The sequence below is a fragment of the Staurois parvus genome, unplaced genomic scaffold, assembly GCF_062004578.1.
Source record: "Staurois parvus isolate SC_StPar_1 unplaced genomic scaffold, SC_StPar_1.0 ptg000471l, whole genome shotgun sequence".
Classification (NCBI taxonomy): domain Eukaryota; kingdom Metazoa; phylum Chordata; class Amphibia; order Anura; family Ranidae; genus Staurois; species Staurois parvus.
In genome coordinates this window covers 667,230-739,318 of record NW_028318267.1, presented here as the reverse complement: position 1 = coordinate 739,318, position 72,089 = coordinate 667,230, and the positions used below count along the sequence as shown (strand labels likewise).

The window sequence follows — 72,089 nt, the reverse complement described above, 5'->3', positions numbered from 1 at the left end:
AACGAAATTGCACAATCCCAATGCATACATTCCTGCATCAAGACTGTATGTGTAAGTGGGTGCTGTGAACATCAGCTGGAACCGAGAAGAATCAAAGGAGAAGAATGTCACCAGCACACCGAGGATCTCCAGTATGGGTCCAAAGCTGTAATAAGCAATCACATACAGTTGCAAGAAAAAGTATGTGAACCCCTTGGTTATTGGTTGATTATGTGGAGTTTTGCATGAATTGGGCATAAAATGTGCTCTGAACGTCATCTAAGTCACAACAATAGAAGAACACAGTCTGCTGAACATAATACTACACAAACATTAGATGTTGTCATGGTTTAATTGCACATAACATGTAAACATTCACAGTGCAGGGAGGAAAAAGTTCGTGAACCTTTGGACTTAATAACTGGTTGACCCTCCTTTGGCAGCAATAACCTCAACCAAACGTTTCCTGTAGTTGCAGATCAGACCTGCACAATGATTTGGAGTAATTTTGGACCACTCCTCTTCACAAAACTGTTTCAGTGTAGCAGTATTCTTGGGATGTCTGGTGTGAATCGCTCTCTTAAGGTCATGCCACAGCATTTCAATCGGGTTGAGGTCAGGACTCTGACTGGGCCACTCCAGAAGGCGTATTCTGTGCTGTTGCAGCCATTGTTTAGTTGAATTACTTGTATGCTTTGGGTCATTGTCCTGTTGCATCACCCATCCTCTGCGGAGCTTCAGTTGGTGGACAGATGGTCGTACGTTTTCCTGCAAAATGTCTTGATAAACTCTGGAATTCATTTTCCCATCAATGACAAAGCAGCCCCAAACCATGATGCTCCCTCCGCCATGTTTTACAGTGGGGATGAGGTTTTGATGTTGGTGTGCTGTGCCTTTTTTTCTCCACGCATAGTGTTGTGTATTCTTCCCAAACATCTCAATCTTGGTTTCATCTGTCCACAGTATATTTTGCCAGTAGTGCTGTGGAACATCCAGGTGCTCTTTTGCAAACTTCAAACGTGCTGCAATATTCTTTTTGGACAGCAATGGCTTCCTCCGTGGTGTCCTCCCATGTACACCATTCTTGTTTAATGTTTTCCTTATTGTAGATGTGTCAACAAAAATGTTAGCATGTGCCAGAGATTTCTGTAGGTCTTTAGCTGACACTCTGGGATTCTTCTTTACCTCATGCAGCATTCTCCGCTGTGCTCTTGCAGTCATTTTTACAGGACGACCAAGCCTAGGGAGAGTAGCAACAGTGCTAAACTTTCTCCATTTGTAGACAGTCTGTCTTACCGTGGACACATGAACATCAAGGCTTTTGGAGATACTTTTGTAACCCTTTCCAGCTTCATGCAAGTCAACAATTCTTGATCGTAGGTCTTCTGAGAGCTCTTTTCTGCGAGGCATGGTTCACATCAGACAGTGCTTCTTGAAACCAGTAAACCCAAAACAGGTGTGTGTTTTTTAAGGGCAGGACAGCTGTCAGCAACACATCCAATATCATGACACTGATTGGAGTCAAGGTTGGCTCACTCCTGGCTCCAATTAGCTCTGGGAGAAGTCATTAAGCTAGGGCCTCACATACTTTTTCCTCCCTGCACTGTGAATGTTTACATGTTATGTGCAATTAAACCATGGCAACATCTAATGTTTGTGTAGTATTATGTTCAGCAGACTGTGTTCTTCTATTGTTGTGACTTAGATGACGTTCAGAGCACATTTTATGCCCAATTCATACAAAACTCCACGTAATCCCAAGGGGTTCATATACTTTTTCTTGCAACTGTAGTTACAGCAAAAGCAACGTTTCTCACAGGACCCCCTCATCAGGTATGTCTGATGAAGGGGTCCTGCGAGACTCAGAAAACGTTGCTTTTGCTGTAACTATGTGATTGCTTATTAAAGCTTTGGACCCATACTGGAGATCCTCGGTGTGCTGGTGACATTCTTCTCCTTTGCTTTTAGCCATAGTGACAAGAAAATTTGAAGGAGCAGGACAGAAAAAATTTCTTATCAAATTAAATTGTAAATGTGAATGTGGTTTTCATTCGGGAATAAATTGTACTTATTGTTCTAAGCACAAAAGAAACCTATTGAAAGCTGGCCATAGATAGAGCGATTTTCTTTCCTGCAACCACAGGTAGCTGGAAAGAAAATAGCTCACTTTCCCCATCAACATAGTCAGTGTTGATGGGGGAATCCCTCCCGCTGAGCCATTGTGTTCTGCTCATAGGTGTGGGTTGGGTAGAACCGTCCCTGCTGGGAGAACAATGTAATTACTGCTAGTGGCTATAATAGCTGCTAGCAATAATTGTATGTAAAATCCTAGAGGCTGGTTCTACCCAAGTTGATCGATTGATCGCCTTGGGTACAATCAGCTTGCCCATAGATGGTTCGAATCTTGGTTGGTGCTTGCTGAACTGGCAGAAATTTGACCATCTATAGCAAGCTTAATAGTCTAGGATTCCATTCCATTAGTAGGCTTGGATGAAATTTTAGGGGCTAAAAAAAGTTAGTAGACTAAATGGTGGCAACATTGAATGCTCAGATAAACGATTTTGTAGAAGTTAAATGTGAATGTTAAAACCAAACTCTGGCCAGCTTAAGACGTGAGGCTATCCCTTGAATTGCTGGCCCCTTTCCAGCCACATTTGAGGAAACCCATATAAGGAGTGCAAGCTTCCTATAAGGGACTGGGTTTTCCTGCACGGACTTCTCTATTCTAGCACATTTCATAGAATCGTGATATTTATAGCCAGCTTAGCACATCTTGCTGTGACTCATAAGCACTGAATACACATTGAGATCTAAGCTTTAGTAAACAATAGCTTGGGGGATGTTAGAGATAAGATATATTTATATAAGGGGGCTGGGGATAATTTACTGGGTTTTAAGAAATAATCAAATATAGACACAGAACAATTCACAACTTCTTAAAGTGACCATGTACTTTGACCACATTGGCAATGTAACAGATTTAATCCATCATACCGGGTATGAGGAACGTGTACTTATCTTCTGCTACCCTTTCCCTCACTTTTCTTTCTGTTTTTCAGCTCCATGGAACAGTGCGCACACTCAAAACTAAACACTAGGTGCAATAAAAAAGTAAGCACACAAAAGTGAACCACAAAAAAGTGCACAGGGTTTACACATGGTCCTCCTCTGAAGAGAAAGGACCTGACCCTGATCCCCCAGGGTGCAAGACTTCTGACTCCTCAGGTACTTGTGGCTCATCCAGACAAAACCAGACAGAACCTATTCTTTAGAGAGCAAGGTCCACCCAAGTACTAGTTGAGGCTCCCCCAAAGGGAGGCTCAAGGGCACCAGACTTTCAGGGCAAGTCCGAGGACCTCCTTACTAATCAGGATTGAGTAGCATGCGCAGTGCTGTGTAAAAAGTGCAACAATAAATAATAAGTTCTATGGGTGCCAAAGTGTTAGACCAGGGTTTCTCAACTAGGGTTCCTCCAGAGGTTGTTAGGGGTTCATCAAGCAATGAGCAATTTCCCTCTTTCAGATAAGTTCCCATTGACACCACTAATCTTTTTAGCTATCTGTAAGGGGGTAGATCTTTCCAAAGTCCACAAGTGTAAGGAAGATTCATCCAACTGACCATTGCATTAAAGTACACTATATTGCCAAAAGTATTGGGACGCCTGCCTTTACACACACATATGAACTTTAATGGCATCCCAGTCTTAGTCTATAGGGTTCAATATTGAATTGGCCCATCCTTTGAAGGTGTAACAGCTTCAAATCTTCTGGGAAGGATGTCCACGAGGTTTAGGAGTGTGTCTATGGGAATGCTTGACCATTCTTCCAAAAGTGCATTTGTGAGGTCAGGCACTGATGTCAGACAAGAAGGCCTGGCTCAGTCTCCACTCTAATTCATACCAAAGGTGTTCTATGGTGTTGAGGTCAGGACTCTGTGCAGGCCAGTCAAGTTCCTCCACCCCAAACTCACTCATCCTTGTCTTTATGGACCTTGCTTTGTGCACTGGTGCGCAGTCATGTTGGAACAGGAAGGGGCCATACCCAAACTGTTCCTGCAAAGCATGAAATTGTCCAAAATGTCTTGGTATGCTGATGCCTTAAGGGTTCCCTTCACTAGAACTAAGGGGCTAAGCCCAACCCCTGAAAAACAACCCCACACCATAATCCCCCCTCCACCAAACTCTACACTTGGCACAATGCAGTCAGGCAAGTACCGTTCTCCTGGGAACCACCAAACCCAGACACATCCATCAGATTGCCAGATTCATCACTCCAAAGAACACGTCTCCACTGATCTAGAGTCCACTGGTGGCGTGCTTTACACCACTGCATCTGACGCTTTGCATTGCACTGGGTGGTTTAAGGCTTGGATCAGGTGCGGACTGACAACTCATGGGGCCCCCGGGCAATAGGGGATCATGGGGCCCCCTGTGTCCTTGCCCAAACTCAAAAAAGCCTATGAAAAAGGTACCAGGGGCATCTCATGGGGCCCCCTACTGACCCCGGTCCTCGGGCAGTGCCCGAGTTTCCAAATGGTCAGTCCGCCCCTGGCTTGGATGCAGCTGCTCGGCCATGGAAACACAGTCCATGAAGCTGTCTATGCACTTTTGTTTTGCTAATCTGAAGGCTACACAAAGTTTGGAGGTCTTTAGCTATTGCCTCTGCAGACAGTTGGCGCTTCTGTGCACTGTGTGCTTCAGCATGTGCTGACCCCGCTCTGTCGTTTTACGTGGCCTATCACTTCGTGGCTGAGTTGCTGTTGTTCCCAGTTGCTTGCACTTTGTTATAATACCACTAACAGTTGACCGTGGAGTATTTAGTAGCCAAGAAATTTCATGGATGGACTTTTTTTACAGGTGGAAACCTATCACGGTACCACGCTTGAATTCACTGAGCTCCTGAGAGCGACCCATTCTTTCACAAATGTTTATAGAAGCAGTCTGCATGCCTAGGTGCTTGATTTTATACACCTGTTGCCATGGAGGTGATTGGAACACCTGAATCCAATGATTTGGAGGGGGGTCAATACGTTTGGCAATATAGTGTATCATGAGTTGTAGACATAGTAATTTTTATCAGGGATTCCCTGAGATCGGAAAGTTATTATAAGGGTTCATCTGTGTTTAAAAGGTTGACAAAGGCTGTACTAGACTATTACGGGACTTTCGGGCCAGCAATAAACGTCCTCCGGTTTAGCCAAAAGGCCCAACCCAGGAGGCAAGTGTGAAAAAAAACATGCAGAGGTGCTGTAGACTTGGTATCATACTAAAAACACAGGGAGTTACCCCAAAGTGAATTATTCAGGCACCTCTGGACTACCACTACAGAGGCACAAGCACCGCTGGCTTTTTTTTTTGTCAATGTTGCTGACCCACCTGAGGTATAGGGGAAGTCATAACGTCTCTTGATTTCCTTCAATTTGGCATTTACAACACCCACAAGCTGTCTTGGAGAGACAGCTTAAGCATGTATTGCAATATGTGTGAACCAAATATCCCTATTTATTGCATAGTTTGCTTGAAAGGGTATATACCAGTGTGCAGAGGGTCCTTCAGAATTTCTAGAGTTAATGTGGTTACACCCCTTTAGCACCTGATGGATAAATGCATGCACTAGCTGTATGGATTTGAGCACAGGGATCTCTTGTTTGTTGGAGAGAAAGTGTACACAGACCCTGGCTAAGCTTTGACTTTATTCAATACTGGGATCTTGGATGGGCCAGCAGAGATAGTCAAAGGTTAGTATATGTACCCTGTGCTCTATACAGTAAAGTGAACCTGTTACTTTGCACAGTATAGGCAAGTATAATTCAGTTTGTTGCAGGCTGGCTGGTAAGTGCGCTGGGAATTTTTGTTTGTTGTTTTTTAACATGCATCACCCTTCCATGCGGCCTTTGCTGCAAAGGCCAATTATAGGTTGGAGTGCGTCCAAATACCTTTACGGAGGGGTGGGCTACCTCTATTCTGACTTGCCCTCCATCTATCCATTAATATACATGTGCTCCAACTTTGGAGACTCTCAAAACTGATAGAGTTAGGACTGCAGTACACTAGGGTGCCGTGACGTGGCCTCTGCAGCTTATGCATATATTTGCAAATGTGTACAAACTGAACTCTCTATTTGAACATGAACGGTTAGACAGGGTTAATTTGGTTTGTTGCAGGCTGTCTGGTAAGCAAGCTGGGAATTTTTGTTTGTTATTTTTTGACATGTCACCCTTCCATGTGTTCCTTGCAGCACAGATCAGTTATAGGCTTTTGCCATTTGTTTGTACTGTTGGTGAATTGGCGCAGGGATCTATTGGATCCCTGCGCTGCCATTGTACTATTGCTTGGTGTCCAGTGCGCCCCTATACTTTTAAAGAGGAGTGGGCTCCCTCAAGGCATACCTGCCCTCAATCTAATATTATATATCTGCTCCAACTTTGGAGACTCCCAAAATTTATGCTTGCCATTTGTTTGTCACTTTAAAATACACCTGTCACTATGGAAATATACAGGCTGCTATTTCTGGATTCCTGAAAATGCTAGTTGCCTGGCTGTCATGCTGGTGCTCTTACTTCAAAACCCTTTGAGCTTCTGTTGACTAGGAACAAGAATATAGGTCAGGAGTTTGGACTTCACCCTGGCTTCTCTTGCTGCATACTTGCTCCAGGCCAGTGACTCAGCCAGGTATACCTTCATGTTTCTTCCTAACAGACTTCCTTTTAAAAAATCTCACGTTTATTAAACTTTGTAGGAAGAGTCATTATTTTGGCCCTTTATTATTGCGTTCAAAAGGTCAACTTCAGCAGGCCAACAAAATTCTGACATCTTTCTCATGATTGCAAGTAAACCTAATTCTCCCTGTGAGACATTATTGGAAAATTGGATATGGGTGCCTTTCCTCTGTAGATTCATGATTTAAAGCATATCTTAGCCCATAAAACAAAAATTGAATATTTTGCAACCTATGAGACCTTAGTAGTGGCTGTATTATTTTTCCATGTTTTCACTTTAGTTTCACCTGGTGATTCTGCTAATAATACACCTTCTGTCCTGGGGTGACAACACTCACTAATTGCACTATATCTAGTGTTGTCACTCTAGGCTGCTCTTCTGATTTGGTCTACAAACATCTTCGCCATTCTTTATTTCCATTACACAGAGGAACATTGTTTTTCTCTTCCTATAGGATAGCAGAGAAAGCCAGTTTTAAAGCTTAGTTCAGGCTACAGGAAATTACAAAGACGTGAATTCTAGCGAGATCCAGATCTGTACTTGCAGACAATGTACAATGCCTTGAAAAAGTATTCATACCCCTTGAAATTTTCCACATTTTGTCATGTTTAACCAAAACGTAAATGTATTTTATTGGTATTTTATGTGATAGACCAACACAAAATGGCACATAATTGTGAAGCGGAAGGAAAATGATAAATGGTTTTCAACATTTTTTACAAATAAATATCTGTGCGCATTTGTATTCAGCCCTGTGGAGTCAATACTTTGTAGGATCTCCTTTCGCTGCAATTACAGCTGCAAGTCTTTTTGGGAATGTCTACCAGCTTTGCACATCTAGAGAGGGACATTTCTGTCCATTCTCTTTGCAAAATAGCTCAAGCTCTAGATTGGATGGAGAGCGTCTGAGAACAGCAATTTTCAAGTCTTGCCACAGATTCTCAATTGGATTTAGGTCTGGACTTTGACTGGGCCATTCTAATACATGAATATGCTTTGATCTAAACCATTCCATTGTAGCTCTGGCTGTATGTTTAGGGTCCTTGTCCTGCTGGTGTGTTCCTTGGCCTTCACAATGCTGTTTGTTCACTAACATTCTCTAACAAACCTCTGAGGGCTTCACAGAACAGCTGTATTGATACTGAGATTAACTTACACACAGGTGGACTCTATTTACTAATTGGGTGACTTCTGAAGGCAATTGACTCCACTAGATTTTAGTTAGGGGTATCAGACTAAGCCCTGGTTCACACTGGATGCAGCTTGGCGTGCGTTTTGCATGCCCTGCAACTTGCAAATTTCATGCCAAGTCGCACCCTATTGTCCGCAATTGGAGCAGTCATATTGGTGCGGTTCCGACTTGGTCGGAGCTGCACCGATTTCAAAAGTAGTACTTTTGGTTCGATTTGCATAGACATCTGTATCAGATGTCTTGCAAATCGCACCTGAAATCTGCAGGTCCCCCGACTTGTAAGTCGCACGATTTCAAAGTCAGGCTTGATGTGAATGGAGGGTCAAGGGGGCACAATACAAATGCATGCCACACTTTTCAGATTTTTTTGTAAAAAATTTTAAAAACCATTTATCATTTTCCTTCCACTTCACAATTATGTGCCACTTAGTGTTGGTCTATCACATAAAATCCCAATAAAATACATTTACGTTTTTGGTTATAATATGACAAAATTTGGACAATTTCAAGGGGTATGAATACTTTTTCAAGACACTGTAAATAGCCTTAAACCCCCCCCCCCCCCAAAAAAAAATGAATGCAGCCATAACCAAGGCTGTGCTATGGGTTGATTTTGCACAAGACAGCCGTCTTTATCGAAGTGGACAATCCAGCCTCAGTCCTGCCGCTACTGTACTGCAATGAGTGCCACCATGAGGGTGTACCTGTCAATCATGTACAGTGCAGCTCACAGCAGTCTAATGAAAGAGCCAGTACAGGTGGAGAAATCTCTAAGAGCTCATTTACATTTATGCAGTTTGTTAATGCACTTATGTTAATGCTCGTTGTGTCATGCATTAACATGCTTTAACCTCTTCAATACCGGGCCCTTTCACCCCCTTCCTGCCCAGGCCATTTTTCAGCTTGCAGTGCTGTCGCACTTTAAATGACTATTGTGCAGTCATGCAACACTGTATCCAAATTACATTTCTATAATTTATTCTGAGACGCATAGAGCTTTCTTTTGGTGGTATTTAATCCCCGTTGGGTTTTTTTATTTTTTGCAAAACAAATTAAAAAAAGCTGAAACTTAACCCCCCTTTTTCTTAGTTTTTGTTATAAGTCTTTCATCTTCACTGATGGGCATTGATTAGGCTGCACTGATGAGTCCACAATAACTGGCACTGATAAGCTGCACTGATGGGTCATGTATTTTTTAATATTTTTGAACAAAAGGGAGGAGTTCCCCTTTAAAGTTGTCTGTGAATAGAAATATCTTGTTGGATTCAGCCATCCTCCAAGGAGTTTTGTTGACCCCTCATTGGCATTTTCCTTCATAATTATGTAATGTGATTCATAATTGAAGTGACGGTATTGGTGCCAGTTGTATAAAACCATTTTAGCCTTTTATCCCATGGATCCTGGAGGAGATCCAGAGGTCTGTCCTTGTGGAGGCCGCAGCACCACCCTCCATCGCTCAAATCTTTATGTATTAGTCTGGTTGGGAACCGTGAAAATAGGTCATGGAATACCAAGGTGATCTCCATCATCCTTCCTGTATTATAGTCATTGTAATGTATGGCTTACAGCTATAACAAAGGGTGACTTCACATCCTGATCTCCTTTATCTTCACTTGTGAATTTCATCTGAGAACACTTTGATAATGGGGGTCATTTACTAAGCAGAAGAATACTACACACGAAATGCTGACATCTGCTGTATGAACCCATATGCGTATTAAAGGATCTCCAAAACTTACAAATGAATACCCCGTGATGTTGTGTAATTTTTCAAAGTCACAATCCAGAGTCATCATCTACTCCATGGACTGAGATGCCGGCTCAGAGATGACACAGTCATGTAAATCCAAGTGCCTAGCTGTGTTACAAATGTCTGACACAGATCAGTCCCTGCAGCAGCCTCTCACTTTGTGACTTGCTGCATAGTTACAATGTATAGTCAGATCACTGCAGCAGACATATCTTTTCAGCCTAGACAAAGTCACCAATTGGAGCCGAGGAATGGGTTTGTAATAATATTTTATTTTGCATAAAACTGTATCGTATAAGGAATTTATTAGCGAAGACTTTATCATAGGAAACAAAAGGCTGCATTTGGGCTGCCGCAAATTCATTGCTTTGTATTTTGTATGTTGCCTGACCCATAAAGTGGTCTTCTAACCCACATATTAAAACCCTAAGATTCCTTTTTCACATTTATTTGTTTTTGATGCGTTGTGGGGGAAAAAAAGAGAACGAAAAATGCATGAAAAATGTATCCCTTTATGCTATATTTTTGGTGTGTTTAAAAACTGCACCAAGAATGCACTTCCCCATTGAAATAAATAGAAGTTGCATCACAAACATACTCACGGTGTGTTTTGGTGCATTTTCTTGAGTCACATTTCCAACTTTCACAGGTGTATGATTGGAGTCCAGAAAATGTGGCAAAAATGCTTCAAAGACGTATATGCGTTTACCACATTATTTCAATGGAGCAGCATGAAAGCACGCTAATTCACTTGAAGTGATTACCTGAAGTGCAGGGCTCAGGTGATATTTACAGAATTCCAGGCTATAACGATCTTATCATAAATCTGCTCCCACCCCACTTACTGTATAACTCCTATTCCAACTACCCTGTAGAAGGAAGATACTTACCTATTCTCAGGGTGCTCTGGTTCAATCACTAGATCGGCTCCTGATGCCAGCTCCAGAGGTAGGACAGCCGACAACAGATGCCCTATACATCAGTGGTTCATATAGTGAACTTGGTGTAGAATTATTCACCCTGAGGTCATCACAGATAACAAGGGGGCACTATTTACGTCTGGAGGAAAAGAAATTTAATCTCCAAATACAGAAAGGTTTCTTCACAGTAAGAGCTGTGAAAATGTGGAATAGACTCCCTCAAAAGTTGGTTCTGGCCAGCTCAGTGGATTGCTTTGAAAAAGTCCTGGATTCTTTCTTGGATACACAGAATATAACTGGATACTAACATTTATAGGTAAGGTTGATCCAGGGAATATCCGATTGCCTTTCAGGGGATCAGGAAGGATTTTTTTCCTTGCAGGAGCAAATTGGATCATGCTTTGCTGGGTTTTTTTGCCTTCCTCTGAATCAACTGAGGGTATAGGATTATAACTTTTTTTTTAATGGTGGAACTGGATGGACTTTTTTCAGCCAGACTAACTATGTAAGCTTATGGGTGACATCACTGCACAGGCATTCCAACCATTGTCCGTGATCTCACCTCTCCCCTGAAGGGGAGATCATGGGACCGGACCAGTGCGCCCTGAGAATAGGTAAGTATAAGCATCTTCCTTTCACAGGGTACTTAGTATAGAAGTTAGAAGGGGGGCAGAAGCAGTACAAAGTTTTACCCTAGAATTCCAGTTTAATGCAATGCTTTTATTTTCATTTTGGATAGCTTACTCCTGTCAGGTTTTTTTTTGAGCCATAGCTACAACAGGAAGTGAGAGAAAATCCCTCCAAAGTGAGGGAATCCCTGCCCTTAATCTATCCACCGCTATATATACTCCAGCTTGGGAGACTCTGAAATTTATAGAGTTAGGACCGCAGTACACAGAGGAGCCTTGATGTGGACATACAGGCACATTGATATATTTGGAAATGTGTGCAAACAAAACCTTCTGTTTTTATCATAGATTGTTAGACAGGGTCAATTTGGTTATTTTGCAGGCTGGCTGGTAAGTGTGCTGGGAAATGTTTTGTCTGTGATGTACATATCCCTTCCATGTGCACCTTACTGCAAAGGCTAGTTTTGGTTGGGGTGGTTGCCCTTTTTTGTACATTGGTTGAATTTGGTGAGGGGGGTGTACTGCCACTGTGCTCTTGCTGGGCCTCCCGTGCATCCCTCTGCCTTTAACCACTTGCCTACCGGACACTTATACCCACTTCTTATCTAGGCCAATTTTCAGCTTTCCGCACTCACGCACTTTGAATGACAATTGCGTGGTTATGCAGCATTGTACCCATATTTATTTATTTCAGGTACTTATATAGTGCCGTCAATTTACGCAGCGCATTACATATCTATTGTACATTCACATCAGTCCCCAACCCTCAAGGGGCGTACAATCTAAGGTCCCTAACTTACATTCATACATACACATATTAGGGCCAATTTAGACAGGATCCAATTAAGCTACCAGCATGTCTACCCATATGAAATTTTTATAATTTGTTTTCACACACATTAAGCTTTCTTTTGATGGTATTTTATCGCCACTGGGTGTTTTATTTTTTCACTATAAACAAAAAAGATTAAAAATTTTGAAAAAAAAGTTTTTCTTTGTTTCTATTATAAAATTTTGCAAACAGGTAATTCTTCTCCTTCACTGATGTGTGTTGATGAGGCTGCACTGATAGGCAGCACTAAGGGGCACTGATGAGGTGGCACGGATAGGCAGCAATGACAGGCTGCACTGATGAGTTGGCACTGATATGCAGCAATGATGGTCACTGATAGGCGGCACTGACTGACGGTGCTGACTGGCAGCACTGACTGGCAAAACTGCTGAGCCGCACTGCAGGGCACTGATCATCAGGGCACTGATGATCAGTGCCCTGATGATCAGTGCCAATTTCTCTGACAGCTGCTGGTTATCGGCAGTACTTTCCTCACGCTGTGACAACCTGAGGAAAGTGCTGCCAGTGACTGGCAACTGTATTTACTCCGTGATCTGCTGTGTCATTGGACACAGCTGATCACGTGGTAAAAGGCCGCTGTGATTGGCCTTTCACCTCATCACGTGATCATCTGTGTCCGTAGGACACAGCGATCATTGAGATCGCCAGGTGCACGTCCCTGGGGGCACGTGGGAGGGCGTGTTCTGGGAGGACGTCATATGACGTCCTCCCAGAACTGGATAATCGCACTGTAGCTGTCATTCAGCTATAGTGAGGTTACCAAGTGGTTATGGAGGTTTGGGCTTTCTTCAGGCAAACCTGCCCTTAAAGTGTTACTAAACCCACAACAGTACAATCATTCTGTATATGCAGTAAAGCATGCTTGTTATACTCACTGTGGAACCTAAGGGGTTAATCCTCTGCATTGGGTAAAAAGGCCATTTGATCCTGACTTCCCTGCTCCTCCTCTTGTTCAAATGCCCATGTCTTATCTCCTGACTGAACCGTAGCCATTCTGCACATGCTCAGTTTAGTGTGTATTGCTAGAGAGGTTTTTTTTTCTTGGAGAGTGCATGTGATCAGCACAGGGCCAATCAGCACTGTCCAGAAAGAGGTCAGAGGTTTTGCATCCTGCTAGAGCAGAAAGAAAGCTCCTACTACAAGCTTTAACATGTGCTCTGCTGAACATTGATAGAAGTCACAAGACTGCTCTACCAGCTGATGAGAAAAGGTATTTAGCAGTTTATATTTACTAAAATAATTGCACGTTCATGTTCGGTGTACTGTGGGAGACCAGATATAGTGAATGCAGGGTCTGGGGTTTAGTAACACTTTAAAGCAGAACTCTGGTGAAAACTTTTCTGATGCAGTGGGTCTGTGCCTGCACTGCATGGGTTAAGTGCTCATTTAGTCCAGGGGTTTAGGGAAAAGCTGTACTTACCTATTAGCCATAAACCATGCTTCCCCACATCCAGCAGTTTACCGTTTCTGCCGTCCTTGCGTCCGCTGCTGGTCTATGAGCGTGATGACGTCACAGGGGGTGCAGGAGCAGAGGGGATCAGTCTTGCGCTCGGAGAATCAGAAGATTAGGTAAGTATATCTTTGCTTTCTGAGCCACTAGACAAAAACAAGCATTTAACCCATGCAGCGTGAGTACAGCCCCATCGCATGGGAAAATAATAATTTTGCCTGGAACCCTTCTTTAGAGTAGAACTATGGGAAAAACTTTTTTCATTTTGGATAGATTAGGGAGGGTTATAACCCCTGTCAATTTTTTTTTGCCACCTGAATTGCAGATACTTCCCTTCACTTCCTGTCTTATAGCCTAACAGGAAATGATAGGAAATTCCTGCTAATTATGGGAATTCCTTGGGGACCCCCAGATCACCATAACTAGTTGTCCCCATTGGAAGATTTCCCAATTACATTTCTGGGGACAACCCAAAATTTGGGGTTTTCTTTTACTTTCAGTGATAATAGTAAACAGGACAGGGACAGTGAATCGCCTAAACGGGGGCAGAGGCAGCAGTAAAAACTGACAAACATTCTAATCCCTCTCCACTCTATCCAAAACTAAATAAAAATTAAAAAGAAACAAAACTGCAAGCAATTATTTATTGTAGCAACATACATGGGAATTTAGTTTTACATAGAAATTATATTTATCTAATCAGAGAACTGCTGAATACTCTTTCAATTTTTCTTGGCACTGACCGTATCTGGGAGAGCAGTGGACAAATCCATGTAGGATTCAGGAGCCAGCTAGTCTAGTTTAAAAGCCAGAAGACGCAACCCAGAAGGCATATAGTACTGAACTCCTAACACATGTAAAAGACATGTGACTGCAGCTCTGTATTCAATTTAAATTAATGAGTATCTGAATTTGATCTAATATCAACTCTTTGTTGTCCCTGTACAGCAGAGATCAGACTGGGAGAGGGAGAAACAGCACAAGGCACCAATCAGGTGTGCCAACAAGGAATGTGCTGATAGGAGGAGACAGTAGAATAACAGAGATGAGCTCATCAGTCTTCTGCTTCTCCTATCACTGTCCAGCCGCAAACTGGGGAAGGACAAGACTTGTAAGTGCACAGTATCTCACAGAAGTGAGTACACCCCTCACATTTTTGTAAATATTTTATTATACCTTTTTATGTGACAACACTGAAGAAATGACACTTTGCTACAAAGTAAAGTAGTGAGTGTACAGCTTGTATAACAGTGTAAATTTGCTGTCCCCTCAATAAAACTCAACACACTAATTAATTAATTTCTAAACCGCTGGCAACAAAAGTGAGTACATCCCTAAGTGAAAATGTCCAAATTGGGCCCAAAGTGTCAATATTTTGTGTGGCCACCATTATTTTCCAGCACTGCCTTAACCCTCTTGGGCATGGAGTTCACCAGAGCTTCACAGGTTGCCACTGGAGTCCTCTTCCACTCCTCCATGATGACATCACGGAGCTGGTGGATGTTAGAGACCTTGTGCTCCTCCACCTTCCATTTGAGGATGCCCCACAGATGCTCAATATGGTTTAGGTCTGGAGACATGCTTGGCCAGTCCATCACATTTACCCTCAGCTTCTTTAGCAAGGCAGTGGTCATCTTGGAGGTGTGTTTGGGGTCGTTATCATGTTGGAATACTGCCTTGCGGATAAGTCTCCGAAGGGAGGGGATCATGCTCTGCTTCAGTAAGTCACAGTACATGTTGGCATTCATGGTTCACTCAATGAATTGTAGCTCCCTAGTGTCGGCAGCACTCATGCAGCCCCAGACCATGACACTCCCACCACCAAGCTCGACTGTAGGCAAGACACACTTGTCTTTGTACTTCTCACCTGGTTGCCTCCACACACGCTTGACAAATCTGAACCAAATAAGTTTATCTTGGTCTCATCAGACCACAGGACATGGTTCAAGCAATCCATGTCCTTAGTCTGCTTGTCTTCAGAAAACTGTTTGCAGGCTTTCTTGTGCATCATTTTAGAAGAGGCTTCCTTCTGGGACAACTGCCATGCAGACCAATTTGATGCAGTGTGCGGAGTATGGTCTGAGCACTGACAGGCTGAACCCCCCCCCTTCAACCTCTGCAGCAATGCTGGCAACACTCATACGTCTATTTCCCCAAAGACAACCTCTGGATAGGACGCTGAGCATGTGCACTCAACTTCTTTGGTTGGCCATGGCGAGGTCTGTTCTGAGTGGAACCTGTCCTGTTAAACTGCTGTATGGTCTTGGCCACGGTGCTGCAGTTCAGTTTCAGGGTCTTGGCAATCTTCTTATAGCCTAGGCCATCTATATGTAGAGCAACCACTGACCATTTGGAAATTCGGGCACTGCTCGAGGTCAGTAGGGGGCCCCATGAGATGCCCCTGGTACCTTTCATAGGCTTTTTTGGGTGTGGTTTGAGTGTGGGCAAGGATACAGGGGCCCCATGATCCCCTACTGAGTTGTCATTCCGCCCCTGAGAGCAACAATTCTTTTTTTCAGATCCTCAGAGTTTTTTGCCATGAGGTGCCATGTTGAACTTCCAGTGACCTGTATGAGAGAGTGAGAGCGATAACACCAAATTTAACACACCTGCACCCCATTTGCACCTGAGACCTTGTAACACTAATGAGTCACATGACACCGGGGAGGGAAAATGGCAAATTGGGCTCACTTTTGTTGTCAGCGGTTTAGACATTAATGGCTGTGTGTTGAGTTATTTTGAGGGGACAGCAAATTTACACTGTTATACAAGCTGTACACTCACTACTTTACATTGTAGCAAAGTGTCATTTCTTCAGTGTTGTCACATGAAAAGATGGAATAAAATATTTACAAAAATGTGAGGGTGGACTCACTTCTGTGAGATACAGTATATTTACATTCCTTTTATGTATTATCCTTATGCATATGGATGTATGGATCCTGGGTAGCGGCGGTTGCCTATTGATCAATCACATATTCTCTTGACACAAAAAACCCCCATTAATATATAGTATAAATACACAATTTTGCAATTTTCACATGTGTTAGTAAAACTGTATATATCATCACAACTACTTTGTGCATCCAGGTGATTTTAAACCTAGTTTTTTTCCACAACAATTTGGGTTTTCACTTGGTGGTAAATGGTAATGGATATCTCCTGATTTTTTTTATTATCAAAGGAAAACTGGGCCAAAATAGTAAGAAAAAATTCATTTTTTTTAACTTTAGCTGTATATTTCTTGCTACTACCATAACCTACCAGCAAAGAACAACTCTAAATAAATTCACCTGCTCCAGACAATTACAGTGATACCACATGAGTTTGTTAGATGTTTGTACCCGTAGTACAGCCCAGAAACAATCTCGTATATTTTTCTTATTTGTTTTTTTTTAGCCTACCTAAAACACACTAAAACTGATTAAAAAAAAATGTAAAAAAAAAAATCCTGCCCAAAAAAAATACTGACCCAGACACTAACCCTGACACTGACCTAGATCAAACCTTGATCAAGGTATTTTTTGTATTTTTTAAAATGTTATTTTTTTTTTACATGGTTTTTCTTTTTTTTCTCCGCAAGGAGAAAGAGAGATACAATGTATCTCTCTCCTACATTTACAGAGGGAGAAAACACAGGGGCAAGCTTCACAGTTACTGTTCACTGTGATAGCCAATCAGAGGCTATCACAGTGATCAGGTGACCCGGAATCGTGAGTTCTGGGTCCCAATCATTAGTACGGGACGTGGGGCTCTCAGTGCGACTCCGGTCTCTGTGCTGGGAGTGCACCATGAGGCTTGCTCCCAGCACAAAGACAGATACACAAATATGCGGCTCCACAGAAAAAAGCCCAGTTCAGTAGAACAGCATATTTGTGTATGCTTGGCACCAAGGGGTTAATTTTAGTTCAAACCAACATGTTATACCCAGAATTTTGGTATAATATAAAAGATGGGGTTGCATAGAGTAAATAGATACCAAACGTGTCAAGCCTTAAATGTGCATGTACCCGTGAAATTGCAAAAAAATCTATGTTACCCAAAATTTTTCATGTGCGACACTTTAAAAACCTTTATGGGTTATCATTGTGGAGTTAATGGTGAATTATTAACCATAGAATCATTGCTTGTACCAGCAACTAAGGCGGTCTATAGATTACACAATTTTATTTTCTACATTGGTTGAAGGAAAGAAAATCGCAGTTTTCCCATCAACACAGTCAGTATTGATGATCCGCTATTGTATTCTGACAGCAGAAGGTTTCCCTGCCACCAGAATACAATGATCACTGCCGGTAGCTATAGTCGCCGGCAGTGATCATATGCAAACAAATTGCTAGTTGTACTGAAGTCGATCTAAAGATTGGCTTCAGTACAACCAGCCTGCCCATAGACGGATTGAAATTTGGTCAGTTCCTGCTGAACTGGCTGCAATTTGATCTGTCTATGGCCAGCTTAAGATAGAGCCCACTTCATCGTGTGGCTGGAGGACACCCAGCATCATCCATCTAGCGCTTTCCTCCCAAGCCTGAGTGTCCCTGGCCTGTCCCATTCATTGAATTTCAGTTCTTTCTATCATGGAGGATCAGTATAACATCCTCCTAGATTGTAAGCTCTAACGAGCAGGGCCCTCTGTTTCCTCTTGTACCAAATTGTATTGTAACTGGAATGTCTACCTTCATTTTGTAAAGTGCTGCACAAACTGTTGGTGCTATATAAATCCTGTATAATAATAACAACATGAGGGCTTTACCTATGCAATACAGTTTGTCTAGGAACTTCCACTTGTCCAGGCTACCTCCAACTATCAGGTCATTTTGATATTTGCTTAACTCCTCCCAAGAGCCAACCTACTGCTTGCACCAGGGCTGAGGGCTCTTGAGAGGAGCACTGAGGCAGGGTGCTGTGATGTTTTCAATAAGCTATGTGCAGCACCCTCCTGGCCCCTCCCACTAGCTGCAAAGAGCCTGCATTGCATAGAGGAGAACAGAGACCCAATGATGACATCACTGGGTCTAAAATAAGGTACATAATGAAAAGAGAAATATTTTATTTATAAATGACATTGGCATACTGATCGGGGTGAAGGGAGGAACCAGGGAAGGTAAAATATAAGCAGATTAAAACTTCGACTTTAAGCCCCCCTCCCCTACACTACCGAAAATGGACAATACATTTTGGCTTTAGATATACTTTATGGAGCTAGAGGACACACTTCTATCAACACCGGGCTCCAGAACACATTTGCTGCCAACATTTTTAGGCACATTAGCTACCTGAATCTTGGAACCTGTCCATTTATGTTTTACTGTCTACACTATTAAAACTTTTTTTTTCTTTTGCATCGTAACTCTGATGACTGGAACATATCCCACTTTTCCTGCCAATATTTCACATCAGAGTTCTCTGCTTTTCTTTTCTTCATAAACAAGGTTTCTCATCCCTGTAAAAAACGCTGTAGATGGCTCCGAATATAGTCAGAGTTACATCACACTTCCTTCACGTGCCAGCGATGACTGGATAGAGCATTACATCACCCGGCATGATGACTGTGACAAGCGGATTTGTTCAGTGAAGGGCATGCAGCATGAATATTCAATCTGATTCCTCCATGATGACCCTGGCCTTTGTGAGATCAGCATTATGTGCTGTCTTCTCCACAGAAAACACTTTTTTATTCAATATTCATAACCATATAAGCATTTCCTTACATTTCCCTAAATTCATTAAAGTGTAAGTTCACCTTTTCAGAAGAAATGAAAAGATGAACCCCCTACACTGCCCTGGTCCTCAGTGTATTTACCTCTGGTGATCCTGAGGTGTCAGTGCCCATGCAGCGGACCTGGGATTAGAAATCCAGTTCTTTGGCCGCTTCTCTTTTTTCTAGGATGGATCAAAGCATTTCTGATTGGTCAGCCTCGGCATAGACCATCCCTCCTAGAAGTGCTGCAGAGAGAAGGGGAAGAACAGTGGGGATTTCAAATCCCCTGTCCGCTGCACTGTCTGTGTGGGCACTGACAGCTCTGCATACTAAAGCCAACATTTTTCTGTGTGTTGTCCACCCTTTATCTTTTTTTCTCTTTTTCTGACCTTTTATAATGAATCTTTCTAAGGCCCCTTTCACATGGGGCGGACCCATCATCTGTCGGATTCCCACAGAGCAAGCTTAGGCAGAGCAGACACGGAAACAGACAGTAAGTTTCCATCAGACGGATGAAAGGAGATTGGATGTCGATGGGTGTAAACAGACACATGTCCATTTACACCTGCCACTCCACAGGGAAGAACAGATATTCCAAACAGATCCACCAGTAAGGGGGACTGAGTTGGAACGTCTATGTGAAAGCGGCCTAATAGAAAGATCAAAAGGTGACAAGTCATTTTTGAGGGGACTGTAGGAACACAAATATGGGCGCAGAGATCTCCAGCAGTTTTATGTAATATGTCTCTGGACTAGGACTTCCACCTGAGATGCATCCCTAGTCTCCAACTATCTCCCATAGCACATCTGCAGTCTCCAACTATCTCATGTAGCATACTTGTAGTTTCCAAACATCTCTTGTAGCACACACACTCTCATAGCATGCCTGTACATTCTGACCACCTCCTGTTGACAGCCTCCACAGACTTTCTGTAGAATTTAATTTACTGATCATGTGTCCCCATTTGAAGAGGTTGGGGTACCCAGGAGACAGCCTATATCAAGTTTACCACCAATGGAGTTGGGATGGTTAAAACCCATTCTTTTTGAGGTGTCCCTTTAGAGCAGGGGGTCACCAAATTTTCTAATCAAAGGGCCAATTTACTGTCCTTCAGACTTTAGGGGGGCCAGACTGTGGCCAGTAGGAGTAAACAATGCCACATCTTTAGTGGAGGAATAATGCCCAATCATTGGTGCTAGTGGGAGGAATAGCACACCATCATTGGTATCAGTGGGAGGAATAGTGCCCCATTGTTGGTGTCAGTGACAAGAATTATGCCCCATTGTTGGTGCCAGGAGGAGGAATAGTGTTGCAAGTTCAGAGACCACTGCTTTAGGAGAGAATTTTCTTCACTTTGTCTCCAGCTATAACAATCCTAAAGGTGTTCTTTCCAATAGGAAGGCAAATCCTTACATAATTGTCACTAGAAACAAGTGTCCTCATTGGAACATTTCTTCTCCATTCCTGTTTCAACTCAAAATGTATTTTCTTCACTTTACAGTGGGGAAATTATTTGATCCCCTGCAGAGTTTGTAAGTTTGCCCACTAAGGCTACTTTCACATTGATCCACCTCAAATGCATAGGCGTTTATACCACGGTTTTTTAAAGGACACGTGACTTAAAACTGCACCAAAAACACTTCTGAGGCGTTTTTCCAGGCATTTTCCATTGATTTCAATGGGAACAGGCATTATTGGGTCTTTTTTAATTTATTTTTTATTTTTTCTAACTCCCCCCAAACATGCCCCAAAAATGCTGCATGCAGGAGTTTTTACACCGCAACGCCTCAGTGTGAAAACATAAATAGATATACATTCACATACATACGGAAACAATTTTCTTGAGCTTTTCAGGCGCTTTTTTTAAATGCAAAAATGCTTGAAAAAACTACTCAGTGTGAAAGTAGTTTTACAAAGAAATTAAGGGTCTATCAAATTTGTATCACAGGTGTATTTTAAAAGATAGACAAAATATCAACTAAAATCCAGAAAAAACATGATACAAAAGTTATAAATTGAGTTGAGTGTGTAAAATAAGTAATTGATCCCCAAGCAAAACATTAAGTACTTGGTGGAGAAACCCTTGAACCCAAGAACAGAGGTAATGGGTTTCCTGTAGTTTATTTTTTCAATTATTTAAAAAAGGTACTTGTATAGCACTGTCAATTTACGCAGCATCTCACATATATACACACATACATATACCACACAGTGCTTAGCATAAATAAGTACACCCTTTTTGAAAAGTAAGATTTTAAATAACTCTCTCAATGAACACAAGAACAATTTCCAGAAAACTGACAAAACTGAGTTTCATAGAACATTTGTTTAGCTCATTACATGAAAGGTTAATAATATAACTTAGATTACCAAATCTTCAGTTTTACTGAAAGTAGTTGATGCAAAAATGAATACATCCCATAACAAACTACTACATCTAGTATTTTGTATGACCTCCATGATTTGTAAGAACAGCACCAAGTCTTCTAGGCATGGAATGAACAAGTTGGCGACATATTGCAACATCTATCTTTTTCCATTCTTCAAGAATGACCTTTTTTAGAGCCTGGACGCTGGATAGAGAGTGATGCTCCACTTGTCTCTTCAGAATTCTCCATAGGTGTTTGATTGGGTTCGGATCAGGAGACATACTTAGCCACTGAATCACTTTCACCTTGTTCTTCAGAAATGCACCAGTGGCCTTAGATGTGTGTTTTGGATCATTGTCATGTTGGAAAAGTGCACGATGACCAAGAGCACAGAGTGATGGTAGCATCTTTAAATATAGAGCAGTACATCTGAATTCATACTACCATCAATGAAATGCAGCTCCCTGACACCAGCAGCCCCACAGGACACTGCCAACACCATGTTTCACTGTAGGCACCATCCATTTTTCTTTGTATGTCTCACCTTTGCAACGCCATACAGTTTTGAAGCCATCAGTTCCAAAAACATTTATCTTGGTCTCATCACTCCAGAGTACAGAGTCTCAGTAGTCTTTTTCAGCATGAGCCCAGGCAAACTCTAGGTGGGATTTTTTTTGTGCATGGGCTTTAGAGAGGCTCTTTTTGGAGGACACCTATGCATGCCATTCCTCTGCCATACATGCCGTATTGTGTCACAGGAAACCATCACCCCAGTTTGGCTACTTTAGCCACTTGCAGTGAACTTGCATGGTGATTTTTTTCAACCCTTCTCATCAGAAGACTCGGTCAAGGTGTTAATGTCCATGGACAGACAGGATGTCTCAGATTGTTGCAGTTTGCAAATTTTTGTATAACTTGCTTCAGTATTTTAACTGATAAGTAAAGCTTTGCTGATCTTTTAGGCTTCACCTTTGTGTAAAGAAATTATTTTCTCTGAGGCCTTGGGAAATTTGCTATCAGCAATGGCACCACATGGAAGAAAAATGTCATAGTTCATTCAAATAATGCCCTTTTATAATCAACTGTCTGCTGGACACCTGTTTAATTAGACCTGCCTGTAGTTGAATTGTTAATTAGGATTTTGTGGTCCAAAACTTTAGTTTTGCTCTTAAGACTCATTGGGGTGTATTTGATTTTGCAACATGGTCTTGAATTTGTTAGGAAAAATCACTTTGTGCGTGCAAATTAACGAATCTTGTTTGAAATTAATGGCCCACATTTGTGGGAGTATTTTGTAGTATAGAGTCCCAGATATAAAATATTGATTCTGAAAGGAAATGTAAAGTTTTTTTGGTAAATCTGGGTATACTTATTTATGCTGAGCACTGCATATACACTGCTCAAAAAATTAAAAACACTTTTTAATCAGAGGAAAGCATTAAGTCAATTAAACTCCTGGGATATTGATCTGGTCAGTTAGGTAGCATAGGGGGGGTGGTTAATTTCATTAACACCATAAGCAGCTAAAACTGATTAACCGATGCACTAGATGGGCAACAATGAGCCAACCACCAAAACAGGAATGGTTTTACAGGTGGAGGACAAAGACTTTCACCTACTCATCTTTTCTGTTTTTCACTAGTTTTGCATTTGGCTAGGGTCAGTGTCACTACTGGTAGCATGAGGCGATACCTGGGCCCTACAAAGATTGCACAGGCAATGCAATTCCTCCAGGATGGCACATCAATATGTGCCGTTGCCAGGTCCTTAACCCATCAGCAGGACCGGTATCTGCTCCTTTGTGCAAGGAGGAACAGGATGAGCACTGCCAGAGCCCTACAAAATAACCTCCAGCAGGCCACTGGTGTGAATGTCTGACTAAACAATTAGAACCATACTTCATGAACATCCTCTAGTGGGCCCTGTGCTCACTGCCTGGCACCAAAGAGCTTGATTGGCATTTGCTATTGAACACAAGAATTAGCACTTGCATCCTGTGCTTTTCACAGGATGAGAGCAGGTTCACCCTGAGCACATGTAACAGATGTGCAAGGGTCTGGAGAAGGCATGGACAACATTATGCTGCCTGTAACATTGTTCAGTGTGACCGTTTTGGTGGTGGGTCAGTGATGGTCTGGGGAGGCATATCTGAGGGACGCCCAGACCTACAGGCTAGACAATGGCACCCTGACTGCCATTAGTTATCTTGAGGGGGACCTTGGGGGCACTGCAGGATTTCAATCTATGGTGGCATATTGTGTTACCAATGGTTTGTTTGGGGACTGTGGCCCCAACTGCCTTGAGATCATTCACAAGCTCCTCTTCCTGTGTAGTTCTGGGCTGATCCCTCACTTTGCATCATGGGGTAAGGATTGTCATGAAAAATCTTGCATGGAGCTCCATACTGAGGGCAATTGAGATTTATTTTGTATATCCATTTGCGTATAATCGCTCCCACAGTTGTCTCCTAGCTTCTTGGTAATGGTCTTTTAGCCCATTCCAGCCTTGTGCGGGTCTACAATCTTGTCCCTGATGTCGTTTGAAAGCTTTGGCCTTGCCCATGGTGGTGAGGTTTGAATGAAAGATTCTATGAACAGGTGTCTTTTATATACAAGTTGTCGTTAGGAGCACCTTCTTAAAATGGACAGGATTAATCTGTGTACCACATAGCCAGTCTATGGGAGCTAGAATTGTTGGTTGGTAGGGGATTTTACTCACTGACCCACAACTCAATTTATATCATTTGTATCATGTGTCTTCTGGATTTTTGGTTGATATTCTGTCTATTAAAAATACACCTATGATAAAAATTACCCTTCATTTCTTTGAACATACACACACTTGTTTACTTAAAAATACTAACAGAAAAAAAAAAAAATCCACACACTATGGACTGGTTTTGGGTGCATAAATGAAAGAGCTTTTTAACAGAACACAGGAGACAGAATAAACTTAATGAAGCCTTTATTATTCAAAAGAAAAAAAATAAATATTGCAGAAACATTTACAAAATCAAAACGTACAAGGTGACAGACATTGAAAAGTTATGTTGCCCAGCTGTCAGACATGTATAATTTAAATTGCTTTGTTACAATATTTAAATATAAAGTAAGCACTTGCTAGCTAGGTTGTTGTAATACTGCCCAAAGCACGTAGCTGCGTTATGGAGAGAGTACTGTCGTGGTTAATATCAGATCTGATGGCAGAGGACAGGGATAGGCTGCAGCTTTTTTTTTTTACACCCCGTCCTGTCCTCTGAGTTGGAAAGACAACTGGAATGCCTGAGACCGCCTAATGCTCTTCTACAGATATGACACAGTGCTTGTCTACACATGAAACACAGGATTTAACTGTCATAACACAGACTCGCGCTTCAAATAACGAAGCCATTAATGGAAAGAATGCTTGCATTCAACAAGCAACAGTCAGCAAGATATGTAGTAGCTGAATTTTTTCCTGTTTATATGATCAGACCTCCCAGCTACTGCGAAGAGGGGAAAAAAAAAAAAAAAAAAAAAAAAAAGAAGAAGGAAGAAAGGGGGGCTATCAAACTTTGGCTTTGTAGTAAACATAACGAAGCAAAGGAAGGAGGGAAAACTATTTTGCCTTATGAAGGTTCTAGTGTATTTTATGAAATATAAAAACGGGGTGTATGCAAGAAGGGTTAAAAAAGGAACTATCCAGAATTGAAATATTAAACTAGTGTAATTTGTATGCCATGTAAAACTGGTGTACATAAAGCAGCCTAAAGTGATCCTTCAGAACTATGACAGCTGCCATTGTGGCCATGGTTATAAAGAGACAAAAAACTCAATCGCATCTGTACTGCTTCCTACCTCACGGTGCTGGGGTGAGCTTTAAAGTGATTGTAAACCCTTACCTATATCTACTGAAGTGACTGGCCACAGGGGATACATAGGTGAAACAAATCCTCCTATACACGTACCCAGCCATTTGACCTGAACATCCTAGTAAAACTCAAAATAAAAAAATATTTAGTTTTTTGCTGTCAATTACAGGCTGTGCTGAAGGTCCCTCCCCTTATTTTGTCCAAAAGATATGCAAAATAAACATATAAGGAACTTTAAAAGTGTAAAGTTGAGGAAGTAACTCCTTTGGACCATAGCAGGTATGAAGAAAAAAAAATCCCAGCCTAATGACAGAACTGTGAAATTTCAATTTCTATACAAACTTGAGCATTTTTACAAATACATATTTGTGAATTAGATCTTTCTGGAAATAAGGAAGCATATTCATTCTTTGTTATGGTGGTTATTTAAGGTGTTAATTTCTACTACTCCATCTGAATCCTGTTTGCATGACCACAAAGCAGAGCAACAGATGACAGGTATGAATACAAGTCTCAGTTGTACATTCGGCAAAGTAACCTACTAATAGGAGAATGATCTTTAAAAATACACTAAAACCTTCAAAAACATGAACAAAAACCACACAGAACAGTAAAGAACACACAACAGTATAGTGGCTCTCCTTCCCTTTCCTCCTCTGAAGCATTATGATTACCAACATGAGAGGTCCTCTACCCTTTTTAAGCAGAATGGTCACACATCATGGCCAACAAGAAATTAAAGTTCTTGTACAATTGTTAGATGAGGACGTTTAAGCAAGAGAAGTCTGATTCATTTTGAAAAGCACTCGATGCAGCAAGGGAGATCAAATGCAGTTAATATCTCCAGCCCACTCTGTTTTCTGACTGTGGAGTGGGCAAGAGTTACAATGGTTGTTTTAACCAGTACCCCACTTGCTCCCAAAGTTTTGCTTGGAGTTGGACTTTAAAATGACTACTCATTTTCCAGAGACCTTGGAGGGACATGACCCACTGACACGGATGAATGTGTCTAGCACCTTCAGTTTTAACTGTCATAGAATGAACTGACTGCCTAATATGTTTCAATAGCCGATTCATTCCCAGTTTAAATAACAGCTAAACATATCTTAAAAATAAAACTATCACATTAAAAAGCTAGGTCATAAAAAAGTACCATGTACTATCTAGCCTACGCAGCTGTGCAAGAACGTTATACAAATGGGAAAACCAATTAAACTTCCCAAAAATTTCCTTTTGTAGAAGATCCCAACTGACCATCGTGGTCTTCACCTACGTGTTTAGAAGAGTCAAAGGATCATATTCCAGAGTGCAAACAGCATCACTAGAGTCAGCATTGAGTAAGCATGGTATGCTTATTTCGGCCAAGAATGCAAAGAAATAGATGAAATTCAAGACTGATCATTTTCAAGAGATGAAGAGGATTTTCCCCATCCATCTACACGTTCCAATCACTTCTGGGGGTTTGTTTGGCTTAGCTTCCTTCCAAACAGTGTCTGCGGAAATAACCCAACTTTTCCGCTCCACTCTAACATGCTGCATCCTTGAGTACCAATGGTAAAGAAAATCCTTGTCAACTTGGCTTTACCCAACATCAAATTCCTCTGACCGCTCCCTTCATAGATCCTTCACTAAATCTTCATAGAAACCTCACCGCAACCAAGGCGCCTCACATTATGCTGCAGCTTTTAGCTTTGTCCTTTCTTAAGTCTGTGGCCACTGCAGTCAGCTCTGGTCTGCTTGGCATGTGGGAAATTCTTTTTGTGGTTCTCTGGGTTTTATTCCGTTTGAGATTTTTGTTTGACTTGTTGACGCATGCCAGTGTGGCTACATGGAAAATGTCCCTCACACTGTTCTCCGACTGTAAGGCTGAGCATTCAATGTAAGTGGCTGCTCCAATTTGCTTGGCCATATTGGCGCCCTAGAAGAAAAATGCTCAGTTAGAAGAAGCACTAAATGGGACAACAATCAATTTGCATCAATTTTGAGATTTCTAAAATTAGCTTAAAAAAATTCCATCTACAGCCTAAACCGAGAATAACTGTCATAAGAAAAAACAGGACCATCAATCTATGTCTGAAGGTTCTCATTTCTTCCAGTCATGTTAGTAGTCACATTCAAATGGATGGGTGCTGCAATGTTGAAGGTGTTCAGCTTATCCAAACCACTTCAGGTTTAAAAGAACTGGCTAGGGGAAGCTGTGAAACATTACAGAAGAAACCCAGTTGAATGTGGCCAACTACAACTAAAGATGAAGGCTACCACTGGCATATTCTCTTTTTGAGAATGCTACTTTCCTGCTACTCCTTGTTACAAATTGAGGAGCGGAAAGATTGTGAGAATGTTGGGGTTAGCTTAAGGAGAGAGAGCTCTGTATTAAAAAAAGGTCAGATCCCGATGCAGCTAGGAAGCTTGGTGTTGCTTCTGACGATTCTGAGATTAGCTGGCTGTAAGTGTAGAACAATGAATGCAGAAAGTGGCCAGAAGCTTGGCTTTCCAGTTCAAACTTGGTGAGATGGAGTTTGAATAGTTGGGATTTTGTCAGGGAAGGGTTTCAATTGAAAGATGATTAAGGGGCCTAAGGTGCTAAAAGACAGGTCTGCTAGCATTTGATTGGCAGATAACCAACTAGAGCATTGAATCAAATGGTGTGCCAAGTGTTTACCTTGTGTGAACAAAATATGAAAAAACTGGATCTCGTTCTGGAGCAAAATCAGTGACTAGTGCATGTCAGCTATGGAGTGCAACCGGAACTTTCAAGAAATTCTGGTTACTTTTCCCATTTCAGACAAAGTGACAGGGTCTCTGAAGTCCACATCTGATCTACAAATATGAGGCAGATCTAAGGCCATTCTTATCAACTATAAAAAAACTGGACTAAGTAGCAGTTTGTATACAGTGGTACTTCAAGCAAATAAACGAACTGCTACAGGGTGACAAAGGTGCGCAAAAAACACTTTTGCATTTCCAGGTAGGGGGCGCGTGTGCGCCCTGCCATTCGTGGCCGTGGCTGTCATTCACCGGGTCCCAGCGCTTGCCAAACATCTCCGACGGGGAGAAGAACTGTTTGTAAACAAAACAGCTATCCTCTGTCACAGCACAGCCATCCAAAGCAGTGTGATTACAGTGAAGCACAAACATTGCCCCATAGTAGAAACTCCCCGCACACAGATAACCCCTTTGATCGCCCCTCATGTTAACCCCTTCCTGCCCAGTGCCATTAATGCATTACATGCAAAAAAGCACTGACTCTGTACTAACAAAATGTTACTTAAGGTAATGATAGAATACACAAGTTACATAACAAACTGGAAAGCAGCACCTCAGTCACTTGATTTGCTTGTGGCAGATTACTGAATGCAACTAAAATGATAATTGCAGAGGGTAAGACATCTCTGAAAACTACAAAAGCTGGTGATGGTAATCTAGATTTAAGTAAAATCTTGGAGGCTTTAGATTCACATTGTGACAAATCCTAAACAGCGAATACAGACCTGTAATTACTTCACATTGCATTAACTATAATTAGCTATCTGCTAGGAACACAGGAGAGAAATCGCAAGGTACAGAGAGATAAAAGGAATAGCAGTAATTCTGATATCTTCAATTTATACAGATTTGAAGTAAAACACTGTAAGGTCTTTGGCATCAGATCTTAATACAAGATAGGGATCTTCCAGCTGGCTTCCCACTGCTGGTATGGGGAAATACCTAGCTACATGTTCACAACTTATACCCTGGTTTACTGTGTGAGAGCTACTAGATGGGGGGTAGTCAGTAAAGGCACCTGAGACAAGATAGAGCTTGAACTGTCAACCTCAATGTTCCATTAAGGGGACAAAGACAACTCCCTTTTATTATGGCACCTCCATTTTTGTGAATGTCATTGTGCCAGCTAGGCAGCCAGCACCTCTAATGGCAAGGAGTCAGATTATTTACACCAGGGCTTCTCATCTAGGGTTCCTCCAGAGGTTACTAGGGGTTCCTTGAGCAATATCTGCCTCTCAGGCAAGTTCCCACTGACACCATTGATCTTTTTAGCCATCTGTAAAGGGTAATTCTTCCTAATGACTGCAAGTGTAGGGAGCATTATTCCCACTGACCACCACATTAATGTATCAGGAGTTGTAGATATAAAACTTTTCTGGTCTCATGGAACCCCTGCTAAAAAAGTTCAAGGGTTGAAAAATTTGAGACTGACCTATACCATTTCCTGCATATAGGCACAGTTCCCAATTTTACCTCAGTTGGTGTCACGATTAATCTTAAATCCTCATTAGTTCAAGCTATGCCTTTAGAGGCACCCCTAGGGTTCCACCATAATTTCTACATTCCTAACAAACCCCAAGTCATGTCATCTGTATTTGGGACAGGCCCCTCTACCAGTTTGTTTGCTTTTTCTGTAATCAGTAGTAAAATGAAGATCACTGGCCATTTGGACCATCCAGTTACGCTACAAAAAACTATGACCTTTGCACCAGGAGTGTGTTCCCCTATAGGCTTTCACAAAAAATGTAATAAGGAAGCATAACCAGCATCAACCAACTGCAAACATTAGACCAGCTATGGAGACTTGGGAAGGGGGAGGAATGTATTCTTGGTTCACATACCTGATCATAAGACACCGGCGTCTGCCTGTGGTTGGACAATTCCACTAGTGTTGTGAGGTCAGTTCGTAAATCAGACTTGCAGCCAACCAGCAGCATTTTTGTATTGGGGCAGAACTCCTGAATTTCACCTTTCCACTGCAAAAGAATATTATGGAATATCAGTACAATCTAACAGATTAAAAACACCACACATCCCCACGAAAGAACAGGAACGGATTTCCCCCCCCCCCCCCCCAAAAAAAATAATAAATAAACCAACACACTTTAGTTCTATACGTCTCAAATTTAAATTTAGAACAAAAAACGGTCCAGAATGAGATGAAATATTCCAAACAATGTATGCCTTTGACTTGCAAACTACAGGGCTGTAGTGACAGCTCTGCTGTAGGAGAAATGAAGTTACCTTTTTAAGTACGCTATCCAGTGTTTCAGGACGGCTGATGTCAAAACATATCAAGACGGCATCAGAGTCCGGGTATGAGAGCGGGCGGACATTGTCGTAATAAGGAGAACCTAAAAAGACAGATCATCAATTACTACTCCTGTACATCTACACAATGTTTAGTCACTTTGTTTCATCCCATACACATTGTAGTCATTTATCCTTATAAAGTATTAAGCAAAAAAAAAAAAAAAAAAAAAAAAAAAAAAAGAAGGAATCCCCAGACAGCTGTCACTGAGCAAAAAAAGTTTTCCTGTCTATACCTGTACTTTCCAGGATTTGGATTTCAAAAACTTTTGTCCTAAAGGACAATGGTCACCATGACACACAGCTTTAGTCATCCCAGAGGGACAGCAATAAAATCCATCCTACAGTTCCTACTATATCCAAAGTGATAAAAAGCCCATCCAAAACAGACGATTTCAGATATAGGCAGAGCCTACTAGTTATTTTAGCAGCAAAAAATTCCCTGCCACAGCCCCGAGGGACATGAAATACATAGGCAATTCAACCCTCCAGCATGAAATTTTAATCATAAGCCAACAAGCCGTGTAACCATTTTAGACGTAAGGGAATACTACCTTAAGTGTTTAAAGTTAAAATTGCCACAGGCACACAGGTCAACCTGTAATAAGGCTTCACACAACTCAGTTGGTAGACACGTTGAAGGCCCCTATTTGCGCAACACATAGGATTATTAAAGTGGCATGTTTCCAAGTCCTGTTAGGTCACTTTATGCTGGCCCCTTTTGCAGGTATAGTTAACACATTAAAAATGAGTACCTATATAGTTTAAAATACAGTAATACACTGCCTCGCCCTGCACAGTTGCTCTATTTTTTGGTACCATGCCAAAAATGTAGAGGCTGATCTGCTGACCGCCTAAAGATATACTGCTACATAGCTAGTCTGGCTAGGGTATTTAAAAAAAAAAAAAAAAAAAAAAGGGGGGGGGGGGTATAATCCTATACCTACAGTTGATCCAGGACAAAGCAAAAAACCCAGCAAAGCATGATCTAATTTGAAGAAGCTCAGAGCCCCTGAGCACCAGAAGCAAAATGGTAGCTTCCAACAAGACAGGAACAATGCTGGAGGCAATTTACAGTACGCACCAATTTTACCAGTGCAATTAATATGGAAGGTATGCCAACTTTTCATGCCATGGGTTAAGTTACACGTTAAAAGTGTAATCAGGGCACCACAATGTACAGAAGTATCCAATGCAAAAAGCTTTAACTATAAAATTGTAAAAAAAAAATTTTAAAATCAGGTCACATGATCTGGCTTTCCAATTACTCAATGAAAAGATGCAGCCTAGAAGGTGGGAGCACTACAGAGGCTCGATCTGGTGATGATAGTCATGATACTCTGCTTTCAGGAATACTTTAGTCATGAAACATGGAGGTACTGTGCTGGCAGCCAACATCTAAAGGTAATGGTGGACAAGTGATGTCTGCAGCAGGTTCTGCCCTTTTGCTGCTCTCCAAGCTCTCTGGTGGTACCAAAAATGGCAGAGTTACTGCTGCTTTATTGCCATGCCACCAAGGCAGCCCTTTGAGAACTCTCCCATGTAGGCTGATGTCAGATGGGCCTCACACCAACAATCATTCCTTTGGCAACTGGTTGCAATTCCTAGTGGCATAATCACAATGGCTGCCCATTTGTCCCTATGGAATGGTTCTTTTGCCAAGTGAGGCTTTTAATTAATTATTGCTCCCATTACTAGCAATAGAGATGCTGCAGTGTTCAAGGAAGTGGTTCAGCTGGCGAAAGAGCAATCCACAAGGACATGCAGGCAGCCTCTTCTGTAGCGAATCTGATGCCATCAGCAGTCACCTGTCTGACATCAGCCATATTGTAAACGCAATCTACATTTTGATCCATCAAGAATGCTGGCTGCATAGTCAAAACCCCAAAAATGGTTTCCATTTAAATTAAAAAAAATCTGATAAACCCCACCACCACAGAAACTAATTCTATAGAACCCCATCCCCCCCCCCCCCCCCAATGGAGCGGTTTGTCATGAAGATGTGTGTTTTATGGGCAGACACATTGCTGCAGGAGAGAGTGTAGAGAAGAATTCTGGTGATCTCACCCTGGAACATTCCACACATACTTCTCCCCTCTGTTTCAAATTTCTTCAAACAAGGAAATGTTCCAGATGATTATTTTAGGACCTACAACTGTTATTCTAAACTTTACACAGTGTTCCAGGCCTGGCCTTATATATTCACACACATTATATACAAAGACTTACAGTTACAGAATTAGAGATGACATGTTTGCAAAGTTCAGACTTTCATACATTTTGGACAGTATGCATCACTTTACAGGAAGGGCTGAACATGCAACACTTTAATGTGAAAGTTTTTTTTATCCTTTTAATTCCTAATTTCACCTCCGCAACATCTCCAAGATACGCCCGTTCCTAACCTCGGAAACCACTAAGCAACTTATTCACTCCCTTGTTAGATCTCGCCTTGACTATGGTAACTCCCTCCTCACTGACTTACCAAATCGCAGGCTATCCCCTCTTTAGTCTATGATGAATGCTGCTGCCAGACTTAGACACCTTACTAACTGTTCTGTATCTGCCACCCCTCTCTGCCAAACCCTCCACTGGCTTCCCATTGCCCAACGGATAAAATTCAAAACATTAACAATAACGTATAAAGCCATTTATAACTCAGCCCCAAATTACATCACCGATCTTGTCTCTAAATATCACCCTAACCGTACTCTCCGCTCCTCGCACGACCTCCTGCTCTCTAGCTCCCTGGTCTCCTCCTCCCATACTCGTCTCCAGAGCTTCCCCCATCCTCTGGAACTCTCTACCCCAATTTATCAGACTATCGCCTACTCTGCTCACTTTTAGGCGATCTCTGAAAACCTCTCTTCAGGGATGCCTATCCTGCCCTCAGCCAATAATGGAATCTTCTACTCTTCCAACCAGTCCACCCCCCACAGTTACTACCTTTTGTACCACTAGCCCCTCCCTCCTAGATTGTAATCTCCAAGGAGCAGGGCCCTCCTTTCCCTCTTGTATTGAACTGTATTGTCTCCTGTTATATTGTAAAGCGCTGAGCAAACTGTTGGCGCTATATAAATCCTGTATAATAATAATAATTCAGACAGAGCACAGCTTGATCTGCTCTGATTGGTCTACACACAATTGAAAGTCTTGCCAAGTCTGTTCAATAAATGCAAAAATGTACCAGCTACTAGTCCAGTGATCTGTTCATGTACAGGGACACTCTTCCACCCCTGTATGTGTGTAAACACGTGGATGTGCAAACGCCTGCAGCATCTGAGCCTGCCATTGGTTTGTACAGGTGGCAATTGCTCAGAATCTGCAACTACTGGAGAGGAAATGCACCGGATTCTCTCTGTATATACCTATACATGTCCAAGTGGTTGAGCTCTAATGTTGCACTGAATTCTGCTTTTTTATCAGCGCTGCCTGGAGGACTACAGGACACCTGAATCCTATGCTATGGGGAGGAGGCATAGGAGGAGTTTAGTAGTCCTGACACTTCCAGTCCTAGCCCATTCTGCTTTTCCACAGATATGTTAGCACCTTAGGAATGGTAAAAAAAACACACCTAAAAAAATATTTAAAAGCCCATAACTAGAGAACCCTGAATTTTTTTTTATTACATACTTCGGCCTAGCAGCGGTACACAAGGTTTGAATTTTGCCATTGCTTCTCACAAAGCAAGACTACCCACTGACACCAGGCAAATTAGACTTTTCAGAAAGACTAGCAATGGAAGCCCCTATACTACTCATGGCATAGGCCTTTTAAATATACATTAAGGGTCCATGCACACTAGGCAGCCAGAAAAAAAAAAAAACACACGTAAAAAGTGCCAGAACTTCAGCAAAAAAAAAAAAAAAAACCCACACACGCTCATAGTGGCTCAAGTTTATACATGTTTTTGGGCATTTGCTGTTAAAAGCACTCCCCCCCCCCCCCAACAAAGACCATTTCCGTCTACTCATTTTTCACTCTAATTAATGTACACTTGACAACTCAAATCACAGTTGAGCGTTTTGCAGCTTGAAGCTCAAACTTAAGGCAGGCCACACATGGTTCGAATTCCGTCATACGCTCGGTAATCCAAATGGTGCCAACAATAATTCTGAAAAATCGATAAACCAAGTCATAAAGTTCACCCCATATAACAGGCGAAACTTATGTTCCTTCCAGGTCACGGCTCATGTGCATATTCTCTTTTCGGAAAAACAATCGCAAGATTTGACAGTCGAAAATCGGTCGTTTTTCCACAAATTTTCCAACATGCCCGATCACTGAACCACGAAAATCGGGAGGAACCACGAAAATCGTCTGGAGCCATTGACCCACTAAGAGCAAAAAAAAAAAAAAAAAAAAAAAAAAAAAAAAAAAGAAGGTCGAATTGCACAAAAAGGCACCATAGAGAACAATGGATTACGTTTTACAGCTTCAAAACACGCTTGTGTGAATGCAGCCTAAATTCTGCATTTATTCTCCCACAAATACAGTTGTGATTATTTTCTTTAGCCTTAAAAACATTCCTCTGCAAACATACATGAACAATATAGACCATCAAGTTGCTTATACAGGCTGCAGAAGGAGAAAGAAAAACTTATTATTTTTATTTTATTATTTTTTTTATTTTTTAACATGCTTGGCCCCATCTACATAAATCGGAATATTGTATGATAAATGTCGCTTTTAAAGCGATCGTATGATAATCTGATCGTTAGTACACAGCAATTGTCTGAAAACATTAGAAGGGACAAACCCGCAAATTGTAAGATACCAGATCATACGATTTTCGTTTAACCAGTATAGTAGTCATCTGAAAATGCAATACATTCTTCAGAATTTTTATTCTGTCATTTAAGAAATTTCGTAACCTCTTCACTTTTGATGAGACTAGCGTGCAAGGGGGGGCACACAAACACAATTTATCTGATACTCAAAGTGTATAGGGGGGCTTTAAACTCAAGAAAAAAAATTTAACAGTGTTAATGTAATACATGTAACACAACTACTACAAATACACTGCTGTAGAAAAAAAAAAAAATTTTTTTTTTTGGAAATCCTTGAAGTAATCTATAGTCATCAAAACTAGCTGGATTGCTGTATAGTATCACAAGCAGCGATTGCACCGATCTCTAGGAGTTCGGCCACAATAGAAAAGCACGTCTTATAGGCTCAGAGGTGCAGAGACTACTTCAGCATCAGCCCTACAGAAGACTCAGCCTTGACAAGCTCTAAAAATCAAACCATTTACTAGTCAATCAGGATAATCTCAGCTTCAACTTCAAAACAGAGCAATGCAAACCTCCTGCCTCCATTGCGTCACAAGACTTCTCTATTGCGCAACAGACTCAGAAGGGAAACGTCATCTGGAACTGGATTGAGCTGTGCAGAAACAATGAATGCCATGTGCCATTTTCACAAGCCTCACCCAAATAGGCTGGGACTCTTCACTCACATACCTGCCTGCTGAAATCACTGCAGATTCATCCTAGCCGACCATATATGTACAGCTTATAGGGCTGCTCCCTGCACACAGCCATGGCATAAGATGGTATGTGTGTCACACTAATTATTCAGCCATCTACAGGCTCTTAAACCTGCGTTTATGGTCTCAGATGTGGCCGTTTACACCACTTTGTTTTATGTGAAAGACACCCAGGCAGGTCTGTGGTACCTTCTAAAACACCACTAATGATGGGATTTAGAAGTATCTAGTGAAAAACAGGTTCAGGTTTCTTTGGAGAACTACATTTTCCAAGTCATCCAGCAAACCTTTCCACTTTGTCGTTACATTTCACATATGTAGGGATCATGCACAAGGCCCTATAGCAAAAGTTTCCATCCAGCAAGCCTTTAGGTGCTGCATATAGCCATCTATGAAAGTCAATGGCTGTACTTCACTACACACATGAATTCAAATACTTCAGGCCTTCAAGGAGCTATTTACAATCTAAAAAGTTCCCACTTATTATTATTTCAGGTACTTATATAGCGCCATCAATTTACACAGCGCTTTACATATATATTGTACATTCACATCAGTCCCTAACCCTCAAGGGGCGTACAATCTAAAGGTCCCTAACTTAAATTCATACATACAAATATTAGTGCCAATTTAGACAGGATCCAATTAACCTACCGGCATGTCTTTGGAGTGTGGGAGGAAACCAGAGTACCCGGGAGGAAACCCACACAGGCACAGGGAGAACATGCAAACTCCAGGCAGGTAGTGCTGTGGTTGGGATTCGAACCAACGACCCTAGTATTGCCAGGTGGAAGTGCTAACCATTTAGCCACTTCAAATACTAAAGCTTTAAAGCGGAGTTCCACTCACGCTGTCAAATAAAAGTCAGCAGCTACTTTAAAAAAAAAAAAAAAAAAACACTCATCTGTCCCTCGGTCCCGTGGTGTGTCCCCGGCAGCTCATTTCACCGGCCGTCCTGTATTCCAGGAGGCCGGCATCTTCAGTGTGGGTACCCACTGCGCATGCAGTGCTGCGTTTCATGAATGGTCCTGTAGTCTTCTGGGACCTGTCACATGTCCCAAAAGACCACAGAGAGAGGGAGGACACCTTTCACTTCCGATCGCCTAGGCGATCGGACCGGAAGTGGGTACCGGCTCCCCAAAGGTGCCAATCCTTAATGGGGAGTGGGGGAGCAGTCCTTAAAGCGGAACTTCCCCTTTTGGGTGGGGCTCCGCTTTAAGCCAGCCATAGATGGTTTAAATCTCAGCTAGTTAAACAGGAACCAGCTGAGATTCAAATCATCTATGGGTAGGCCATTGTCCCAAAGTTGATCCATTGACTGACTTTGGTACAACCAGCATGTTGGATTTTTAGCATGCGATTAATGCCAGCAGCTAGGTGATCACTTTCTACCAGCAGGTAGAACACAAAATAGCACTGACAAGGTTGATGGGAGAATCTGGCAACTTTCCTGCTACCTGTGGTGTCAAGGAAGGAACTGCATCATCTATGGCCTGCCTAAGGCTTGGTTCACACCTATGCAGTTTGCTTTTGATCCATTTCTGCAGTGTGTTTTTTGAACCTTTGCATTTAGGTTTTTTTGGCCAATTTGTTGTTGGACAGTTGAGTTTTCGTTATCCCCCCCCCCCTCTTCTTTCCCCTAAAGCATCTCCATTGAAGTCTATTGAACCAAAAAACACTTTTAACGCAAAAAGTTCCTGACCTTTTCCAAAAGTGCAGCAGCTGAAAAACAAACAAAAAAAAACACAAAAAACAAAGTGCAGTTAAGGTGCGTCATATGGGCCCCTGTCAAAGAGGAACCTTCCCTGAACCCAGGGGGTGCAAAACTTGTGATCAGTGAAGGCACACTTTATCCAATTAGCCAGAAGGCCTGGCAGACACCACTCGTATTTAGCAGAGGCTGACCAATGAGTACTGGGGGGGGGGGGGGCTTGGAACTAGTACAAGGCCACTGTACTGCCCTATTTTCAAAAACCTAGACAAGACACCCAAAATCTCTGGTTCTAGTGGTCACACAATGCTTAAATATTCTGATTCCCCTTACAGGTGGTGTGCAAACCCTATTGAATTAGAGCTAAAAGGATTTTTAGTTTTAAAATTACTTTATATACAGCCATTTTATTTGGCCAGTTGACAAGCAAATACCACTCAGTTTCAATTACGTACAGCATTTGCATAATTATGTGTGTTATCGCATTGTCATTTCACTGTCATACCCACATCCTGTAGGAACGTTCCCAGTTGTACCATTAGTCATCTGGATGATGTAATGAAATAGAAGGTGTACATGATAGAATTCAGTGTTAATTGTGAGCTTGTTAAGCTCCAATCAGCATCTGATCTGTATAGAACAGGTTCTCCTGGGGGAGGGGGTGGTTAAACTCATCTTGACTTTCCCCATCCTCGATATGTAGTGGCAATCACCACCAGTGACAGGTGCTGGGACCCGGGGCAATCCTATCTACACATCAGCCATTCGGGCCCAAGGCAACCTAAGATTTCCAACACATCAATCATGCTGTCTGCTTGAGAACTGTGAAACCCTCAGCTTTGGGAAATTAGGTGGAATTGCTGAAAGATGTGCAAAGTGTGCAATTTAATGAAAATGCAACAGACGGCAAAGCTAATAAAAACAGGAAAAAAACCCTCAAGCCAAAAAAAAACAAAAAACAAAAAAAAAAAAAAAAACCCACACCCTTCACTTCGGTATTCCCTCAAAATTAAGTGTAAGCATTTTCCAATTTAACTAGTGCAATTTATCTAAAATGCGTCTTTAAAAACTGAACTGCCAAAACTCCATCTGGGGCTCGTTCACACCAGAAGCCAAGCTGATATGCACTGAGAAACTGCGCCAATTCAAGCACATCACATAGCTTATCTTTGTACAATTGTATCGCGAAGGGTCATAAGCAACATTCAGTTCTGTTTGGATCATGTTGTGATGCTGACCATTGCTGTGGCAATTTAAAAAAAAAAAAAAAAAAAAAAAAAAAGAGTAGTGTAGTAATTTAGCACAAAAACCACCAAAATGTGAACTAGCCTTGTCCTTTGCATTGGCACTGCAAGGCAAGGTTGCCAAGCGTAGCCCAATGAAAATAGTGTTGGGCCTAAAAAGTTAATCAAATGTAAACCCAAAATCATTTACTATGTACGTCATCATGCCTCACTATGCAATAAAAAAAATAAAAAAACCCCACACACCAGAGAATGCAGACACATGCGTGGATAATATTCCAGAACACACATCTACAGTGCTGGCAGGATTCCAGCAACAATGGTTATGTTCTCTCCAGAGTTTACAAATATTGAAGTTAAACATGGAGAATGGGATTAAAATTTTCAAATACTTGTACGATTCAAAATAAACACTTTCACAGCCAACCTCAAAGCTACCAACCAGAGAAAAATTCTAGTCTCAGATACTCCGAACAAAAATCTTCAGGTTAGAATTCTTGTCAGCCTGGGAGTTTTAGGAGTTCTCACCTTTGTGTGCTCCAGTTCCATCCAATATGTTCTCCATAATATTAAGGGTTAGTTCACCTTTACAGTAAACATTGCAGTGCAGTCAAGGGGCCCAAAGAGGCTAGAAATAATTAAAAATTATTCTGCATTGTAGAATCATTTTCCCTCAAAATGCATACCTGGAGGCCAACCAAAGCTTGTGCAATGGACACACACAAGGCAAGGAAAGATGGTATGTTGAGGAGCTCAATAGAAATAATGTCATCAGGTCACGTGTCTGGTACATTGACTCCCAGAATGCAATATGTACCCTCTTCCTAAGGTCTTCCACTATAGTATACCATTGTGGACATGGATCCTCCTGTACAGGCATGCTTTCAGTTGCATTAAATTCTGGGATATGTAGGTTCATGGCCAGGCACTAAAAGTGCCAGATCATATGAACACTGCAGCTAAAGGTCTATGATAGCTTTAATAACTTCAGGGGTTTATTTTAAATTCACAAATAGAACACTTTAAAGGCCCTCATAACAGCCAGAGGGAAGAGCAAAAGGGAAAAAAAAAAAAAAAAAAAAAAAAAAATATGGAGGGGGGAGTTTTAAGTGGATTGACTAAAGAAACGCCACCCAAACTACCACTTCCATCCGATGTCCATAACCAGTGTAATGATAGATTATGATGTTGTGAATATTTGCTGGTTTATCCATTGCCCTTTGTAAAGTCCTTATTGGCAAGCTACCCAAAATGGTCAGTGTTGAGTAGACTTAATAGTTGTGGCCTTTCCACCAGCCTGCCTCAGCCTTCTTACCATAGAGCAGGAGTCTCCAAACTTTAAGGGCCAGTTTACAGTCCTTCAGACTTAAGGGATGCCAGACTGGCCAGCAGGAGTGAAAATTGTCCTGGCAGCAAAAGGGAGTAAATATCACCACATTTGGTGTTAGGGGGAGGAATGGTGCCCCATCGTTTGTTGATTCGCAGAATAGTATCTCATAACATTGGGAAGAATAGTGCCCCAAGGGCCAGATAAGGCAAGCCAAGGGCCACAAATTGGAGACTACTGCCCTAGAGAAACCTTTGAATGTTCCCAAGTCTCCTTGGAGCCCCTGTTTAAACCAAGTCATTACTCTGCATGCTTCACTTCTCTCCCACCTTCCACCCATCTTGGGCTTTAGAGCAGTGGTGTATTTAGACTTTGTGCTGCCCTAGGCAACACAAAAATTTAGCGCGCGCCCCCCCCCCCCCGAGAGCAAGAGAGTCAATAAGTGTGTGTGATAGAGATTATATATATATATATATATATATATATATATATATATCTCTAGATCTATATCTCTCTCTCTATATATCTAACTCCTCCCCCTCTCTCAGATCGTATGGGACTCCTCCCCCCCCCTTTTTGGGACCTTTTGAGAAGCGGCAGACAGCCATGCAGGGCCGCCATCAGAGGGGTACCTTCGGTACTCTTGCAGTGGCCTGGACAGCTGGAGAATCGATGAGGGGGAGGGCAGTTGCAGAGCGATGCTCCTGTACCTCTCCCTCCAGCAGTGGACGAGCCAGGACCAGGGGACAAGCTGGAGCAGGGAGTGGAGAGGACTCGGAGGTGGTGAGCTCTGCTGCGTTCTGTGGGATCTCCCTGCCTCCCTCCCTACACTGACAGAGGGCAGTTGCTGTTCCCAGTTGCTTCCACTTCTTATATGACCTACCACTGGTATAACAATGACAGAGCAGGGTCAGCGCATGAAGCACACAGAAGTCACCAACTGTCTGCAGAGTCCATAGCTAAAGACCTCCAAACTTTGTGTGGAATTCAGATTAGTACAGTGCGTAGAGAGCTTCAAGGAATGGGTTTCCATGGTCGAGCAGCTGCATCCAAGCCTTAAATCATCAAGTGCAATGCAAAGAGTTAGATGCAGTGGTGTAAAGCACACCGCCACTGGACTCTAGAGCAGTGGAGGCATATTCCCTGGAGTGACTAATCACACTTCTGTCTGGCAATCCGATGGAAGTGTCTGGGCTTGGCGGTTGCCAGGAGAATGGTACTTGCCCCACTGCGTTGTGCCAAGTGTAAAGTTTGGTGGGGGAATTATGGTGTGGGGTTGGGCCCTTAGTTTCAGTGAAGGGAACTCTAAGGTGTCAGCATACCAAGACATTTTGGACAATTTCATGCTCTCAAATTTGTGGGAACAGTTTGGGGATGGCCCCTTCCTGTTCCAACATGACTGCGCACCAGTGCACAAAGCAAGATCCATAAAGACAAGGATGAGATGAGAGAGTTTGGAGTGGAGGTACTTGACTGGCCTGCACAGAGTCCTGACCTCAACCCGATAGAACACCTTTGGGATGAATTAGAGAGGAGACTGAGCCAGGCCTTCTCATCCGACATCAGTGCCTGACCTCACAAATGCACTTCTGGAAGAAGTGTCAAACATTACCATAGACACTCCTAAACCTTGTGGACAGCCTTCCTAGCAGAGTTGAAGCTGTTATAGCTGCAAAAGGGCGGGGCCAACTCAATACTGAGCCCTACGGACTAAGACTGGGATGCCATTAAAGTTCATATGCGTGTAAAGGCAGGCGTCCCAATACTTTTGGCAATCTAGTGTAAACAAAAATGGCAGAAAAGTGAGCCATTATCCACAGAGTCCCCAATTCCTTATTGTATTATCGTAATTGGTTGCATTAGCCAACAGCTCTTTTTTTGCTCCAAGTGAACACACTTACCAAACTCCCCACCACTGACCGTACAAGCTTCAATGGTTTTCTTAACTAAAACAAAATTTACACAGCTGGGCAATACAGGAAAAGAGCTACACAGCAGTATGGTAGAAGCACGGTAAGAGTAACCCATTTGAACCAATCAAAATTCATATGAAGTTGGACCAGCCCAAGATTTATTCTGATTGATATCTCTGGTTCTGCTTGTTGCACTTTTACATTTTATTGAATAAGCCTGAATGACTACAATAAAGCATGTTAACATGAAACGGTAGAACACAATACATGAATCAATAGTTGGTCTGCATGCTGTAAGCCTGCTTTCGAATGCTCATTAAAACTGCATAGGTTTAGATTTCCCTTTGAAATGGTTATTAATTAATAAGACATCTAGTTAAAAGACCAGCTCAATCGTTTGTTACCAAAGCCTCGCTCTAAAAATTAAGATGCTGGTTTAATCGCGCACGACCCCCCCGCCCCCATCCTTCCTGGAGCCACCATCGAGAGCCAATCAGATAGACAACAGAGTTGAACAGACACAAGCAGGAAAGTAAACATAATCGCTGTAGACACGGACATTTTATAATAAACCACAAGGAATCGCAAACAGCCCGCTAGTAAACACATCTGGGTTCAGCCAAAGGGCAGCAAATGGAACTCATTTTAAGAAAACAGCCCATTGTGGAGGAATCTGTTCTCCAAACACAGATTACCAAAATGTATCAAAAACAGGACACTACACAGAACAAAAAAGAAATTTTGCCTTCACACATGGCTTCTTCCCAAATCATGAGCAGATTTTCAAGTGCTGGCAATGGTTCTAGGACCACGACACCACCTACTGGTGAAATTCTGCACTGGAATGTGACCCTTTACCAATAATGATGCTCTGAGAATTATTATAAAATGAATGGTCAGTGAAATGGGATTTCTGTTGCTCAAGATGGGTTCATGAAAAGCAGGAGACCCATTATGTTACACCGTTCAGGGGTTAAAAGCCATGCCAAATGTTATGTTTAACCTGAAATGCCCATCCACACTATAGAAAGTTTAACTGGTCACAAACTGCAGAGTCGTAAAAGTGAAGCAGCAGAAAAACAAAAAAATGTTGTGGGCTCAGATTTACAGTCTGGATGAAGAATGGAGGTTATGATGGCAGCTTCCATCAAAATCTTCTGAGACAGATTTTTAGCATCCTGACATTTTAAACAACTCAAGCCAAAATGCTATTTAGAGGGTGGAAAACATAGAAGCTGTCAAATTTATGGCCGTATGTCACCATTGGTGTCATATTCCTCCACTTCCTATCAGAACAGGAGACACAGACTGCAACAAAAACACTTTTGGGGGGTTGGTGGTGAAAAGGGAAAAAAATAAAATAAAAAAAAGGTTATAAAATTTGACTGTTGGTCCAGTGACTACCACTCTGCTCATATCTTGTGTGGCTCACAGGAACTGAACTCTCCAACATGGTCAGAGACATCAATAACTACTTTAACAGAATATTCTTTAATCTAGAAAAAATGTTTTGGATGGTATTGGCCCTTAATCAAGTGATGCAAAATTTACCTTCACATACAAACAGGGAGAACCATGCAAAATAACTGCAGATTGGTTGCTATGGGTTACAACATGGCCAAGCTCCAAGAGAATAAATCAGCTTCCAAGCTTACTGCCTATATAAAATCAATACACGTCGCATAGGACACTTATTTGTTCCATGGAAGAGCATTGTGGAACACAGCCATTGTTAGAAGGAAAATGGAATCTTTAGGAGTGGAAATTTTTGGTAATGATCTTTGGTTAGCATCACGGTCAGGCAGGAACAGAATGCTTTGATGTGAATGCAGATAGTGCTGATGATCAGGGAATGAATTGACTAGTTTGTGGGGGCTGGTGGACACTAAAAAGGATCACACAAACTATTTCAATCTGTTTTCCATGGAAAGATACAGCAAGTTTAAATTCTGGCCATAGACTCCTTAATGTTCAGCCATTTCAACTTCCTTAATTGGATCCATTTGGAGTTTTTCACAACTGAATGCAGCTTCAAAATAGCTGAAATTGGTAGGCGTATAGACAGCATAACACCAGCCACAGACATTAGATATTGGTCTGAAGCAAATTGTTAAAGAAAAAAAATTACTCCAACAAAAAAGATCCTTTGTAGGCAGAAAGAACAATCCCTAGAGATGGAAGGTTTTGTCCAATATTTGTTCTTCGCACATTGGTTCTACCATCTTCAGATAATGGAACGTTACACATAAAAACTCCTGTATCCAGAAGTATCATTTAATAACCACCACAGCATGTGTTAGGAAAACAAGTTTTGGATAACAAGGTAATTCTAGTTTATGAAAAGATCTTTAAGTCTGGCAAGCAGTCTTGTGTCTATACAGAGTGTCTATACAGTAGGTGGCCCAACATCTTCAGTGAAAAGGCTCCAAGAGATGGGGTACCCTCAATATATTCACACCTAACATTTCAAAACTGTCCCACAAAGAAAGCAGTCAGAGGCCCCTGGAGATTATTATACAAAATTTATATTAACACCAGTTTGCACAGGGCTTTACAAAGTAAGAAGGAGACTAAGTTATAATACAAGTTCATACAAGGGCATTAGGAAGGCCTTACTTGTGAGAGCTTAGGCAGGCCACAGATGAGCGATTTTTCTTTCCTGCAACCACAGGTTGCCATCCATCCAAGAAAACTCAATAGATTCTCTCCCCCCACATCAGTATCGAATATGCCAAACTACTGTGTAGTGCCAACAGAGAGCTTTGCCATCCAGCAGAAACACAATGATAATTGCTAGCAGCTATAGCTGCCAATGGTAATCGCATCCGAAAAATCCAACAGGCTGGTTGTACTGAAGTTGATTGACTTCAGCACAACCAACCTGCCCCATAGATGGCTCGTTCAGCAAGGACTGGCCAAGATTCGATCAAAGATTTGGTCCATCTATGGCCAGCTTTAGAACTTAAAATCTAAAAAGGGAGGGGCAAGAAATGAACGGACAGACATGGTAGCACATTGGCTTAGTAGTGGTTAAAGTCCTAATCAGGACACTATCTGCATTGAGCGTGCATTTCTTCCCACTCTCCAAAGACATGCAGGTAGATTAATTAGCTCCCCATATAAAACTGGCCCAAGTAGGATATTCTACTGAGCGCACCCAGATGACTACCTCACCATGTGTCCCAACAGCACATGTTAACCTCTAGTACTGGAAATACTACTTACCTTGCTGTTATGATCACTACATTAAGTCACTGTTCTGGAATTACACCCCACCCCCACTGAACTTCTCCTAATGCTCCTTTTGGGGCTCCTGGATATAGGATTGAAAGCACTTTGATATTTCAGTTTAAATAAGTGGGACACACACTCTGACTCTGCAGACATCTCATAAAAGGTGGTAACTTCCATTGTTCTCTGCCGAATGCCATCATCTTAAGGATGGAGCTCAAACAGAAGAAAGGGATGAGAGGAACATTCATACATGGGCCCTTTGACTTCATGGGCCTAGGCCGGTTGCCCAATCTGCAGTTGCCTCCTAGGTCCTGTAACCAATATTTCTCATTACCATTAGAAAGGAAAGGCATGTGGTTAATGCTCTATCATCTTCCTTCCAAGAAATTTCATAACACTGGCCAGGACCACACGAACACCACAGTTTACACAGGGACCAGGAAATGGTTTCTGAGGAATGTCACACAAACATCCCTGCAGAATATACATCATGTAACTGGTGAACAATGCAAACCTCTTTGTCGGGAGACAGAGGGCCCCTACATGTCCTAGCAGGGAAGGTTTGCGCAACCCTACTCCTGGAAGCTGGCCAGGTATTCTGGGAGCACAACATATTTTGGCAGATCTTTTTAATCATCTCCATGCTTTGCTAGAAGCTTCCATCCCCAGCACAAAAGGAGCTGTAGATAGCAAACATTTTTAATTAAAACGTAATATCCTTCTACATATAAAACGGTGTTAGATTTTTTTTTTTTTTTTTTTTAAACAAAAAAAATAAATTGTAAAGTATAAAGCCGCCCTAATTCTCTGCACACAAATTGGATGGAGAATAATCAAATGTTTACCGAGCCTTTGAAGGCGAACAGTTCAAAAAGCAGTTTCTCAAACGACGGGAAGAGCTTGTGTCTGGAATCCACCATCTGACAAGGATTTTGTCTCGTTGGGTCTGGGCAACAGTAATTGCAAACAGTTCACACAAAGTTGGGAATGCTAAGAGCTTAGCTGATATTGCTTTCAAATAAGCTGCCCTGTCACTGGAGAGGATGACCGAAGCCAGGGGATTTGCTGGATTAAAGCATACCTATTACAGCCATGGCCATATTGTGAGCCCAACAATATGCAATACAACCTGTAACATGCAAGCAATGCTTGGTGCAGAAGAGTCACGTGGCATATAGTGAGGTCATTGGTCAAGGCTGTGTACTTTCTGCACAAGGTCCACTCCCTCAATAGATCACACATTGGTGGTGGTGGGGGGAACTGGACATGGACACACCAAACCGTATCCCTTTAAAAAGCTGCAAGTACAGAAAAATAATTGTTGATCCAGGTAGAAATCCAGTGAGCTCCTAACTTCCTGTTAGCCAACAATGTTACAACAAAATCCCAAGCTATGCCGACAGCCTTTTCAGACTACAGAGCTCCCATCTTCACCCCTCCATGCATACATTCATTTCTATTCCATCCAGCAATGCTGCTTCCCATTCCATAGACTTAATACATCAAATGTGTTACTAGCACTGTACTACTTCTCAGCCCTGATCTCAGATCTGCTATGAAAGTAAGAATCAGATTGGCAAGTCCAATTGACACATGTCCCTTTTTACCTAATGGGAAAAAAAAATAAAAAATTATAGGTCATACACATTTTGATGAACAGATTTATACTGTAAATTGCTTTTAAGCTGTAGCAAACCATAAAATCACATGATCCTCATCCACAGTGTACAGGGGTATGGGAACCAGAGCATGGATCCAGGCAGACGACATTGATATAAATTTCAAAACCTCAACTCTGACCAGAAAGTGATTTGCATGGTTCATTTAATGAGGTATGAAGCCATCTGCAGAGTTAAACATATTGAAGCTCCTCAGAATTCATCTTTCAAGGCTCAAGTTCTGAGAGGTGAAAATCGGATTACTTGCTGTGAGTTGCTGCACTCCACACATCATCACTGCACTATGCGTTAGTCTTCTGAAGAGGCACAAATGGACAAGTGTTTCCAGCCCAATGCTTCCTAATAGGTGGTGGCAGCTCTGAAGGAGCTCTGCACCATTACTCAGGCAGATGATTACAAGGGGCACCAAACTGGGACAACCCAAAAAACACTATTTTAAAGTGGAAAACCCCTTCTAGGTTAGTATGTCATTTTAGGTTGCGTTAAACTTTTGGCTGCAACCCTTTAAAATTGCCAAAAACAAACCAAAAATTTTGCTCCCCTCCAATACTGCCTATCCCTAATCTTTTCATTTACCGAAACACTAAACCTGAAACTCTGAAAATTAAATATCTGACAGTACCCTTAGACTTGGCACAAAACTAGGGGGAGGTGGAAACACCACAAAACCCACACCTTTGCCCTTGTTAAATAAGTTAAGCCAATTCTTAACATCCCCAATCCTGAACCCTTGCCTCTATGGGGTGCTCATAATTCAGTTCCAATCTTCCCCAGTGTAGTAGGCCATCCTGGCCTATGATTGCGCAAAAGCTTACTGCAATCAGGAGAAAGTGCCTGTTGCTGGGTGTTGAAGGTCATTTTGTGGAGGGAGTCTCTTATGAAGATCTGTGCTGGAGACACCATGGAATGCCATGTGATTGTTTCAGAGTTCCGCCAGGAGTCAGCCAAGTCAGAGGGATGTTTAAAAAACCTCTTGTAGAGAACAGCTTCTCAAAATCAGATTTAATAACCTAGAGATTAGGATGCGGTGTTCTATGATGGAAAGATTTCAGTATAGGTTTAGAGGATGAAGTAAATGGTGTGCATTCCTTGTATCCACAGGTGAAACCCAAGCAATCTTTGTTAGGGTAAGTGAAGGGAGTGCCAGCTATGGAACTGAAGCTAGACAAGTACTGTGTGTAGCAGCCAATAAAGAACTGGACGCATAGAGGACAGTACACCTCTCAGGGCTGGTGCAAGTCAGAATGAAGTGGGCTCTCTGAAGAGAAGGGAAGAGGCCTCTTGTGCCGAGTATTGTAGCCAAATGAGTGAAAGCCAGTTCATACCTGCAAAGAGCCCAGTTTTCGATGCTCTTGGTTAGATTGCTGGGCACGGCAGACCAGTTTTAGACACTAACAAATTGTTCAGGCTCAAAGTTCCTAAAGCTTGGAAAATTTCATTGTGGAGGACCGGAGTTCACCCCCTCTCAATCTTCATTTATTTCAGACTCAGTCCCACTCAGGTAAAAAATTAGTCATACAAGCCTACTGCACCTTGACTGCTTGCTAATCCCCATTGCTCACATATCGCAAACATCCAAAAAAGAAAAATTCTCTTTTATTTGCTTTTCTAAACTGATTAAAGAATACAATATGGCTGCAATCTACAACGGGCATTAATGCCATTTGCAGTTGATAAACAAGATCTGGACCACCATAACCACATTCCATTTTTTGTATTAAACGGTTACAAAGAAGGTTTTAGAATTTTTATATAGGTTTCTTTCATTGTGAGAGGAAAGAAGCAACAAAATCATATTATCCAACAGTAATCAAATTATTGTTTACCGACTTGCTGCTATAAAATGCTGCACTTGCAGTACTGCCATTGCGCCTCACATATCTTACATCCTTGAAACTTGTAGAAAAGCTATACTGAATAATGGCACACAATTTGTAATGACTTGTGAATCATCTGATGTCTCATGTTAGGCCTTGAACATGATTCTAACAGGAAAATAGACAGTATATTGCGGGACCAACATGAAGGCTATAGACACCAAGGTGACCTGCCTGGCCTAGTTTAATTACAATCCTTGAATTCTAAACTTGGAACAAAAAAAAAAAAAAGAAATCTAATGCAAAAGGAACCTCCATCATTAAAACAGAGGATTTATGATTAGCCAAGCCTCAAAATAGCAGCACGAATAACCAGAAGAATGCATCCGACCCTGCTGCAATAATATCCTTGTTTCCCATTTCTCTTCCTTCCCCCCAGCCCATAGCCTCAGATCGACTTTCAGGAGCCTGTACAGGGAATTGGGATTTCCCCCACCCTCCATCCCCTGAGATCAGCTTACAAGGCCCCTGACCATCAACCAGGATGTCCTTGAAGCTGCAGTAGTACAGACCCCCTCCCCACTTAACCCTGCAATGTGTCTAGAAGGTCATCAGAGGTCATCTCCCATTTGTCAACATCTCTCATCTCAAACCAGCTCCGTTACACAGCACTCTGCCTGGAAGTTATGAGACTGAAATCCAGGCAGGTCTCTTGCCTTTGTCCAAAGACTGGAATACAGAAACAGCCCGAGCCTCTAATGTTCTCACGGGCTTTCCTGGACAATCATAATCCAAACCTCTAGTTCACGTAAGGTACCAGCAATAGTCCAATTCTGGACATGTAATCAATGCTGCACATTTGTTGCTCAAATCCTTGTTTGGTAGCTACCTGCCAACCATACCATTAAAAATTGTAAAGCATAGGTCTTTAGGCCTCACACACTATTGCTCCTAAAAGGTTTTTGGCTTTTATTTTGCCAAAGCCCCTGAAAACATCTCAAAGCCTTTGTCCATGCACACAGGCTTTTAGAAGCATTAAAGAGAAGCAGAGTTTTGAGGCCGTGAACATTCCTTCTCCTAAAAAACACAGAAGGACTGGGTTCAGGAGAAGAGCTTTTGGGCATAAAAATGCCAAAACGTGGCTAAAAGCATCTAAAACATTTAGCACTTCAGCTTTTATTCATTTCATTTTAATTTATTCTGGACAAGGAAATAAAACATACAAACTCCAAATGCGGCTAAACTCGCAAAAAAACACAGCTTATGAGTTTTTAATGTAGATTTCCTCCTGTGAAGAGAAACAGCATTTACAATAAACCAGTGTGCATGAGGCCTTTGAGACAGACCTCCCAACCGGTTTCGTAGGCTATTTTAGGACAAAAAAAAAAAAAAAAAAAAAAAAAAAAAAAAAAAAAAAAACACACAACCTTGAAATATATGGGGTACATACAGATCACTCAACTCATACAGGTGGAATGAAAAACCCTCTGTAAGATCTGAAGGTATGGAGTAGAGCGCCCAGTATCGGAATTTGACATACATGGCTTCAAGTAGTCATTCTTGAGTGCAAAATGAAAGCTTTGCATTTCAATAAGACTGACTTGAAACGATTGAATCAGAGGAAATTTTTGGGCGATCAGACAGTGTTTTGTGCTTTTATAACCCTTTCAAAACGTGCGATAGCAATGGGAAGGTTCTGAATCATTTCTCTTCGGTAGTGAGTGGGCTTATAGATGTATTTTGCAATGAAGTAATATGGACAAGAGCCGTGATGCAATGAATAGTACACACTGAAATTAAAACCCAATCAAGATGTGTATGACTTTAGTCTTCATTGTCTATTTTTTACCGCTCTGTTTTTGTGCATTGAAACAAAGGCTTTTAATTTTTAAATGGTTAGTTATTCAATTATTGAGCCTCAGTGTAAATTGATTTTTTTTGTAATGCAGCACAGCACAACCCTCAGAGCACTCACATCTGGGCATTGTGTAGGTGCCTTTTTTGAATATATTTATATCCTGGAATGCTATTCAAATCACATACTGTGTCTTGAATGAATGAGTTTGAGAATAACAGATTGCCATGAGCAGCTCGATCTATTAGGTTCAAAAAAGCCCATTCTATCCATCTGTATAACGTTCACGGTTACAAGACACTGCCATATATATCTGAGGTCACATTCTCTAATGGATAAAGTAGCCCTGGACCAGAGACTCACCCCTAATTGGAATACACATCAGGTTATACTCCCCCAGTGTAGCCTGGCTATACAGTCAGCACACTGGCTGCCAGAAATCTGAGGAATTCCAACTATTTCCCTAAGAGCCTGCAGATCTCATCTACATTAATCAGTAACTATGGAACAAATGAGTAGAGCAGAGCAGGGGCATCAGACAATCCACACTGTGGAAGCAAAAATTAATAGATGCCAGGGCTAGAGCTCATCCTGAAAGAGCAATTCTAACATCAGTCTTGAAGGATTAATTACACCAAAAAGCTCATATTGAGTCTGGAGACAATATCTGCTGTCCTATACCTCTTGGTGGCTCCAATCTTAAGTTTCCCTGTCCCAATATCAGATTCTAACCCTCATGTAAATAGCAAATTTATTAATAATTCTGTTCCTGCCTACCCTGGGGGGGGAGGAATTCTACCCTGATAAAACATTTTCCTTTGGTTACTTCCTGCGTTCTGGCCTAGAGAGGTCTTACATCCCAGCCGTCTTCAGGTAGGGCTCTCAACTAAGCATATTTGCCTGCCTGAGCTAAGAGCAGGTTGATTTCGGGGGTCAAAGGTCAAGATGGCTAGGGCCAAAAATACTACGGTAGCATTTCTTCAAAGTGATTTCTTAGCAAAATAAAGCATGGAGACATGGATGGCTGGGCAAGTTTACTTTGATTAAAAATTAATCAAGTATTTTTGGTTTGTGGTGCGCAGATGCAGTGTAGTTCTGCTTTAAATTCTCGATAAGATAAAGCAAATATTTAAGTCACAACCCCTCATAAGAGCCACAATAGGTACACAGATTTGGTTATTCCACCACTGAAATCCACGAGGGCCCATTCCACTGATGCAGAATACACACAGAAATGAGTGTTTTACCTCAATGACCATTAAAGCACAATAGGATGTCCTTCAGAACGAAGGAATGTATTTGTACAACGCACCTACAGTACAGTCTACAACGCAGAGTGTTGCGTTGCCAAACACTGCCACCGATATATTTTCTACGTGTTTAATAGGCGCACCGCCATCACATTTGCAATGCATGGAAAGGCACAACCCATAGTGTGCATAGGCTTTCCATCCTTACACAAGTACCAATGTATACACATACAGCTGCATCCTAGAATTTATTTCTATGGGTTGCTGTATGCAGCAGCTGGGAATCCTAGGTGGTGGGGGATTTGGGAAGTACAACCAGAATTTTACATCATACAACCGCAGGAGCCCGTGTGCATGAGGCCTGATAAAAATGGATAAGAGGTCTTGGAGGTTTAACAATGCAGCATCTACCAAAAACTACCTGCCTGGAGTTTGCTTGTTCTCCCTGTGCCTGCGTGGGTTTCCTCCTACACTAAAGACATGATGGTAAGTCAACTGGCTCCTGTCTAACCTGGCCCTAGCATATGTATGTATGAATGAGTTAAGGACCTTAGATTGTTCTTTTGAGAGTAGGGACTGATGTGAATGTATAATATTTACATATAATTTCAGAAGAAAAAAAAAAACAAAAAGTCACCAATGGGTGGATTGATCCTTTAAATTTTACTCCTTGTATAGTACACAGCTTTAAAACAAAAAATAAAATGAAACAATGCAGGCATCAAAATGTGGCACCCATAGCAACCAATCAGGATCCCTCCAACTGTCTGGCTTCAGTGAAGTCAATCCTGATTGGTTGCTCCAGGTAACTACACATTCTGCTTTGCTCCTTAAACTGTTTATTGAAAAGCCCAAAATATCAGGAGCAGAAAGTAGAAATCTAGTTTAAAGGCCACCAGCCCTCTGTGGAATTGCATGTTCTGATGCCAATCTGAACAGACTTCTCTGCTACTGTAGTAGCAGCAATGACAAAACTTCTAGTAAACTGGTTATGCAATGTGCACAGTTTTATACACTATCAAAACCAAATTCTGAAGGACAAAAAAAAAAAAAAAAAAAAAAAAAAAAAAAAAAAGGGGAAAGAAAAAAAATTGGGCCCATAAATAAAACATCAAAGCAATGTATGTATGAGAACCAGCAAGCGCCAAATCTAGCCATGTACCCCAGCACATTAAAACAGTGTTGGCTGTCACGGTTCCCTGTGTTCACCCACCCTGTACCTTCTATCACCAGGATACATACACCCCAGAGTGTCCTGTGACTGCATGCTTGCCATGGGTCAGTTTCCAGACAGGCAATCTGCTTTAACCCTCACCTCTGCAAAGCCCACCCTTCACATGTGCTATACTCAAACACTTAGGGGTGGATTTAGTAAAAGCAAATAGACTGTGCACTTTGAGTACAGCTGCACTCAGTTTCCTTAGCAAATGTAATATTGTACCAAGTTTTACTTTTTAAAGAATACCCAATCAGGTGCAAGGAAAAAATACAAAAAACCCCACAAACAAAAAACAGCTATTTTGCCTTCACATGGATTGGATGATGGAACTCAGCAGAGCTTCTGCACATTCACCAAGCTCTTGGGGGTGGGGGATGGGGGGGAATAAATAAATAAAAATTTATGAGTGAATTTGCAAAGTGCACAGTATTTGCCTTTAGGAAATACACCCCATAGCGTTTATTCATACAAAACTCATGCAATTAGCCTGTCTAGTAGAAATCCCACTCTTCCCAGTGGGGCCGGTCCACATCTATGCACTGCAGTAGAGTGTAGAAAGGGAAACGATGAGCCTATTCATACCTGTGTGCGCATTACAAATAGGTGTTTATTTAGGTCAATACAAGTCAATTTAGACCCAACTGTGCACTCTACATCTGAACTTACACTCAGATTAACAACTGAGACACAATGCTGTCCAAACACCACTGTGCCTCCAACGTCTACAAATAAAAGTCGTCCATACTCTAGATCTAAATGGGCCGGTAAATTTGTAGGAACCCACAATGCTTCAGTTTGCTCCATATGTTTAGGGATCATCTTGATCTCTAATGACCAATTTCCATTTTGGTGGAATGATTGAGCTACTTGAAACTTAAAAAGTGTAGCTCCAGCCCAACTATGGGTTAATGTAGCCAAACAGAGCAATTACAGGCCTGACTGGGCCCTTTTAGGCCCCATCTGCTGATCAGACTATGAAGGCACAGAGCCATCTACTCTGAGCAAACAAAACCAGCCTGGATAGGCAATGGCCTGATGCAAAAATCAAGATACAATAGCAGATTCCTGAAAACCACCATCCATGTATACAATTGTTGTATGTCCACTATTACTCGATGATCTAGACGTGTACCAACAATCCAGATAGCTGGACATATCTGTGAGGGTCAAAGAGCCCAATCTTCTGGCTGGCTGGACTTCCATCCCACCTTTGCTCTTTGCACTCAATAAGGCTGAGGAATTATGGGATATAACTATATGAAGCCTATGTAATGAGGGAGGCAAGTTAGCGTCTCCATCCCTGTAATGGAGAGGCCTAAAAAAAAAAAACTCTCCCCCGTTATGGTTTGGAACTACTGAATACATATAGGAGCCTTGATCGCAATAAGCCATAAAGATTTGTAAGAGCCTTGGTAAATACTGGGTGTGCAAATACAGATAGAAGGAACATCAGAGTGACAGCCAACAACACACATGATCATAGTAATCTTACAAACAGCACAGCCCCAAAGCACTGCAGAACTGTACAGCATGGGGGGAGGGGACGTGGTGACAAATCCAGCAGTGCTGACAGTACTGCAGAAATAAAAAAAAAAAAAAAAAAAAAAAAAAAAAAAACTTTATTAAGATATTGCCTCTGCCTTGTGTGAAAGTGATGGATTGCTACAACAACGGCCATTAATCTGATGTGTCTACAGGCACACAGCAGGATTTCTCGTCATCTTAACAGATCGACTCTGCCTCTCTTAATTATCAGATATTGTAAACTACAATGCCAATAAAGAAAAAAATTAAATAAATAAAAATCCACATTAAGCAATAAATTCATTTTACATCTATGTAAAAAATGATTATAAAATGCATCCATGGTTAAAGAAAAAAAAAATTAAAGATGAAATTATGCTCGTTTTTGGGTTAGGCCCTGATCCATTCACTATTGAGCCTAAATATTAAAAGTGAAATATGAATGTCTAATACTTCCCAGCAACCATTCGATTGATAAATAAGCTCTACTGAGCCTATGTGTACATTCCTTAGACTTGTGTGCCTGCAACTCCATCACATCACTTTTTTTGCACACGTTAGGGAAAAAAAGCCCAAATAGGATGGCGCAACTGGCCTCCAATCACTTGGTACAGCTCCTTAATAGAAGGGATCTGTGTAGCATCAAAAAAAAAAAAAAAAAAAAAAAAGGGTGGGGTGATGATCCAAGTGCAGAAAAACCAATATAATCTTGATCTTACTTGATCAAAAACGAAAAAAAACAAAAAACCCACATGTAGTTAACATGAAAGGGGCCTAGACAGAGGCAGGCCTGACTCAAAACGCGTAGCCATGCCCCTTTGACTCTGCCCAGAATCTGACATTGTGCTGGACTGTTTCCACGCTGTCGGATAGTCTACTCAGGCTCATGGAGGGGTCTAAATCTTAGACTCTGCTATATGGCATACCATCACACGGATGACCGCTCCAGTCTGTATGGCAGGTGCATATACTATCAAGAAGAAAAAATGACAGCATGTAATTAAAGATCAGTGTTGCTGCACTTAGACCACACCCTCCCCCCCCCCCTTCAAAAAAAAAAAAATTAAAAGCATTTAGATATAATAAAGCCTTTATTACACAAAAGGTGAATATCAATTACAAATGATGATTTTGTTGCACTGTCTTAGGACATCAGATTTGTCAGAATGATGGCAATAGACTGAATGGGAAGCCTAGAACCCTACTTCATGATCTGCAGAGTCAGGGTATATCATACAGATGAAGAGTCCAAGGTAGCCTGTATTTGGCATAAAACCCGAGCCACAGCAGACTGTGTGGCAGTTATGGGGCCCTGAGGAGGTGTCCCAAAAGCCTCTCGTCAGTATTAGATTTAACAAAGCAACAAGAGCCTTTGGAGGAACAGAGGACACAATGACTACTTCCAGACAGCTTTAAAAAAAAAAAAAAAAAAAAGGGGGGAAGACGACCAGCAAACTGGTACCCCTTTGAAAGTCTATATGGATTATTTATTGCAAAGCTTGAAGTAGTTGGAAAGGCTCAAGGTTCTATACATGAAGGTAAAAAACCTTAAGGGTTACTAACCCCAGGACCCTGTATTCACTAGATCTGGTCTCCCACAGTACATACACTACATGGAAATGCAACTATTTAAGTAAATATAAACTGCTAAATACCTTATCAGAAGTTAGAGCAGACTTGTGACTTCTGTCAGTGTCCAGATGAGCACTGGTTAAAGCTTGTAGGAGTTTTACTTCTTTAGGAGGATGCAGAACCCCTGACCTCTGGACAGTGCTGATCACATGCACTCTCCCAAGAAGAAAAACCTCTCTAGCAATACACACCAAACTGAGCATGTGCAGAAAGACTCCACATGACATGTCTTATCAGGCAATAAGAGGGAGGCACTGGAAGAAGGGAAGCATCAGAAGTCAGGATCAAACATTTTATACAATGTAGAGGATTGACCTCTTAGGTTCCACAGTGAGTATAAGTATGCTTTACAGACTGATTTTTATGGCTGTGGGTTTAGTAACACTAAGTGTGCAGCAGCACCCCCTGCCCAATAAAACTTACCAATAGCAATCCAGTGATGTGCATGAGAGCCTCGGCTCTCCAGGGACTCCAGTAGGGTTCCAGGTTTCCCATTCAGTCTATTGCCATCATACTGACGAATCTGAAGTCCTAAGACAGAGCAGTTGCTGAGACAGCAGTGGTAGTCATTGGCTCCTGCTACTACCAGCCAGTGAGCCAATTAGGAGTGCAGACAAGCTGAGCAATGCTGTGTGAATGAACAGCAGTGGATCAGGAGTGAACCTGCTTGGGAGATATGGGGGCACTAGACAGGGGCCTGGAGCACCAGAGGGGGACCCGAGAAGGGGATTGGGGTGCACACAAACACACCTTAGAGGTGACAGCTGCATTCATTTTCTTTGTTCAAGCCAAGTATATTTTCAGCAACAGGAATACTTGTTGGTCTCAACAGAAAAACGTTTAACATCTGGTGTACTCAACTGAAATCTCAAACAGCGTTCTTAGCAATCTTCTGATATTAGCTCAGGGGCTGACTGACCAATTGGAAACTCGGGCGCTGCCCGAGGGCCCGGGGTCAGTAGGGGGCCCCATGAGATGCCCCGGTACCTTTTTCATAGGCTTTTTTGAGTTTGGGCAAGGACACAGGGGCCCCTAGAGTTGTCAGTCCTCCTGTTAGCTCCTTTTAGATTGTAGCTCTAATGAGCAGGGCCCTCTGACTCCTCCTATACTGATTTGTAATAGAACTGTACCATCTGCCCTCATATTGTAAAGCACTGCACCAACTGATGGCGCTATACAAATCATATGTCGTTGTCAGATTACACTACTTCCCAAGGGAATGGAGAGTAGGTGCTTCAGTTAAAATCAGGAGAGCAGCCTAGGGTGACAACACTGCTCCTCCATAGCTATAGTGTAGCAAAGGTCACCCTAGGACAGGAAGTTACTGGTAGGATCACCGAATACAGAAAAAAAAACAAAAAAACAAATGCAGCCATCACATGCAGTTAAGGGACCCGTAAGCTGCAACATATTACATTTCTGATTTTGGGTTTAGATACGCTTTAAGAAATCACCTTTCACCTGCTGCAGTGAAGGAAAGTTCACAAGCAAGTCGTCCTTGTATCACGGCTTCACCGCTGAGACATGGCCTATGAAATCCTTTCATCCACACGTAATCACATACCACACATCCACCTCCTTCAGAGATCACACAAATATGGAATGTACAGATCTCATAGAACACATTACATCATAGTCAGCCACACATGCAGGAGCAGAATGTCAGCGAATGATTCTCAGAAAGCCTCGGAATTCTACATCGGGTTGTCACATTCGCAGCGCCATGATCTGTCTCCTACTTCCACTAACCAATCAAATGCTTTCTACCCCACACAGTGCTGAGATAAAAGAAATAAAAATCTTACTGACTGCTCTACTCAACACACAAAGCACATTGATAAATGGGGCCGAGCATTCGCCATGTCCTTAGATTTCATACTGGAGAAATTTCCAACGAGATGAAGATTGAGCGGTCTGCTTCAGAGAGGCAATTGGACCCAGAGGAGCTGTGAGTCTAACAATCAGACGCTACCATAGAAAGCTGTATGTCAATAACAGAAAGGGGGGGGTTGGATTACTGGCAAGCCTGAATGTGCTAAGAGGAATAATAAGCAACTGCTAGCTCACCAAGAGGTTCTGCAGCAGCTGTCACTCTGCTATACAGCACGGATGGTTACGTGTATCACAATAGGATCGTAAATCTGCTGGTTTACCAGTACGGGGGCCAAACTGGATAAAAGGGAATGGATTGTTTAGGGCAGGGTTAGCCAACTTACAAGGTATAGAGGAGCCTACATAGTGCCCCCCAACATCACCAAGGGGCACATATAATCAATCTTTGTATGCTATAGAAGACAGTGTAGTATGAAGTCCACCTGATTGAATATACAGCGAATGGAATTGATTGTTCTGGGTGGGTTTAGCACACTTACCCCACCCATAGATCCAATCCATCTATGGGCAGGCTGACTGTACTAAAGTCAATCCATTGATTGACTTAAATACACCCAGGCTGTCAGACGTTTTGCATGCGATTACTGATTATTATTATTATTATTCAGTATTTATAAAGCGCCAATAGTTCGCTCAGCGCTGTACATTACAAAGGGGGACAGAACATGTGACAGAACAATACCAATACAATGAAAAACATGAGGGGATCGAGGGCCCTGCTCTTTCAAGCTTACAATCTAGGAGAATATGGCATTAGCCGCCAGCAGCGATCACCAAGTTCTGCCGACTAGGAAGGCTCCCTGCCAGTAGAGCATAACAGCTCTATGGGAGGGATTAGCCCCATCACTGACTGTGATGATGGGGAAATAGGTTATTTTTTCCTTCCACCTGTGGAGGATGCAAAGAAAATTGTATCATCTATGGCCTGCTTCAGGCTCCTTTCACAAGGGCGGCCAGGGGGGTGGTAAAGACAAGGTGGCCGATCCGTTTTTAGAGCACAAGGTGCCTACATAGGTAAGTACACACTGGCACAGAACTTTGCCCTGCAGCAATTTTAACATGACATGCCAAGTATGACAGGTGGCACCGTCAAAATCTCCCATGTACGTGAATAGGGCCATGGTGCAACAGAGCTAAACACTCGGACAGCACAGTCCCACAATGCAAATAACAAAAATAAAAATTCTAGTGTGAAAAAAGTAATCAAAAAGTACAGTGGGCCTCAGGTGTGTCCCCATACATCACCTAGAGCCACATATTCAGCATGTACATGCTACAGAAGACTGTCAGACATTAAAGGAGATAGTTGAAGACTTGACATTCTACAACAGTGGTGGGAGACAGTGCAGGGACATATTACAGGAGACATTAATGGATTAACAAAGAAGTGGTGAAGGCAGTAATTAGCTACAGAAATTGGGATTCAAGATACCCAGAGGGCCACAGCCTGGGCTGCAGGGGTTTAGGGAGATCCCTCGTACATCACCACCTTGCGTTTTAGTACCTCTGAACCTTCTAAAATGCATGCGTCAAAGGCAAGGTCATAGATCGAGCCTGTTCACATCTGTGTTCCTTCATATGTTTTTAAGCCCATAGAAGTCAATAACAGCACAGTGGCTAAGTGGTTAGCACTTCTGCCTAGCAGCACTAGGGTAGTTGGTTCGAATCCCAAACCACAACACTGCCTGCACGAAGTTTGCATGTTCTCCCTATGCCTGCATGTGTTTCCTCCGGGTACTCAGGTTTCCTCCCACACTCCAAAGACATGCTGGTATGCTGACTGGCTCCTGTCTAATTGACCCTAGTATGTGTATGAATGTGAGATAGGGACTTTTAGATTGTAAGCTCCTTGAGGGCAAAGACTGTGAATATACAATATATATGTAAATTGATGGCACTATACAAGTACCTGTAATAAATACATGGAAATGTGTTTTGCATGCATTTCTAGCCCCCATAACAAGCCCAAATAGTTATTGGCCAACATGAAAAATGCATGACGTACTGCACCTAAAATGCACAGGTGTGAACAGGGCCTAAAACAGAACTACAAGTCACAGAATAGAGCTTTTTTTGCCCTTATGCTGCCCTTGAATGAAAGCAGCTCAGAACAGATTGTGATCCCTTTAAATGACCCCCCTCCCCCCCCAATCAAAATAGCCCAACATCACAATCTCACACCAATGACAATGCACATTCCTAGGAAGATGCGGGTTTCCTTACCAGACGTATCCCATAGACTCAGTTCTATCCTCTGCGTGTCGATTTCAAAGCTGGCCGTGTAATTCTCAAAAACAGTAGGCACGTAATTCTGAACGGGGAGAAGAAAAAAAAAAAAAAAAAAGAGAAGATTAGGTCACTTGTCACAACTTCACCCAATGCGGTCAGCCCACCCAACCCATCTGAAAGTTAATCGCCAACATTGCTAAAGAGATCAGATCAAATTCCTTCGTTAAATCGCAGCAGTGATATCATATGCAATTATGCCTCCGGGAGAACAGCATTATAAATTATTTATTGACTAACCCAGTGGAGCGTGATCCTCTGAATTTTAGGTTGCCATCCCAGCTGTCGGAGTGCCATTGTTTTGGACCCCCCCACCCCCTTTTTATTCATTCTTATTTTCACCAGCAATTTTTCAGGAAGATAAATGTATGACCCTTGGAGGGTCCTCTTGCTCTCAAAAAAAGGAAAGACTCAAGACTATATGGTGTCTAGGATTATGTCAATCCAAAAAAGTATCTGGGAAATGGGGGGGTGGAAAGGGGAGGTCACTAGGGGTCTGTATGCAAAAGTTGTGCATGTACCCCAGTTTTGGCAAACAATACGCATCTATTACAAGTTGTCATGGATACAAAAATATTAAAATTTCATTGGTAAGCAATACCGCTGTAAATCTGGACTGCAGAGCTTGCAATCTACCAGTGTCTCAGCTAACAAAATAAGCTAAAAAAAACCAAAAAACAAACACAAAACACACGCAGCTAATAGACTGAATCCAGTGGGATGAGAAGTAATGATATACCCCAACAAAGAAAGGAGAAAGAAATAAGTATTGCTTGCAGAGCTTGCAATCTATCACAATCAAAGCTAAAGATCAATTACTGCAGATAGCTCTCAGCTGAACCTAAGAGGGAAAACCTCTTCCCAAAAACAGAAAATGACTGCAGTTAACAGATAGAACCTAGGGGGTATGAGAAGTAATTGTAAACCCCTGAGAAGGGGGGGGGGCAAAGCATTGGGGACATGAATACCATTTCTTTAAATCTCGCCCACAGAGCTTGCGATTTATCACCATCACAGCTAAGAAAACTGGTTACCAAAAACAAAGACTGCAGTGCACAGACAAAACTCAGAGGGGTATGAGAAGTAATGAGATAACAACCCCCCCCAGTACAGAGGGGAGGGAGAATGAAATATTAACATGGATACCACTGCTGAAGATCTTGCCCACAGAACTTGCACTCACCATCACAACTAACCAAATCTGTCCCCCCCAAAAAAAAAAAACCCAGCCAGAATCCATGGAGACTGAGGAACGATAGAACCCGGCAAGTAGCAAAGCATTAAGAATACGGCCACTTATGTCTCGTCTTCAGAGCTAGCAATCTATTGCCCTTACAGCTAACAAAACCTATTTCCAAAACCAAAAAGTGACTGCGGTTGACAGATGGAACACAGGGAGCCTGAAAACTAATGATCGACCCCTGCAAGGAGCAAAACAGTAAGAACATGGCAATTAATGCTGCAAATCTTGCCTGCAGAGCTTGCAATCTAATACAATCAGTGCTAACAAAAGCTGTTAAAAAAAAGAATTACTGTGTTTGATAGCTGGAACTCTGGAGGGCTGAGAAACAAAAGACCCTGCAAGGAGCAAAAGATTAGGAACATGGCCACTAATGCTGTAAATCTTGCCTGCAGAGCGTGCAATCTATTGCCATGGCAGCTAACAAAACCTGTACTTAAAAACTAAAAAAAAAAAAAAAAAAAAAAAAAAGACTGTGGCTGAAATCCAGGGGGATAAGGACTGTACACCCCTACAAGCAGTGAAATATTAACATTATGCTCCTTACAGCTGCAAAGCTTGCCTGCAGAGCTTGTAATCTATTACCATCACAGCTAACAAAACCTCTTCCCAAAAGCAAAATAAAAAAAAGTGACCTCCAGTGATAACTGGGACCCAGGAGGGCTGAGAAACAACAGTCCCCAGCAAGGAGCAAAATACTAACAACAGTCACTAATGCTGTAAATCTTGCCTGCAGAGCTTGCAATCTATTACCATCTCAGCTAACAAAACCTGCTCCCAAAAACAACAAAAATGACTGGATGACATTCAGAACCCAGGAAGGCTCAGAAATAATGGTACACCCCTGGCAAGGAGTGAAAGTTTAAGAACAAGGTCACTAATGCTGGAAATCTCGCCTGCGGAGCTTGCAATCTACAGCATTCACATCTAATATTATTGTTATTATATGACTGCGGCGGATAGACTGGGGGGGGGGGGGGGGGAGGGGACGAAATGGGACTGAGACGTAATGATATCCTCCTGAGAAGAGAGGGGAGTGAAGACCAAGTAGAGGGATTTATTGCCCCTTGGGGATGTAGAGGGTGCAGTAAATCGGGACCTCAGCTAGGGGAGGGTTACTTACGATCCCATAAGAAAGGAGGGGGCACCTATCGCGCGCGCCCCCCCACCCTTGGGGAAAGAAGAGGGGGCACCTATCGCGCGCCCCCCCTTGGGGAAAGAAGAGGGGGCACCTATCGCGCGCCCCCCCTTGGGGAAAGAAGAGGGGGCACCTATCGCGCGCCCCCCCTTGGGGAAAGAAGAGGGGGCACCTATCGCGCGCGCCCCCCCACCCTTGGGGAAAGAAGAGGGGGCACCTATCGCGCGCGCCCCCCCACCCTTGGGGAAAGAAGAGGGGGCACCTATCGCGCGCGCCCCCCCACCCTTGGGGAAAGAAGAGGGGGCACCTATCGCGCGCGCCCCCCCACCCTTGGGGAAAGAAGAGGGGGCACCTATCGCGCGCGCCCCCCCACCCTTGGGGAAAGAAGAGGGGGCACCTATCGCGCGCGCCCCCCCACCCTTGGGGAAAGAAGAGGGGGCACCTATCGCGCGCGCCCCCCCACCCTTGGGGAAAGAAGAGGGGGCACCTATCGCGCGCGCCCCCCCACCCTTGGGGAAAGAAGAGGGGGCACCTATCGCGCGCGCCCCCCCACCCTTGGGGAAAGAAGAGGGGGCACCTATCGCGCGCGCCCCCCCACCCTTGGGGAAAGAAGAGGGGGCACCTATCGCGCGCGCCCCCCCACCCTTGGGGAAAGAAGAGGGGGCACCTATCGCGCACCCCTCCCCCCTTGGGGAAAGAGGGGGCACCTATCGCGCGCCCCTCCCCCCTTGGGGAAAGAGGGGGCACCTATCGCGCGCCCCTCCACCCTTGGGGAAAGAGGGGGCACCTATCGCGCGCCCCCCCCCCCTTGGGGAAAGAGGGGGCACCTATCGCGCCCTCCCCTTGGGGAATGAGAGGGGGCACCTATCGCGCCCCACCCCCCCCTGGAAGGAAGGAGCTCCCATGACCAAGGGAAAGAAGGGTCACCTATCACCCCCCAGAGAAGGTAGGGGCACCCATCGCCCCCTCCCCGGAAAGGGTCACCCATCCCCCCAGGAGTACTCACCTCTGGGAAGGAGTCTTTGGCGAACACATGTAGTAGCGCAGTCTTCCCGCACTGACTGTCCCCCACCACCACGATCTTACATTTGACATTCTGGTTGGGATCCATCATGGATTTGCTGGCCAGTTTCTGGCTGCTCCTTCTCTCCTTCATTGAGGTGAACTTCTTCCTCCCTCTCCGGGGGTCTCACAACTTCTACACACCGGGCGGGAAGGAAGGATGGAGGGTAGAGCACCGGCTCCCTGCTATTCCCCCGCAGCTCCCCGCTACATCCACAGCTCCCCGGCTCGGCTCCGCTCCGCCATCCGGCACAGAGGTGACTGAGCTTTGTCTACAACTCCGCTCCGCTTTTATGTTTCCACAGCCCCGCCCTCCTCCCTCTGCCCACTACTGCCTTGTATTCGCGGCGCCATCTATTGACCGCTCGGCAAACTGCACGTGTCTTCCTACAGAGTGGGGAAGCGATACATTGTATCCAGAGAGCTCCATGTATGGTCCGCACACATCGATCCCTGCCTCCCATCCAATCCGGACCTACACACTTCATTCTGCTTGTACGACCTCATTTAGAACCCATTCACTCCTAGCATAGCAGATGCACACTCTTTTTTTGCACATGGAGCATTTTATCACATTCTGGTTTACATATTTTTTGTTAATGCACACTTTTATTGAGTGTGATAAAACGCCTGTTTGGGGTTCTATTAACAATTCATTGCATTGCAATGGAACACATGCAGCAACGCACAGTTCTGCGCACATTCCCGGAAGGTGCAGGTGAAGATGAGACCTTTACTTTTGCGTGTTCTGGGAATGCACGCAAAAAACGTGTTTCCTAGAACACATGAAAAACACATCATGCTTATTTTGTTTATTTATTACAGGTGCAGATATAACTCCAACAATTTACGCAGAGCTTTACTTAATCAACGCTTGCCGGCCCACCGCAGTAGTTATACTGCAGGCAGGCGGCTCATACAAGCAAAGTAACATACCTGGATGCCGCAGTTTTCTTGCGGGTTTAAGGTGCACGCACGTGCCCCAGCCCGCCGACTCTGCTTTGATTGAACACAGCAGGACTTACTCAGGTTCCAGCCAATAGTGCTTTGCTGGAGCTTGCTGACTGGCTGTGTCCAATCACAGCCAAGTGTCCTGTGTTGACAAACAACATAGGGCTCTGTGCAGAGGGAATGATCTTTAGTCAAAAGCAGCACATTACACACATTATGGCTACTTTCACACTGATCCATAACAAAAACGCACTAAAAACACATATGCAGTTTTGCTGTATTTTTACCGCGTTTTGGGTGTGTTTTACAGAGGACATGTGACTTAAAAATAACATCAACACAGGTACATTTTTTGATGTGTTTTTGTTGCATTTGCCTTGCATTTCAAAGAGAAGGTGCATTTTTGCTGCATTTTTTTTACTGCACCAAACATGCAGCAAGAATGATTTTACTAAACGTAGTGGACCTGCAATGGATCAGTGTGAAGAGCTCCCTAGGTCTCACGGGTTTCTTCCGCTTTTTTTAATGCAAAAGCAGAAGAAAAACAAATTGGTGTGGAAGCAGCTTAACACTTGTTAGGCACACACTTAACCCCTTGATTAACCTATTCCTAGTCAGTGTGATTAGTACAGTAACAATGTATATTATTAGTACTGATCACTGTATTAGTGTCAGTTAGCCAGTACCCAAAAAGTGTCAGTTAGTGTCAAATTGCCCACTGCTGATCACTGCCATTACTAGTATAAATAAAAAATTAGATAAAAATTTCAGTACATTTACCATTGTTTGTAGATGCTATAACTTTAGCGCAAACAAATTAATTTTATTGTGATTTTTTTTTATTAAAGACGTAGATGAATACAGTTTGGCCTAAACTTATAATGACATTTTATTTTTTTATTGGATATGTTTTTATTTTCAAAATTATAAATAATAATAATAATAATAAAAAAAAAAAAACAGTGGTGATCAAATACCACCAAAAGAAAGCTCTATTTGTGTGAAAAAAATATAAATTTAATTTGGGTACAGTGTTGCATGTATGTTAAAGTTGCACAGTGCCCAATAGCAAAAAATGGTCTGGTCATGAAGGGAGTAATACCTTCCAGAGGTCAAGTGGATACATATTGCTCATTGACATCAGTCCTGCACTGAAGGAGCTTACAATCTAAAGTCCCTAACTCATATTCATACTAGGGCCAATTTAGACAAGGATCCAACTGACCTACCAGCATATATTTGTAGAATGGGAAAAAGCCCACAGAGGCAAGGGGAGAACATGCAAACTCCAGGTAGGTTGTGCCATGGTTGGGATTGGAACCAATGACCCTTGTGCTGCTAGGGGAAAGAGCTAACCACTTAGCCACTGTGCTGCCCCATGCTTGCCTACTAATGCCACCCTATACACAGCCAGCCAGCAGGACACACAAAAATGTACTTCAAATGAGCCAAAAACACGCAGTAAAATAAATGCAGAAAGATCTACATCCGAAAAGATGCGGGAGCTTCTTTATCAAGCATAGGGCAGACCATATAAGTGAACAAAAAAAAGCACAAAAACACGCAAAACACCTGTTCAGGCTACGCTTGGTGTGAATGGGGCCTTCATTAAACCCAAAGTAAAAATGTAAAAAAAAATTTTATTTTTAAATCAGCACTAGGGATGGTTCTCACAATCAATGCAAAGTTCCCCTTGTGCTGCTGGCTGTGAATACCCATGCAGTGGTCATCTCCTGGTGCTGCAGGGGTTAATAAGAGCTGAGGGACCTATCACATGCATCACCAAGACTGCCAAATACACCTGCCCTCCCCCACACCCCTCCTCCATGCATAGAAGCTGTGTTATAGTTTCCATCTATGATTGGAGAAGGCAGACCTTTCATTCGTCCACCCCTCCTCCATTCATAGAGTGCGTTACATTCATGAAAGTCACATGAAAGGTACACTTCAAATTGATTGTAAGTATTGCCTCTTGTGTTGATTCTTGCGGCTGCATTAGTTTTCATTTTCGGTGTTTTTGTTTAGATGGATACATTCAAAAGCAAAAATGTAATATATTGCAGCTTACCAATTCTTAGATGTGCTGGCTGCATTTCTTTTTATTTTCATTTTCACATTTTCCTTTATTTTCAACTGATGATCCAGCTGGTAAGTTTATTATTTTTCAATTTTAATAATTTTTTATTGAATGTTTTAGAAAAGTGAAAAGTGCAATTATTAAACAAGGCTTATGTTTCACATTGGTCTGTAGTCAAACCACAGTACAAGAAACATCTGCCATCTTGCACTGATGGTAAACATTAGGCACATTTAACTTCAGCACCATTCACCAGCCCACACAAAAAACTGTGACAACCATCCTTCCAACCGAAAGTGGGTAGTAAGAGCATGAACCTCCCATCAAAAATCCTCATAATGTAAGGGAGCCAAGTCCTCCAGAAAGCACAGGAAACATGAAAGGATACTTGTAGCTTTAATAAATCAGTTATTAGACCAAGCTGTCCAACACAAGTGGCAGTTAGAGGGTTGACACAAACCATTTACCACTGACAGGGGTGCTTACAATGATCAACTTGTATTTATTTATGGAAAACCTTTATCCCCAAAGGAACACAACTGTTGCTGTAAGTGCTTATAAAGTGTTAGCTGGAGATTGGCTTCAATGTGTTAATCAAGGTTTGACAAAGGGACAGAGCTCCAAAACGCCTAAACACACCCCCTTGGACCAGGGGCAGACTGACAATAGGGCAATAGGGGATCATGGGGCCCCTGTGTCCTTGCTCACACTCAAAAAAAGCCTATAAAAGGTACCAGGGGCATTTCATGGGGCCCCCTACTGACCCCGGGCCCTGGGGCAGTGCTCAGGTGCTCGAATGGTCAGTCCGCCCCTGCCTTGGACATACTGATGCCATGCCCGATCCCTTGAGTGCATCTGAACAAAGTGGGCAGAGGACTCCAGGAAGCCAACAGTACAGTGTAACAGCTTGCGCTCCATCTTCTGGCACAGTAGCGATTTTCCCTTATTCACCATCCATCCACTTCCCGGTCGAACTTTGCTTGTACCAGCCGCTTACCTGGCCAGCTCTGCACCTTAGAGAGGGCTATTTTTACATGCTGAGCTTGATTCATAAACGTCAGTGCATTTACTATCCTTTATTCCAACTATAACAGGTTACATTTAGATGATGCGTTCCCTCTCCTTTCTTTTCTTTGCATATGTGTTAGGCATCTCAGGACCTGATCCAGGGGAGCAGGTGCCATCACCCCAAATGACCTACTTTTCCCCAGTAGCGCCATAATCTTAATTTTATTACACTTATCCTATATCACCCTAACATGTGGGCATTGTTTGCCCCAATCATAACAGGATTCTTCTCTCTAAAATATGTGATCCCTCCTAGCAATTAAATAAACCTCTACCCAGTAGTCCAGGAAGGGCCGGATCTAGCCTAATATGGGGGTGCAGTAAAAAAAGTCAAGGGGTATAAAGTCAACACTGTGTGAGTCACTGACAGTCTGTCACACAGTATCATGACCTGGGAAATATTATTATGTATCAGATTGTCATTAGATTACAGTGATTAAACAAAACCTGTGCCCCTTATATCAGGTGTCCTATCAGAGTGCCCCTTTACATCACGTATCCTTATCAGAGTGCCTCCTTACATCAGTATCCCCATCAGAGTGCCCCCATACATTATGTGTCACCATCAGAGTGCCCCTTTACATCAGGTGTCCCCATCAGAGTGCCCGTAATAGAGCCCCTCCTTGCATCAATTGTCCCCATCAGAGTGCCCCATACATTACGTGTCACCATCAGAGTGCCCCCATACATTACGTGTCACCATCAGAGTGCCCCTTTACATCAGGTGTCCCCATCAGAGTGCCCCTAATAGAGCCCCTCCTTGCATCAATTGTCCCCATCAGAGTGCCCCATACATTACGTGTCACCATCAGAGTGCCCCCTTACATCAGGTGTCCCCATCAGAGTGCCCCTAATAGAGCCCCTCCTTGCATCAATTGTCCTCATAAGAGTGTCCCCTTACATATGATCCATTATCCCTATCAGAGTGCCCCCTTACATCAGGTATTCCCATCAGAGTGCCCCCTAATAGAGCCCCTCTTTGCGTCAATTGTCCTTATAATAGTGTCCCCTTACATATGATCAATTAACCCTATCAGAGTGCCCCCTTAAATCAGGCATCCCCCTCAGAGTGCCCCCTTACATCAGCTGTCCCCATCAGAGGGTCCCCTTACATTAGGTGCCCCCATCAGAATGCCCCTTTACATGGATTGCACCCAGGGGCAGACTGACCATTTGGAAACTCGGGCACTGCCCGAGGGCCTGGGGTCAGTAGGGGGCCCCATGAGATGCCTCTGGTACCTTTTTCATAGTTTTTTTTGAGTTTGGGTAAGGACACAGGGGCCCCATGATCCCCTATTGCCCAGGGGGCCCCATGAGTTGTCAGTCTACCCCTGATTGCACCCCTCTTACATCAACCCTCTGCATCAAACTAGCTCCTGGATCAGTGGATTCACTCTCAGGGATCTGGGGGAGGCATAAGTAAAATCCTGGGGGGGGGGGTACAGCCCTCCCAGGCACTCCCCTAGATCCGGCCCTGAGTCCAGGGTAAGAAAAGGTCTCCAATGAGCATTCTTGTCCACAACTGGATGAATACATGTCCTCACCCAAGGACGTTCAGGTCTGGTTCCACCAGAGTTGATTGACTTTCGAGTAATTAAATCATTAGAAAGCTTGCAAAGTTGAACAAATGGAGGATCTGTGATTGAAGATTCTTATCCAATCCAATGATTTTATACCTATCAAATGATTGATTGAATGGTCATATCCACACTTATGTGGCCACATTTAGGCAGGCCCTCACATTACCAAGTTGTTAATAAATGGAAAAAATATTGTATATTAAGATTGTTACATACTTGGCTTGCTTTAGATCAAAAACAAAACATTTTAAATATTGGCGAGGACAGTGCTAGCGTGAATGAGGCCTTAGAAAGCTGCAGGAATCCTGCAAAGGCCAGGTCAGGCAATGTAAATGTGATTTTTGAGAACGTCGCAGGGATGTATTTCAAGTTAGAAGTAAATTGGAGGGGCTGCTGAATCCAGTGAGTTGTATTAGGTGTACCTATCCTTTAACATGAAACCTATAATAGCATTTTACTACACAGGCTGACAGAGTATAGCAGATATACTAAAATATCTTAAAATAATGCACTTTTGAAAAAGGTAGGAAGCCCCATCCCACTGTCCCCAGCCTCTGAGTAGCAGTGATTGGGATGCAGGCTGTGAGTGCCATGCAAGAGCCTAGGGAGTAGTGAGGCCTGCAGTAATGTATCATCCCATTACTGGTCTTAGTCATAACAAGAACCATACAGAAAAAATAAACTGAAAGTTACTTTTCACTTCGCATTGTAATTATTGAGTTTATTTGTTATCCGTTGCAAGCCTACTGTATGCTATGGTACATTTCAGGAACTAAAACTTTTTTACAGTTGTGCTCAAAAGTTTTCACAACTTGGCAGAAATTGTGAAATAGTGTCATTTATATTAAAAATATGGCTAAGCATGCCAAAAAACTGTCTTTTATTTAAGGATAGTGATCATACCATAGGTATAGAAAAGAATCACCTCTCTTTAAAAGAATCATGTTTTGTTGCTTTGCAGCCTAAAAATGAAGACAGACACAGTTTTGTTTTATCCAGCTGTATTTACTCAGTGCAGTGTATAACATGCAAAGTGAAAGATATGACACACGACATGTCACAAAAAGATAAAAAAAATTAAAAGAAGAATCACTGAGTTGAAAAAGTATCACCCCCCCTCCTAAAAATGACTTGTAAACTCAATCAGGTGTAGCTAATCACCTTCTCAATGGCACACAAAGCCATCTGACTTTCAACTGTGTTCTGCTGTGTCATTTTGATTAGCTCAGCATGAATAGAGCTTTCCTGGAGCATTTCAGTCAATGGTAGTGCAACTGAAGCAAACAATCAACTATGGTTGGCAAGGCACTCTCAAAAGATCTGTAGGATACAGTTGTGAACAGGAAAAGTCAGGAAATGGATACAAAAAAAATGTCAAAAGCTTTATCAATGCCTAGAAGTACAGTGAAGTCTATTATTAAGACGTGGAAGGTATTTAGTGCAACACAGACCCTCCCTGAATCAGGACATTGCTCCAAACTGAATGGAAAAGCCAGGTGGAAACTGGTCAGAGAGGCTACCAAGAGGCTTACAGCAACCCTGAACATATGCAGGAATTTATGACAAAGAGCGGTCATTGTGTGCATGTGACAACAATATCACACATTCTCCACAAATGTGTCTTGTATGGGAGGGTTGCAAGAAAAAAGCCACTCCTCAAGAAAGGCCACATGCAGTCACCACTGAGCTTTGCCAAAACACGCCTTGAAGATTCTGAGGCCACATGGAAAAAGGTGTTCTGGTCAGATGAGACTAAAATTGAATGTTTGGCCTCAACACTAAATGATTTGTTTGGCGGAAATCCAATACAGCTCACCATCCAAATACCACCATTCCTACAGTAAAGCATGGAGGTGATGATATCCTGGTATGGGGGTGTTTCTCTGCAGTAGGGACTGGAGCACTTGTCAAGATAGAAGGAAAAATGGATAGGGCAAAATACCATCAAATTCTTGAGGAAAATCTGCTGCCTTTTGCCAAAGAGTTGTCAATGGGAAGAAGGTTTACCTTCCTACATGACAATGACCCAAAGCACACAGCTAAAATGACCACACAGTGGTTGGAGGAGAAAAAGGTGATTGTCCTTGCATGGCCTAATCAGAGCCCAGACTTAAACGCCATTGAAAATCTGTGCAAAGTCTGCAGTTCACAAATGGTCACCATCAAATTTAGCTGAACTTGAGCATTTCTGAAAAGAAGAGAGGGCAAATATTGCAAAGTCTAGATGTGCAAAGTTAGTAGAGAAATATCCCAACGGACTAAAGGCTGGAATTAAAGCAAAGGGTGGTTCAACAAAATACTGAAATAAAGGGGTGATCCTTTTTCCAACTCAGTGATTCTGATTTAGATTTTTTTGCAATTTTTTTTCTGACATGTTGGTGTTATATCTTTCATTTGGATGTTATAAGTTGGA

General features: G+C 42.5%; 1 protein-coding gene across 1 annotated transcript; it reads right to left on the bottom strand.

Moving 5' to 3' along the window:
• Positions 1-24,509: 24,509 nt before the first annotated feature.
• Positions 24,510-64,274, bottom strand: RND3 (Rho family GTPase 3). Its single transcript, XM_089689364.1, has 5 exons — positions 63,945-64,274; positions 60,498-60,585; positions 30,423-30,532; positions 30,020-30,154; positions 24,510-27,330 (listed from the first exon to the last, which is right to left on the bottom strand). Exons 1-5 carry the CDS (start codon positions 64,092-64,094, stop codon positions 27,079-27,081), a joined length of 735 nt encoding a protein of 244 aa, XP_089545490.1. The 5' UTR covers positions 64,095-64,274; the 3' UTR covers positions 24,510-27,078.
• Between the last annotated feature and the right edge of the window lie 7,815 nt (positions 64,275-72,089).

Excerpts from the sequence above, each read along its gene's own strand:
- RND3 (XM_089689364.1), bottom strand. The coding sequence starts at position 64,094 with ATGAAGGAGAGAAGGAGCAGCCAGAAACTGGCCAGCAAATCCATGATG. Across the intron at positions 60,586-63,944 it reads CCAAAGACTCCTTCCCAGAG|AATTACGTGCCTACTGTTTT; the intron begins GTGAGTACTCCT and ends CTCCCCGTTCAG. Across the intron at positions 30,533-60,497 it reads GAGTCTATGGGATACGTCTG|GTTCTCCTTATTACGACAAT; the intron begins GTAAGGAAACCC and ends CTGTCTTTTTAG.